This window comes from Athene cunicularia (assembly GCF_003259725.1).
Source record: "Athene cunicularia isolate RWA chromosome 6 unlocalized genomic scaffold, athCun1 chr6_part2, whole genome shotgun sequence".
Classification (NCBI taxonomy): domain Eukaryota; kingdom Metazoa; phylum Chordata; class Aves; order Strigiformes; family Strigidae; genus Athene; species Athene cunicularia.
In genome coordinates, this window is record NW_020799106.1 from 1,163,296 (window position 1) to 1,226,288 (window position 62,993).

At 39.7% G+C, this 62,993-nt stretch overlaps 1 protein-coding gene across 1 annotated transcript; it reads right to left on the minus strand.

Moving 5' to 3' along the window:
- Positions 1-4,736: 4,736 nt before the first annotated feature.
- PARG (poly(ADP-ribose) glycohydrolase) lies at positions 4,737-60,108 on the minus strand. Its single transcript, XM_026852068.1, has 17 exons — positions 60,046-60,108; positions 56,715-57,689; positions 54,404-54,587; positions 53,144-53,266; positions 51,707-51,790; positions 50,831-50,905; positions 37,321-37,413; positions 35,368-35,525; positions 25,573-25,652; positions 23,294-23,354; positions 22,559-22,634; positions 20,146-20,293; positions 16,609-16,687; positions 15,710-15,818; positions 11,709-11,814; positions 8,565-8,693; positions 4,737-7,834 (listed from the first exon to the last, which is right to left on the minus strand). Exons 2-17 carry the CDS (start codon positions 57,644-57,646, stop codon positions 7,668-7,670), a joined length of 2,604 nt encoding a protein of 867 aa, XP_026707869.1. The 5' UTR covers positions 57,647-57,689; positions 60,046-60,108; the 3' UTR covers positions 4,737-7,667.
- Between the last annotated feature and the right edge of the window lie 2,885 nt (positions 60,109-62,993).

Sequence of the window (62,993 nt, forward strand, 5' to 3'; positions counted from 1 at the left end):
CCCACAATTCCCTCACCTCTTTCTGGCGCTTTTTTTTTTTTTTCTCTCGACCCACTTCAGAGAGTTTCCCTCACCTGGGGATGTTCCAAAAACTCATTTTTGGAAATGCTTTAAGATACAAACTACTAAATACGACATTAGGATGCTTTGGTCACTAGTTGCTGCTTGTGTTATGTCTCAGACTTAGAGAAATATGAAGGTGTGGGGGAATCCTGCTGTTCTTGTTGCCATCCACACGTTCTGGTGCACAACAGTCAAGAAAACATCAGCCAAGGATTGCTAGAGGTCAGAATGGGGAGTTGGATTTAACCCCCGTAAGTCATAGCTCTGTCAGGTCATCCCACATGAATTTTCAGAACAGCAAAGTCTTCTCCTGCTGATTTAAGTATATAAATGTGTTAGTTTGGACATAGATTAAACATTTTTCATGAGTACCATGTCACACGGATCTGTCAGGAGCTCTTACTGGACTGTAGCAGAAACCAATCTCAAAGTAATTTATTAACATTTTGAGGCTATCTGAAGGTCACGTGTAATCAAGATTTGAGGCAAAATGAGGGGGATGCTTGTTTAAAGCAAAGAGGAGTTTGACTAGCCTTGGAATCATTCAAACTACTGGGGCCAAAAGCTTTCCCAGCAGCAAAGGAGGCTCCTGCTGCCAGTCAGGGTAACAAAACCCTTCCACAGCTGAGAAGCAGAAGGTGCAGGTTCATCCGAGCGTTTCCAGCTCTCATGCCAATGACCAATAAACAATTTTAGGACTTTTTTTTAAAAAAAAAAAAAAGTCCGTCAAAAGATTTAGAGCCTCAGATGCTGAAGTCAGATGACTTCAGGAGGTACTCAGTTGCCATTAAAAACATCTAGTCCTTGTGATTGCCCACAATCAAAAGTCAAGTTTTATATAGGGGGAAAAAGCTCCAGATCTGTTGCATTTTAAATTTAATCTGCTGGGTTTGGCTGTTAGTTTTTGTGTAAGTGAAGCTGGCGGAACGAGGGAGGGGTGGACTCAATCAGTAGATCTGTTTTTTCATTGTGAATTGTCATCACCAACAGTAAAGTCTCAATGCCACTTGGCTGAGATTTAAAACATGGAAGAATCAGAAGCCTCCTCAGAGTTACAGTGTGTTCAATCCTTGTACAGAAGACACTGATTTCTTGGGGGTTTTTTTTACCTTTCTCCTCAAAATGCAAAAGTGTTGATTTTCCATAGAACGTAAAATCAAACATCCCGTCATTCCCGACCCACATTTGCCACGGGTCAAGTAATTATGAATGAAAATGACACTTTGTTTATATGAGTTCCATTTATGACAGAGATTAAGTTATGAAATTTGTACTCCTGGCATCTTATTAATGCTGCTCTGCTGTAAAATTCCTCAGGCAACAGGCAAAACAATGACTTAAAACTGCAACAAGATAATTACCTTACAATGCAGGCATTTTGTAGATAGAGCTAGCTCCGGATTTGAAAATACAATTTTTTAGGACCTTATCCTTTATATAAAAGGCTGCAGAACACTTACAATTACTTTAATTTATTTCCATGACATTTTGGTTTAGATCCAATCAATTCCTAGCACATTAAGGAAAATCCTGTCATTATTCAATAACGGGATTTAGCTATTCAAAGCAATTTTCTTAACCTTTAATTCCGAAAAGGTAAGTCTTCAAATTTTAGCAAAATTAACTTGGTGCCGTGGTGAAACACTTTGATCTGTACAGTATCTCTGTTGCATCTGTTGTGCCAGGATGCTTTGATGAATGAAAGAAATGAGCAGATTCAGCACTTCGCCTTCCAGCTGAAAGCCCAGCCTGCAGAGGAGTGATGTCCTCGCTGCTGTGAGGCCACGGAGGAAGGTTCGGAAGCATCTCTAAAGCAGATGGCATAAAGTACATCTAAACCTTGGTGGATGCTCTTCAAAATGACGTGATTTGGTTTAGCTTCCTCTGCTTTCAAATGGAAGTAAACAAAGCTGCCTTCTGCTTTGTAATAATCCACACTAACGTCACAGTTCAAGACCATGAACTTCCCCAAGCGTCCCTTTGTCGGTAACACCTGATGTGGAAGTTGCACAACAGATTAATTCAGCAAACGAATTTCCTTTACAAGTGGAGCAGGTCAAACTGCGGCAACAGGAAGAGATCTTTACAGTGCATTTCATCCTTGTCAGTCCTGCAAAGCCAGTACAGGCCAGAGGGGACATCTTTACCTGATCATCAGACGTGCCGTTACGCCCAGTGAAGGAATCCCCTTCTTGTATTCCAGTGCTCTGAAACTTGAACATCAAAGTCACCCTCTCAGATACTCGAAAAAAAAGATGGGCAACAAATCTCCCATCTGTAATATCACCTGTTCAACTTACCGTTAACGCCCCCAGAACCCGTCTTTTTCCCGTTGTGGTTAGGCAGAGAAGCTGGGGGGGGACATCCAGCAGAACCCACTTCCCATTTGATCTGGAGAAGTGACTGTGAGGGCCGAGGTGCGTGAGCTTGGGCACCAGCCAGTCGGCCTGCAAGGGCGCTGCAGTCTCTCGCTACTCTGCACAAGTTCCCCATCCTCTGCCTGCCCGATTCGCGGGGGATTAACTACAAACCAGCGATCTGCACTGCCTGTAGCTTGCGGCAGCTTCTCTGAGCCCCTGCAGCGTGTGCACCGCCTTGGCAGCAAGCAGAGCGCAGCACGTGCACGTCCCCCGATGGTGTGACAGCACCCCGGCGTTACCCCCGGCTCTGGGCACACCCCAGCGCCCCGTTTAACTGCCCACCAGTGCCACTTACCAGAACCACGTAACGTAACGCGGGCGGACAGCTCGGTTAAGCAGAAATGGATGGTGCTGCTGTAATGGAGTTATCAGTGACAGATCCCTCCTACGCAGCTTCCAGGTCACACTCGCTTAAGCAATGATAAACGAGCATGAAACACCGCGAGCACAAAACAAGATCATAAATACTCGATTCTTAGTTAAAAAAAAACCCCGACAACTTCAAGCAGCTGCAGCGTCTTGCAGTTTCCATGATTTTATGGATGTTCTCGCTCTCATAAAAAATGTACCACGAAAGAGTGAAAGGAGACTTTTTGCAGATTTAAAAAAAAATTAACTGAAACACACACACACACACCCCGCCATCCATCCATCCAGAGCAAACACTGCATCACCTACACGGGCTAATACACAAATACATCAGTGAACCTTACAGCAGCTTTTGGTATCCCAAGGTCTGACATCCATCTGTCCGTCCTTCTGCCACAGAAAGCTGCTTGGGCCAAGAGGATGCAGACGGGCACGTGAATGTCACAAGTGCTCGGGCTCTGTCACCTGGGAGACCCCGATCCAAGCGCTGACCTGGGCGGGGAACCAAGGGTTTGCAGTGGAGAAAAATGGGAAAGGTCTGTGGGGGCAGCAGCCCTTGCCTCCGTGCTTTAACCCTCAGGAGCCATCTCCGCAGGCTCCGGGGGCTATTCAGAATTAATAAAGCATATTCCTGAGGGCGGCTGTTGATTAGTCCGATCAGGGGAGCCTGGGCAAGAGACTGGCAGCGTGAGCACCCCCTGCTCACCGTACAACACGGAGGCAGCAACCCCTCAGCCAGCCATCACGCTCCCAGCGGCCTGTCAGCCCGATGATCCAGCTCTGCTCAGTGCCTCTTGCAGAGAACGACCCCACTTGGCCATTTACACGAGAATTAAATCTAAAGCCAGAAAGGACAAACCACGCTGGAGGATGAACTGAGGCCTGGGCGGCAGCAGGCAGCACGGGACGCCCTGGCAGCATTAACACTGCCACTTCAGTGAGCTCAGACACGTCTAAAACCTTGGGAGCAACCGGAAATTATATTTTACCTTCATTTTCTGTAATACTAAAAAAAAAAACCAACAACAAAACAAACCCTTACTGGCTTAAAATAACATTTTTGAAACACAGTTCTAAATCTTTTCATTTGGAAGGATGTCAGTGCCACTTCTACAAACCATGCAAACATTTATGCAACACGTTCATTATCGGTATTTTCTTTGGGTTTTATTTGCTTTTATTCAGTTGTATTTCCTTCATGAAGTTCAAGGAATAATCACTCACTCGCTTACCAAAAGCAAACTGGGAATTCACCCTGAAATGTCCCCCTCGCACACAGGACATCTCACCCTCATGCCAACACCGCCCACTTTACAGCAGTCACCTTCCTTTTTACATTGCTGTGCAGACAGGAGCAACCATTACAATATTGTACAGTAAGAATAAATTACTTCACCATATTTTATGTGTCAACATACCGGAATTACTAAATTCACTGCTAGAACTCCGTAGCAGTGTGCCATTTACATTCAAATGTGCTGGAATTTTTGTGTCCTGGAAAGTATATTAGGAGACAAAAATCACACAGTATTGCTTCCGTCAGAATTTTTTAATTGTATTCCTACAAAAAAATCATGTAAACATTAGCATACAGATCCAGAAAAATCAATATAATATAATGGTGCATAAACTGTAAGTTTAGAGTAATGTCAGGAACACTTCAACAGTTTATAAATTAATATATACAGGAATGGGTACTCGTCATTATATAAGAACACCTCAGAACTGAGGGATTTGGGTGCAAGAGCTGCAAAACTACACAAGTGCTCTGGCACCAAACTTGACTGAGGCAACACTGCAGTCGGCATGACTGCCTGTTGGCGTTTCATATTGAGCATCCAATTTAGCTGCTAAAAAGTATAAAAGAAAAGTTTTGGTAGGAAGTTTATTTGAAATCATAGCAAACATCCCTAAAGTAATAAAACCCCCCAAAAAAGGGAATACTCCATAGACAGGTTTCTCAAAGAGGGGAACTGAAGCTTGCTGGGCTGCACAACGAGCTCAGCAGCAGCTCTGCTCCTCGCTGCTCCAGAGCACCAAAAGGCAGCTCCAGCTAAAGAAAATGTTCCGGGCAGTTCATCAACGGACAGGGGCAAGTGGAGGAAAGAAAGAAAGATGCAGAGCACATACTGGGCTGATGCAAAATTCCTGCTTCCACATGCAGCATTCTGGGCAGTTTAGCTCTTTATTGAAGTAGGAAGTCAGGGGAATGTAACACCGTTGTTCATTTGCTAACTCTGGGCTATTTTGCTTAAAAAAACCAAAACAACCACCCCCAAAACTAAGAAAAATATAAATCTTCAGCCTGTCTGTGATCAAAGTAATATTCAAAGTCTTCTTACAGCACCGCCCTTCGTGAGATCAGGGACACCCAGCAGAGCAGAGGCTCAGATGACACGTTAAACAGAATGAGTCCTTTGCCTCTCCTGTCCATACAACCATTATCTCAGAGGAAAATAAAATGTATGGTAAACCTATCCCAAAGAATGATCTCAAATAAAAGGCATCCTTCCCCATATGAGAAAATTCTCAGATACCAGTGAAAATACAGACTGTGTAAAATGATTAGGATTATCCTGGAAACTTGATACTGCAAACACTTAACTGGATACCCCGTACTGTGACCTTCAGAGGATCTTCCCAGAGTTAAATGTCATTTTCTAGAGTACAGTTTTATGCCATCTTACTTTCACACATTTTTCACACCTGACCCATCGCCTCCCCTCACAATGAAAATTAATATTGCACCAAAAGATGTGTTTATTTACAACAAATGGGAGGTCTTAGCTAGCCACCAAAAGTTTTTCTGCTCTATTTTCTTCCAGTTGTTTAGGAACAACTTCTGTTCACCTTTTCTGTAGGAAATCCTGAGTAGTGAGGTGAAGAGGTTTGGCAGATAGCACCGATTTTCTATCACTTGTCTTAATTAATGGAGTACATTTATCATCAGCAACGCGTCTAGAAGCACTACCATAGCTGAACCGAAATGCCCAAGTAGAAGCTTATTATGAAACTGTAATTCCTGTTGCCAGAATCTGAGCCAACACTAAAACACCAGGAGCAGGAGAAAAGACTCCTGCTAACTCTGAGGGCACAGCTTGCAAACACAGAAGTAGTCCTGAAATTCCAGCCCAAATCTTTTCCTTGTAATGGATGGGGGTGAAGAAAACTACAGCTGGTGGGTGGAATAGGAAGAAACCCCCGAACTGCTGCGCCTGTCACCTTCCAACCACCACACTCCCCCGCTGCCCAGGCAGCATTAACACAACGGGCAGCACTGAAGGGGTTTATAAACGACCCAAGTGTTTTTCTGTTGCTTCCACCAGGGCAGCTCAAGTAACAAGTGCTTTATTGTCAGCCAGACTGCCAAGAGCTTCCAGCATTTAACTACCACGTTGTGTTTCGGGCTTGGAGAGGTTCTACCTGACATTAGCAGAAGGACTGGCTGGTACCAGAGCCTCTGCTCACTGCATTTCCTGCCACGGTTGTCACTTGCGGTGTTAAACTGGTCAACACAACCTTGACAGACCAGAAAATTTAAGACAGGAACAACTTGGGCCTAAACTTAAACCGGGTTTAAACTACCAACAGACAAACGTTTCATTGGATTGGCCCTGTACACAGACATGGAATAGTTTTGTTACAGATGTATCTGCAGTTTTGTGTAAACTGTTAATGTACCACAGCAACACTGATCTGGCATTCACAGAGACAGTAACAGCACGGGTTTTACACACCTCTTGCCCTCTCTTCATTGTCATCATTCCCATGCCTGAAGAGACACAGGCACAGACTCCTAACAAGACCTCACGTTCTCATCTGTAACCTGTGATAAGTGATATCCATTTCCTCACTCACGTTATCCCATGGGGATCCAATTCCCGCGTACACGCACACTGTGATAAAGGAGAACTGACATGACAGTACAAAGACATCTGACAGACCTTAATTCAAACGGTATCGCCAGTAACAGTGAACCCTGGAGAAACTTCAGATGTACCGAGATGTCTCAAGACCTTGTTCAATGTTACAACAGATAGCACCAACAATATGGTATTGAAGAGTTTCATGTGAAATGTTTCCCTCCACTTTAACTTTGGTCACACTTCTCATTTTCCCACCCTCCCATACTTAATTTCTTCCTCTACTTCTTCACGCTAACTCTGATTTAATAGACAATGCAGTTGTGAAATGCAAGTTGTGAAATTCTCCTCCAGAATCTTTCCATTTTTAACCATTTATTAAAAAAAAAATAGGTTTAAACCAGGACATTTTAAATTAAAGGAATGATAAAGTTGATAAGAACAACGAGGGTACCTTAAGACTGCTTAAGGGGTGATCAAATGATGAGAGTTTTCAGTAAGAATGATCATTACAATGCTCCTCTCTAAAATCATCCCAGGAGTTACGTGGCTGCCTGCACTCCAGCACTAAAGCTGTATGAGAAGTCTAGGCAAGATCTCTGAAAAACAGGCAAAGGAGTACAGAGAAATCTGAAGTCTTTCAGTAATCTCTTGACTAAAATACAAATGTATACCAAAAATCTCCTGCTCTACAAGGTATAATGCAAACCAGATTTACCGAAGAAGCATTTTCTGTACACACATGAACAAGGTTTTCATGTATGAAACCATCAAACAAACAAAAAAAAAAAAATCTTGTCTCTCAAAGATGATGTGGGTTTTTTTGTTTGGGTGTTATACGTAACTACCAGTGCAGTCAATATATATTAAGTTAAGCCAATTCATACATTATACGCAAGTCACACAATATACCAGTGGGAGATGAACAATATTCTGATCAAATACATCTATTTTAATCCTCAAAGCACAACCCTTTCTCTTCATCATCATCATCAGTAGACTCTGCATAGGACTCGATGGTGTTGTATATGAAAGAGTACAGCTTGACATCTGGTCCTGAAGTAGAACAGCTTCTGCATTCTTCATTGTAGTATCTGAGTAACAGCCTGTAAATGTCCCCTTAAAAATAAACAGACATCATTAAGCAGCATGTAAGATCGTGCCACTGAAGTACGTATGACTGCAAGCAAAGACTAGAAACGCCCCCTGACACGGAGTGGCTAGGAACAGCTCTTTGAACGAGCCGCGGAACAGGGGGTAGACAACTGCGCTGGGGAACTGCGGGTTTCCAGGTGTGTTCACACACAGGGCGGGCTCCCTCGGCTCTGCCGAGCTTTGTGCACAAGCTGTCCCCAGCGCAGGCTTGCACACCTATGACAGACACTGCCAGTTACCCAGCTTGGTGCTAGACGTGTAACGCCTACAGTGGGGCAGTGGAGACCCTGCTCTTCTCGTACTGCTGCTGGATAACACACCTGAACACAGCCTGTGGGATCAAGCCAGAACCACTATAAAACAAATCGGCATTAAGTATGTGTAAGCAGATTTTCCCGTTTTAAAGCAGTTTGAGATGTAAAAACTTCTGCAAACCTTCTGTCTACCACAGAGATCTGTATTTTCCAAGTTCTGGAGCATAACTCTTAAAATGAATCAGAAAAGTATTCTGGAAGTCTTCTAACAGATTAACACTGCAGAACAGAAGAGTTCCCCACTCTGGAAACAGGAACAAATAAACCGAGACCCATCTGCTTGTGTTCAGGGCTTGATGTCAGTAATTCCCATTGGACAATTTCCACTTAGAGACATGGCCAAGTCTCTTTGCTGCATGAACAGATTTCTTTATGCTCACCAATAGTCTGGCCTTTCTCACAGAGAAAAGTGTGCATGCTGTAAATATCCCGCATCAGCTCCACATCTCCAAAGGTAAAGTAAACAACATCGCGTCCAGCCTCAGCAGCTGCCAGTATCTGTATTAAGGCTGAAACAACAAAAAAAAAGTTACACACACGAATAAAAGGATTTGCTGAGGGGAAAAACATGACCTGAGTTTACAGCAAATGATCATACCACCCATCTCCAGGTGAAGGCTGCAAAGCAATTCGAACAAAAGGTCAATAGGTACATAAGTATTGCCTCCACTGTTAAAGTAAAGAATACTGGGCACTGCAGCTCAGAGTGTTGACGTATTCTGCTCGAGTCACCAGTGACAGCCACCCTTACTTTCCTGATAAACACTGGGGTTTTGGTCTGTGTCCGCCCCCAGGCAGCACACAGCCACTGTATCCAACAAACGTGCGTGGCAGCGTGAGGCAGCAGAGCACCATCTTACACCCTCGTTCAAGTTGCTTGCATCAAGTCACAAACTGGGGTAAAAAGCATCCATTAGCACTTCACAGTTGCCATCCTCCACCGCCCCTCAGAAGGAATGGAGCCAACCCTTCCGCTAGGTGAGCCCCACGCAGGAGCTCACCCAACTCTTAGCTCCCAAGATGAGATCGATGATTCTGCAGCCTCTTGCTGTGCAATTTAAGGTGCCCATCATACCTATAACAGAAGGAAGCAGCAGGAAATATGATGGCTCATTCTGATCTATAAAAAGTGAGTGGCAATGCCAGGAATGCAATTCAGGTTACTTAACTTCTGGCTTTACATCAAACTTGCTGGACCAAGCTGCATCCCAAGTTCTGTCAATGGCTCATGTTACAAAATAGACTTTTTTCTTTTATTTCCACACAGAAAAACATTAAGTATGCTTCCTATCTTGGAAACAGATTTTTGAAGATTCATTTTGAGACATCACCTGGAGTACTGATCAATGGTCCAAGTGAGCCAAGCTAATGACACACTACAACTGGAGAAAGTGGCTCTGCTCCAGCACATCTTCTCCCTTCTCACCCACCTCCTGACTTTCCTGCAGCTCTCGGGTGTTCATCAGACACCTCAGCCAATTCCATTCACCAACCCACCAGAAAAGTTGCACAACAGAAGAATAAAAGCTAATTGTTTTCTGCTAGATGAGCAGCTGAATTGGCCGAGTGAAGGGTTTGCTAAGAGCCAGAGCTGACGCAAGGGAGGGCACTGGACCACACAGCCAAGAACAGAGAGTAAGAGAGGAAAAACCAGGAGCCTTTTAGGTAGCACCAAACTATTAGAAGGAGGGAGCTGTTCCACCAGCCAGTACTGTGAGCTCGAGCATCCCAGGTGCTCACCATCCGTCACACGTTCATTTCAGGTAATGTTACACCCGTCCAAATTATGGACCTCAGCAACTACTTAATCTACTGCAGCTTGTCTTATTTCAGAGCCTACGGGTGCAGTTCTGATATTAATCCTTTCCTTTTCTACCCAGTAGAGTTAATTAAAATGTGATTAATATTATCTTTTTAAAGATTAATTTTAAATAAAATAGAATACGTACTGTATTACCACCTGCTAGAGGCACTAAATAGAAAGCTGTTCATAGCTCAGCTCATTTTTAAATGGAGACCTAATAAAATACTGCACTCTAATAAAAAAACCCTCTTGTAAACCCATGGCTAAAATAATAAATGATATGATTCACACGTGAAATTAATCTCAATCTGGGAATGATATTTTAATTAAACTACTAAACCAGCTGTGGATTTGGTAAAGCTTCAGTAGTTCAGCTTTTAAAGGGTCTAATTAACTAGCTTGCATTGGGGAACAGAACCTAATGAATCTTATTATTCATTCCAAACAATGAATGCAGTTACACTTTGCAGATGATATTAAAAATGTCCTACTGTTTATTTTGAATTGCTATAAATCTTATGAAATGAGGGTCAGAACTTCTGTCAAGAATCAGGCTTGCCAGTCTTCTGGGCGTTAATGCTACACAACAGCGTGTGACATTTCCATGTCACTGATACGGATTGGAGCAGCCCAGGAAGAGCAGCAGAGCCCACGTACAGGGGTCTGGAGGAATTTGGGGTCTCAAAGGAATTATACATGGGGTATTCCAGCTCAGATCCAAGAGGTGGTATGATGCAAATCAAAGCATTTATTAAATCTTCCTAACATAACCATAATCAGGTATGATCAGATCCTGCAGTAAATACTACTTCTGATATTGATGATCTGCACTTGGCAGCACATTTTATCTAATGGAAAGCAAAAAACAACTGTCAGGAAATCAATAAGCATTAAGAAAAATAGATGCTCAATGAATAGAACACATTAAGAAAGAAAAACTAATAAAGCTGGTAGCCTGATAATTGTTTGTCTCTGAAAAGCAAACTTTAAATACTCTCCAAATGTTTGAAAACAACAAAGAAAAGTAACTTTTTACTTATAACTATATGGATCAGGTTATCAGTTTAAATATCAGGATCCACCAGTTCTTGACTTGATGGGGAAAAAAGTCTTAAACGAATGTAGGCATGTGATATCTGCTGCATTATCAATACTCTTAATTTAAAATAAAAGAATATGAGAAAGTGAGTCATACAGCAGGCAACTCGGGAAGCCTGAGTGACTGAAAACTTCTCTGGCATACAGCAAGAAGCAAAACTAAACATTAAGCACTGTCAGCAAGTGTGTGGAGCCTTGCAAATTACCAGGCACTTTAACCAGCTCTGCAGAGATACACCTTTTAGACTGCTCCAGAAAGGTCAACTGATCGTGTGGCTGAGCACTGCAAACACACACCTCCTGTTGTGGACCAGTGCGGCGTGTCCATGCCTCTGAAGGTCTCCGTGCTACAGGTCCTTTTAAACCTGGTGTTTCACCAGACTTACCTCAAACTTCCCATTGGAAGCAGAATATAAGAACATTTTTATTGTTTAAGGCCACGTTACTCATGGCCTAAAGATTAAAGCTAACGCAGCAGTCCTATGGACAGTTTAACTATTATTCCAATTCTTGGCTAAAATTCAAACAAAACCATAAAATCCACTTGAAAAAAACCAACAAGGCCAAGAACCAAATGTGCTATTTTGACTCATTTGGACATTAATGAATTGCTACAATTTACCTTTTAATCGGGAGTCCCCTCCAAAGGCACCACATCCCCAGTTTCCTGTGGCTATTGCAGAGAGATGTTGGGGTGGGACGTTGGGTCGAGAGAAGCCACAGTAGGCCTGGAGGCAGACAAGAGGCAAAGCTGAAACGGACGGGCAAGCTGGCATCATGTTGTCAAACAAGGAGATTACAGTAACTATTGTCTTCTAGCACGACCAAATTCTAACTGCTTCAATTAGTCATCCTTTAAATTTAAGCTCAATCACTAAATTTAAGGCAAGAAGAATTTTGCCTTATTTGGATCCAAGTTAAAAAAATAGATCCAGGTGCTGACTCCTAGGGATTCTGTCACAGCTACAGGAAACTTGTCGTGATAGCCAGAGCAGAGAGTAACAGCAGATTGTTTCATGTCTGTGGCTTTTTGGCCTATTTAGAATACATGAGAGCTGAACGGCTGCGTCCAGTATTACTGAAATTCCTCAAAACCAAACCTGAAAATAAAATACAAAATCGCATCTTAGAATACAGGTCTAATGCAATAAATGAGGGTAGGAGGAAAGAGTGTGATATTCACTAAGAAATCTTGAGTAAAGGCAGGTGCTTCCACGTGTACAAGAAAGGGTAAGTCTCTTTGGGATTTTCTTCAACAGTATGAAGATTTATTGACTTGGTACAATTTTCCGGTACAGACTGAAGTACCCGCAGTTTCACTCCAATCTGATCTAAGCTGTAAATTCAGACTTCAGACTTCTGTCAGTTAGAATTTAGCAGGGTACCATGATTCAGAGTTTGCATAAGGAGCACTTACACACCATCAGATGCTTCTTGAGCTCTTCAGGCCAGAGCTATTAGCGTGCCTCCTGTCCACAGCACATTTTTATGAAACCAGTGGGCCAAGCAAGCTAGTACTCTGGCTGTGTACACGATATTTCTTCAAGCTCCATCGTCCCAGTGAGGGAAATGGATTTGTGTTCCAACGGGATGCCATTTTCTTTTCAACTTCTACTTAAGGGGTATGTATTTCTCAACTCTCCAAGACATGGAGAACAGAAACTTGTCAGACACAGAAAGAAAGTCAGTCAGCAGTTGGAAGGACTTCAGCAGCAATGAAGAAAAATATTTAAGTAAGTGCTCCTCTAGGATTTTTCACAGCAAATAAAGGATAAAGATAAAACTAATCACTTTTTAATAAGAGACAATGCACCAAATATTTTAAATAGGCTTCACCCAGGAATATGAAATCCTTCTGTGCAGTTTTAAAGCAATACGGGAAGCAGAAGAACTGTTCCTTTTGAGCTACAGAAATGAATCTGGGTTTAAGTTGTACACAGCTTCAAATGTACAGAATCCCGTATTATTTAGAAGTTGTGTGATGTTTACAATTGGTTTGTTTTCATATAAAACTGTTACATGTAGTTCTCAGTTAACACTGAAATGAAGCTGTAGCTTTTTAAAAAATTGGTAACTATCACAGTAAGCTTAATGACATTTATGAGTGGGATCACAAGCCTGGTTATAAGATGGTTGTTCCTCAGGGTTTGGAAAGTGGAACTTTTAACTGGAAAAATTACTGCTGGTGAGGGCCTTTATTAGGCAATCATCTCAGGGGGCTAGCAAGGATGGAACGGTGACATCTCTTACACATATATCTGCAAATCTTAGTGCTGAAATCAGATACAATGATTTTTCTTCTTATCCTGAACAGATGGCTTCAGACAACATTAATCTTGTTTTCTGAGTATGGGTTAAAGCAGAAACAAGGGTCAGCCTCAGGCAGCTACCTTTGAGAAAACTGAGAGTGAACATCTGCTTCTCTAAGACAAATGGATCTTGTAGAGGAGAAATCAGATGGGCTTGTAAGAAAATACAAGTTGCAAGAAGAATCACTTCAAGTTGTTTCAGTAATTTCCTCATGTCTAACAAAATAACAGACAAAAGAACCTCTGGATGCTGAGCTGTGTCTCCTAATACATAATACACTCGTATTTCAAAGCCTGTGTGCATATACTGAGCTTACTGAGTCCTGATTTATTAAACCATAATAAAATAGTTGCAGCTTATTCCATCAACTTGTTTTCACCCACAGAAAAATCTTAAGGTTAACATTAATGTTAAATCAAATTGGAAAAAACCCACAGTACATTAAAAAAAAATATTTGATTTGTTAAAATATTATAGAACCTCCAGTAAACTTAACTGAATTTTTACTGTAGTGAACAGAGAATAAACTCAGGTTTAAAATTTTCTTTAAATACCCATCAGTACTCATCAGACATCATCAGCCAAACCGACACACTGTGTAAGAGTTGCATGGATCTACTATAATTTATTTTAAAAATCCAAACCCGATCAATAATATTGAAAATTGTAGGCAGATCATAAATTCACTAGAGTAGGTAATTTGAATTCTGAACTAAGATATCACTGAAGTTTACACAAAATTTATTTACTGTCTTTTTTCAGGGGTAATTTCATTACCAACCATGAAGAAACAAGCTGATGAATGTTACTTCAGTCAAGATGCTAAGGTTTTATGACTAAATTAAATTAGTCCTTCAGCACTTGTACACAATTTCTGGGAGGATAAGGAAAAGACCGTGAGCTTTCAGGTATATTCCCTTTGCATTTCCAGCTGAGAATTAAAACCACACTGCCTTATGTTAGAATTTATGTAAAATGCATACTGTATTCTGTCCCCTCCTAGGGACTACCAACAGGGGTGTGCTGCCCTTACACTGACACCCTGACTAAAGCAGAGGCCCGCTGCATTTGTCAGTGTAGAAGCACACTAAGCAGGCTTTATTGTTGAAGTGTTTTCAACCCAAATAAAAGCACATTAATACAGTATAACTGTATGAACATTCTTGTACTCAACTGCCCAGTAAAAATAGCACTGCCATTGCTATAAGAGGCCACAGACCTTTCACTACCTGTGCCTTATACTAGCCATGCAAGGCCCTCGTTCTGGGCCATTAGCCTCCTTATTGACTTACGAGAATTTGCAATGTGAAGTAGAGATTGATACCAGGCATCTCTTGTTAGGAGATAAAATGTATGCGTGGGATAACAGCAAAGGCCTTGAGAACACTGGCACACGTTGAAAGCGAAGGTCTCAGAACTATAAACAGCTCGCTGATGGCAATTACTAGTCATTGAAAAAGCACAACCTCAAGAGCCAGGAAAAGACTGCTTCAGTTTCAAGAAAAGCAGCAGCAAAGCAAGAAGAAAAACAAATAACATGGAAATCTCAGCCATGAAACACGATAAAGCGCCTGCCAGGGCTTGGTAAAGTAACCCCATCTTGGGGGCTGCTCCTTGATAGCGATTAATGGTGTGTAAGAGTTATTAGTAGCAAGCGTGCTGTTTCTGAGCGCCAGTCTAAAAGTGGGGTTTAAAGGATTAAAACTGGCCTGATTTATCAGTCTTCTGAACATCCCCATCACTGTAAGTGCTCTCTGGCACGGACATACACACGTTCAGTTGAACATCCCTTACAGTTATTGTACAAATAAAGACAGGAGATTTGTGAACGGTTGGATCCAATCTCAAAAAGACATCAATATATGAAAAAATAAACTCCCAGGTAACATGGCAGTACCCCAAGAGCAAACGAGAAAGGTGGAAGAAAAGCAAGTGGCACCTGTTTATGAACTGTCACCATGTTAAAACATGGGGCAACCTCTTCTGCAGCCTGAGTAGGATTCAGCAGGGCCAAACATGGGAAGAGAACTTACAGTCATAATTTAGAAGCATAACAGGGAAGAGTTAACAAAATACATACCCAAATTTCATTTATATTTTTGAAAGTTAAATAAAAGATACCTTTGAATAGTGTATCAAAGGATGAGTCATCCTGTTTGACAAGCTTCTGCCTTAACACTGGACAGCAGAACCCTGAAGTACACCTTTTATAAGGGACACAGCTGAGCAAGAACTTCCTTAGCTCAAGATAATAATATAACTGAAAAGGTACTATAAACATTAGACTCCAGGCTGTTCTAAGATGTTACTGGCCTTGTTGAGCTCTCTTCTAATTTTCTCCGGTCCAAACTGATCAAGGAAACGTCTGAAGTGAAATGCATCTATAGCAACAATTTCAGTGTAGCGTCGCTGCCATTCATCCCTAAAATTGGAGGGAGAAGAAAAGCAGATGACATGAGTTGTTTAATACTGCCCATAAAATCATGATCCAAACCGAGCAATTCCCCGCAGAGCTTCTCTGTTAGAAGCAGCTAGAAAGGCGAACTCCTAACAGACAGTGGAGCACTTTTTTTCTTTGGGGGTCAGGAATGAAAGGAGCATCAGAAATAAGACAGGTCTCCCTATAAATTTAGAAACACTCTGGCTAGACTTTGGGCATAAATGTGAAACATCCAACTACACAGCACTATTTATTAAGTAAAAACATCACAAGGTCAAAGAAAAGCACTTTGCCTCTCTGTCTTCCTCCAGCATTTAAATGGGAGTACATTGTCTGTGTTTCCCTACCAGATGAATCATTTTGTGTATACACTATGATAACATTGTTGGAGAAATAAATTCAAGAGCTCAGAGCTTTTTTTATTCAGATTCACGTTATTAAATGTTGTTTTGCCACACATCATCTGCACTCTGGCACCTGAGGTATCACTGTCAAACCTGCGACATTATAATACACAGTTCAGTCAGTACCTTAAAAATTTGGATCACATACATGTAACTAAAAATGGTGGTTTAAGAACTGACATGTTGACAGGTACCATTTATTAGCATTATCAATATGAGAGAACTTGCTTAGCTTGTTGGCTCTACTGAAGAGAGCAGAATCAGTCAAACTCTATTAAGGCAAATGCTAGGAAATACTTAAAGCACCGAGTTTTCAAATTTATAACATTTATTCATTCTTCACTTGAAATATTTACATGGAACTTCACCTTGGGGTCTTGTCTTCGTGGCTTCTAGCCCAGCGGTAAGTTTCTGCATAGCCTGTATACTCACTGTACTGCTCAGTACCTGAAACAAATCAGTTCCCATGTTATATACAATATCTACATATTTTTTCACTTGACAAATCTTTCATAGGAATCTCTGCTTCTTCAGATGAAAATGCAGCTCTAGGAAGCAATAGAAAATAAGAGATTCATATCTGCACCAAAAAGACAAGGTCATCTTGTAACCAGTAGAAGCTGCTTTTCCACGGATGACGCGTATCAACCACCATAGGACATTACAAGTCCAGGTCTCTGTGCGCTTCTGTAACAAGAAGGTAGTTTTCAGCTTTGCCACTCTCAAGTTTAATAACTTCTCAATGAACTGTCTGTCACCTTTCAACTCTTACTGGTCAACAAAACCTGTGAGCCTTCACACCACCAGCGTTTTGCTTTTCTCGTTTGAGGCTACTACCTGTAAACACGATGATAAAAGAGTCATTCCACTACTGAAAGTGTGGCAACCTACTTCATCACAATTTAGCAAACATACGGGGGCTGACAATTTAGGGAACACAAGAAGAAAAATATAGAAGACAATACACTGAAATCCATAAAGCCAAAGAAAACCCTGATGGTCAGAAAGCAAGCAAATTTCCAATACACCCACATTACCCAGTTTGCCCTCCAGTCTGGAGAGAAGGGTAGGTAGGACCATTAAGCTCCCTAGTCTCGTTGCCCAGTACACCCTTGTTACCATTTTGGTTTACATCTGTTCAAATAAGGGCACTGAACAGACTGGGAGGCCACTGCTCTCAGCTACAGCCCTCAGCATCAAGGAGTTACTTCTGTAAAAGCTTGAGGGCCCAGAAAACCATGGTCTGGAACATACTTGGCTACCCTGTGAAAAAGTCAGGCAGGGTATCTTGGCAAGCATTAAGGGCTGTAGAAAGTAGCTCATTAAGTCCTCCAGTAATTTTAGCTAGAAATATGTCAGACAAAAATGGTTATTCAACTGCCTTGTGAACTACAAACTGCTGTTGCTGGGAGAAGAGCAGCAGTAAGGGATAAAATGGATGTGCTCATGTTTCTGGTGAGTCTTTTTAATTCCCATAAAAAAATAAAGGGGTAAAAAAAGCCAAACCACAAATACAGCATAACAGCACAGTTCCATCAGAACTTTAAAAACAAGCTACAAAAACTAAAAAAAAATCCTAAAGTCAAAAGTATATACAAATACCACTCAAAAATACACTTTGTGAAACTTAGAATAGTCACAGCATCAGACTAACAGTGAAGCTGCCGAGCATTAGTGCTTATGGGACCTAACTCCTTCCATCTAGATATTATTAAAAATAAATATACCTCAGACTCCACAGTCTAGCTCTAAATTTGCATATGATCTGTATGGCATTATAAAAAAAACCCACCGTACTGTCTCTCCAGTATTTCTTATGAGCTAGAGATTATACCCCTGGGGAGGCAGTACCACTAGCACGGAGTGAGAAGCAGCACGTGTGAGAAGCACAATACACTTTTGTAATCACCAATATCAATGTACGTTCACTGCCAAAAGCGAGGTGAAGGTCCTTCTCTCCCTTTCTATCAGTTCTTCTGATCCTTATCTTAGGCCACCACTAGCCTTCTGGCTCTCCAGTGGCACAATCAGCCTGCTAAATCCAGCTGAAAAACAATTTTTTCCCCTCTGAGTAAATTTTCAGCTGAACCAATTATCTGATCTCATTTACTGCCTGGGTAATGTGCTTAGGAGTCTGAAAATGCCTCGCTGAGATGGAGGCAGGACTGGCCATTGCTCAATCTGTAGATTTAAAGCAAACACAGAACACAGCTTCATCTGCTCTTAATGCTGCCCAAGTATATGCGAACTCAAACAGGGGGAAAAGGAAAATCCAGAGAAACAAACCCTGAATGGAAAACACTGACACGCATTCACAGCTCTACCAGAAATGCAGCTGTGGAATCTCTGGCGCTGCCGCTGACATTTCTGCAGGTGGATGGATGTCTGTGGTGAAGAGCTTGCCTGTTTGCACGACCGGTTCCATACCCATTACAGCAGTGATCTTAACCAGATACTGTGCAATCACAACTAATTTAATTTCTCTCCAATTTCTCAGACTCTTCTGCAAATTTAAGCTACACAGTTATACCCATTAGGCTGCTGAGTCAAGATGCATCGCAAGGAATGTAATTTATCAAGACGATTGTGACACGCAGTGGAGACTTGGCTAGAAAATGAGGTGGAAGAGCCAGGGATGAAATGGAAATGATGGAATGGCCATTCCCATTAGAAGAGAACACCCTATCACAAATACTAATTGCAAACCACTATAAAAATACTCAAGAAAACTAAAACAGTATTGGTGCAGTGAAAAAATATCCCCACCTTTATTTATTCATGTCAAATCACTATTTTTTGCAGGGAACGGAAGGTCTTTGAAAACATTCATTGAGCTTTTTCCCCCAGTCAGTTATTGCACAGACTGCTGGCCACGCTCTGCTTTCACCCTTGCCCAGAGGACAGGACTTCAGTGTGTTAATCCTGTTGTAGTATTGTGTCCAAAATACACAACAGAAATCAGCAATGGCCAAGAATTTTCAGACTCGTTTTTTAAAAGATAAATCACAAAAAAACAATTTATCAAAAAGTTTTCTTTGAAAAGGCATTAATTTTGGCAGGGTGGAAAAACAAAGTAAAATGCTGTCTTAAAAAAATTATTAAGACTGAAAACAAAAGATGCTCTGCCCAGTACAATCAATAGCTCAGGACAGAGTAAGATTTGCAAGCTTTAAACTCAAGTTTCTACTGTGCATGCATGGGAGAAAAAAGTGCTTTGGAAGGACTTTTCCAAGAACTGTGTTCTAATACTGTACAAATTCCTGACTGCTGAGGCAGCTCAGGTAACTAAACCCAATACTTTTACTATAGCAGCCTGAAAAATATAAAGTGTACACAACCTGTTACAGTATTTGTCTAGAGGATCTCTCCAATTGATTTTTTCTTTATAGCTTTTCTTTAGAGTAAATTTAAAAAAACATTACAGCATCATTTTATTTTTCAGCCAAGAAAAACGTTCAGTGTTCCTGTGTATAGAACTGAGACACACAGAGCGTGACCCGGGCCTCTCCATTTCTTAATAATGACATTTGGTGTTTTGATGGCAGCTGGTTTGATCCAATGGATAATAAAACAGTCCAAGTTCTACGACAGAGGTGGAAACAAAAGGAAAAACCCTTTCAGCAAAGCACTGGACAAACAGTGCATCTCCATACACAGCCCCTCAGCAGCATTCTGGAGCAGCAGTCACTTTTTTTTTCCCCCCTTCACAAAACATCTATTGGAACAGTGGCCCCGTGGTCTGAAGAGGTGGAGTGAAGAAGGAAGCTCTTTGTCAAAGAGCACGGACTTATTCTTTCTTCTTTTTTTATCTCTATGGCATTTAAACATACGGAACTTCAACTTGAAATATATGTTCTACATCTAAAAGCAGAATAAGATGTGAAACATCTTCTGCAGAGACTCACCTGTGATGATAAGACATTCGTTGTGATCCAAGACTTCAGTGATGAGCCTCGATACAATCAGTTCTGGATTGATTAAAAACCGAATTTCTTCTTGTACTAGTCCTGCCCCAGTCACACCACCGCCAACGAAACGGTTTGCAAAATCAACCTAACAAAAATATATTCAGGAGGATTATGAGATAAGCAAATAGCATAAAATCCTTTCATTTGTCAAGGTAAATACAGTCCTGTACAAATTTCAATAATTCTGTTGAAATCTGCTGCTACCACTCTAAAAATGCAAGCAGCAGGACAGAGCCTGATTAACAGCATGCCTTTTTTTTTTTTTTTCCCCTTTCTACTTCTCAGGAAACTTAGAACAAGAAAAGTGAGAAATTACACAGCAAAGTAAAGTTTTGCATGTCAAGTGCTCTAAATCCAAGTTCTGTGGGTTTTCTTTGAAGATCACATATTTAAGAATAAAACACGTTTCAGTGAATGTGAAGGATAAAAATAGTAAATTACAACGTGCTTTTTGCATTTTATGGACACTGAAGATTTATTAAGTTGTTCTTTAATAAGCATTCTGCCCCAGGTGTCCACACTGAAGCATTTCTAGATTGGCATTGCCCCTGCACCAGTAGTTCTGTACCCAAAAGGATCTCTTATGCATTCTCCCTGAAATGCACTTGAACAAGGCAAGTGATTTTGATCATTAAGGTTTCTCCTTGCAACAGAGCTCTGGACTCTATCTTCTGCTGCAATAATACATATTCTGCAAATTACATTTTGGTACAGACAACAGTTTTAGAAGGATTTGGTTTATTCAATAAAGCAATTACTACTTATGCATATTAACTGCCTATATAAATTATATAGATTTATAATTTTAAAAAGTCACGTCATCTTTCAAATGCTATTAGCTGCTTACTTAGATAGCTTACGAGAGCACATTTACATGAGGGGAACAAAAGTTGCTGGAGTGACATGAACATCTTCACAGATTACAAACTGATCAGGAGTCAGCCAAGTCTAAAGCACGCCGAGAGCTGGCCCCTACAACAGCAAGCACTCCTGAAGTCTGTCCTGGAAACACCAACACACTTCAGTTGGTAAAGATTTGCTGAACTTGACTATAACACAAAAAAGTGACATGATAACTACGCAAATGTTCGGTGTGCCAGGGCCCAAACACACTAACTGTGCAGAGTAGCCCCCCCTTGGCCTCCATCCAGGCCCATGGCCCCCACACTCCCGTCCTGGCCCTCACCTGAGACACACTGAGTGTGGGGCCATGCCCAGCCTGTCCTCTGCTGATGCCCACTAGCTGACTGGACAGCTAGGACTGACCTTGGTGACCAGACTCGTCGCCTTGCCTTTGTCTGACGACCACCAGCCTGCCAGCAGAAACTGTTATTGTCACCATCCCTGCTCTGCTTGGCCCAGCCAGCAAACCCGCCACTGAGGCTTGGGTCACTGGGGACTCCTGCACTGTCCTGCCTTGGCCATCCCGCTCCCTCCCGCAGTGAGTGCTCTCTGTCTGAGAGGTATTTCTTTTGGTAAGACTTGAAATAGCCAGGAGAAATAAATATAACATCCTAGGCAACACTCACTTGTACAGAGTGCAACAGAAACGGTACATGAAAAGGCACAACTCGCCCTTCTCTCACCTCTGAGTTATAGTATAGTTGAACAGACACGGCAGAAAAATGGTTATTGCTGAGCCATTGCTGAGTTCTTAATTTCAATACACGTGTGAGTGCTCAAGTTTCATGAAGTCATGAGACATTTTAAAATCTAAGCAAAAAGCATCACAAAAAAAAAAAATCCTCCTAGTCTTCCTCCTCCTCCTCTTCCTTTGTAGCACTTGTTCCTGGCTAAAGAAGTTGTAATTTTTTTTTTCCATAAACAAACTCTAGAAGTCAAACCCTGAAGAACAAATTTGAAAGCTCAGATGTGTTTCTTGCTAGAGATATGGACAGGACATCCTTCTTATTAATTTCTTTTGCTGACTGGCTCCCAGACCGGAACAGTGGTACTGGCAGCAGCAAAAAAGTCTCCTGAACCACTGACCTGGTCACTGTCTGGGGCACAAAAATAAACTGAAACCCTTGACAATGCATCAATATTACAGCCTGAAACGTTTATCTTGTCAATCTTTGATCCTGGTTTGAACCAGAAGACCTGAAACTGTCCAGGGCTTGTGATTCTGTCAGCTCTTTCAGCACCAGGTACATGTGCAAGCCTAGGTGAGCTGGGGAATATTGACAGTACTAAGACCACCCATGGAATTAATTTTGATGTTTCTTTTACAGTGCATAACATCTTGTCATGTAATTCGATTGAGGAAAACAAATAACTTCATTTAGCTGGCAGACAATACAAGTATGACAAAGACATGACACACAGCTAATTTTCTGTCACATGTGCTTACCTGCAGCATACCTTGTCCATTGCTTTCGATGGTGCCTTCATAGGTGACGTGCAATCTAGACAGTTTTTTTTGAGATCTACCATTGAAGAAAAATATTGTACAGAAAGGATGACTACAGAATGTCCACACAAAGGCAACCGTTTAAAAGAAAACCAATCCAAACCCAAACTTCTTACACACCTTAAACACAAGGTGGTTTAAAAAGAACAACCCATATGAATGAAAATGTATTTGCCTTTCGGAAACAGTTTGTAAAGGTTTAACGTAGCCAGTTGCTCAGTTTCTCCATCTCTTTCACCACAAAACCCCAAATCTGAAACTGAAGTTCCCTGTTTTTCAAACAATATTGTCCCACATTAACTTGCTAACCAGTAAGAAAGTGCAACGTGTGTTTTCATGTGGGTTATCACCCATACTTCATTACATTTCCTGTCATTTCAGAAATCAGGTCATCTCTCTCTTTTCACAGCCCCTAACTGAAGCAACAGCACCAAAGATGTGCTACAGTTTTGAAAATTCACCCAAGACTTGCTGGCTTCCCAGGCAAACAAACGTCCTGGAAAACTCAGGGCACTCAAACTACTTGTGGCAGTTCACCCACTTTCCTCTGTCCTTCTCTCAAAACAATCCACACCAAACATGGATTACTGTGGTACTCCCAGGCCTGAAGCAATTCCACATGAATGGGATTCAGTTACTAAGACATTTCTTATGTTAACAGGATGTCTGACTTACCTTTCCCAGTCTGGAAACTCCTGGAGGCACTGCCTTGTAAACGTCACCAGTCCCGTAGGTTCTACAGGCAAATCAACCCCAAAGGAAAATGTATTAACTGCTGGAGCTTTAGCCCTTAGATTGTTTTAAGTGGTAAGCTTCTAAAATTACACCAAACATAATTCTTGGTAGAAACACAAGAGCAGCTTTGAATCTTCCCCTGACAGCCCATGCTCAAATTGAAAACAAGTAACATAAAGACCAAAACAATCACTTATCCCTTTGGAGTTTGAGTATTTTCCTTTTCCCAGATCAAGAAAAAACTATTTCTTAAGCAATTTTCACTTAAACTGTAAACACTACTAGAAAGACTCAATAGTTGAAGTTAAACGTGTTTTCACTTAGGAAAAAAAGAAATTGTGAACCTTTCGAGGTCACACTCAATCTATGAATGGATGAAGCAGCAGCTTATATTTCCAAGAAAGTCCTACTCTGTCAATAAAGATTCAGCGTGAGTGGATTCCAAACCAAGCTGTTTTCAGCTCTGCAGGATGCTAGAGAAATTCACTGTACTGCAGCTAAGAGACTCCTGCCCTCGAGAGAACAGGAGGAAAAGGATGCATTATCATCTTCTCTCCTTATTTTACTCAAAAAAGTTCAGCTTTGCAAGAGAAGGAAAATATCAACCTTTTATTAGGTGATGTCATCTTAAAAACTGCATTTGAGGCTGGTTTCTTTGCTCCACCAGTAAGTCTGTGGCACTGGCTTGTGAAAACCATTCAGAACAGCATGTAAAGCACAAACATATCCTTCCAAACCCTTCTGCACAAGGGACTCCAGTACCGGTGGTGACACCTTACAAAGTAAGCATTCGCCTCTTGAGAACAAAGTCTTCAGCGGATACAGTCTCCACTGTGTCTTTTACAAGGAATTCAATTGCCATTTACAATAGGAGTTGCAAAATTATTACAATATTTTATAGAGCTCTTACTTCAGCCTTACTAATTCCTTGAACAAAAAAGAACAAGAACTGTGGTCTTTTAAAGGTACGATAGGAATTTTTAATTCAAGAAAACAGCACTCAAGAATCTCATTAAATATTATTGAAAGTTCTGATGTTAAGAAATCTAATACGGGAGTTTCACAGAGCATGTTCTCAACAGGTTTCATACGCACAGGTGGTCAGGGACAACTGCATAAATGTAGAATTTGGTTTGCATGAAAACGCTATTACTCAAGTATAAAAGACCACTAGCACACCATATCTCTTCTCAGTCCCACACATAGATCACAATTTGCTTTTTACCTCAGAGATTTAGTTCTATTGACATTGCTGAAAGTTTGACAGCTGAAACGGGATGTAGCTACATTTAATTTGTGGTGAACTCAAATGAAGAACTGAAGACTGACTGAACCAAGTAAAGGGATTTTTATATTTAGTAGCCTAAAGCTGTCTGTCTTAAAACAAGCCCTTATGAATATGAAGCTAATAGTGAAATACTGATGTGTAAAGAAAAAGTTCTTTAAAAAAAATACTATAAGGATAGTAATCTGTCTCCCCCAGAATACAATATATAAGCTCTGAAACAGTTCTTTCAAAAACAGATTTATTTTTGAGCTTATGCAGATGTTCATGTTCATGGTAACAACAGACTGACTACGCACACCAAGGACAGTATCGCACTAGCTTCTAAGAGCTGGAGATCTCTCATGTCTCGCTGTCACTTGTTTTATTTGAATGGGGCGAACTTCACAGCAGCTTTGCTTTGGGACAATAGAAGGGAAGAACCTGAAACACCATCACAAGCAGGAGAAAATCCCTCAGAACTACAAACATTATAGTCAAAGGACTAAGTGTGCACACTGAAGGAAATCTGAAGCTTGATTTAGAATCTTTAAGCTTGTGATTTTACTGACCTCATATGGTGCTGTTTCCTCTACATTCTAACTCTGATGCAGTGCAGCAAGTATTTGCATATATTACAAACATTATACATATGTATTATATACACATTCATATACACACACTTTTTATTTATAAAGGGGAGTGAAAATATATCTCTAACATCCCCCATATATATATCTCAGAAAGAAGAAAACAGAATAAGCTCCGTGCAAAAAATATAACTGCATGCATCATCTATAAGAGGTGACATTAATATGAATATCAGTGTACTTAGCAAGCCAGCTTTTGTTACCCACTTCCATCATAATACTGCATGGCCATTTCTAAATTTAATGGGATTAGATTTTTCATGTATTTGCTTTGTAGCTCAAAAAAAAAAGAATAAAGGATATACTTTTTTCTGTGACTCTTCTAAAATAGCAGAAAAGGGTCTTAAGTTTCTCAGGCTTCCTTGGTGACCGTCCTTCAAACAATCTGAAAAAAGAAACAAAGGCAATTAATTACATTTCAGGGATATAGTGCATAGTAATTAGGTTACTTACTAATTGTGATTTGATTTTTTTAACTATTATGCACATATTTCAATTAGCCTTGTATTTGAATACTCTCCTGCAGAAAGAGCTCTCTAGGCAGCCCCTCTGTGACTCCTGCAGGAGTAACAAGTTCGTTCACTTGCTGATTTTCTAATGAAGCTGCTAAGTGTACGCCTAACTCATCTGATTTTGTAATATCGAAAAATATAATTTCAATATCCATATCCAGGAAAACGACTAGCGTTATTTGCAACAGGCTGGCTTGAATTAAAGCAAGCGACTGAGGGGTGAAAACATGAATGTCGAGTACTCCAAGATCCAAACGTCTTACCCTACTTTCAGCTCAGTGAGTTGCAGAGAAAAATTGATGCAGCCATCCTGCTTTCAGGAGTTGCACTGCACCAGCAGCGTTTCTAAAGAAAAGAACCTACCCCCAACAGAAACGGCTTCATCCGCAGGGCTACTCCTGGCATTCTGACATTCGTTTGTAAGACCCTAAGCATTAAAAAGAAGCATCCTCTTTTTAGCCATTAAGCGAATGTATTCTTTTATGGCTAGCTGAAATACTTCTACTGCATCATCTATCTTCCAGCAACTTCAGCACACATTACTTAATTTCACTTCCAACAGAGTGACAAGGCATTGTTATTGGCAACACATAATGGAATTTATCTGGAAGGAAGAAGAGCGGCGACTTCAGAAATAATATCCTTTGAGTAGGAAGTTCACTAAAAGATGTCTGATAGAGTGAAAGCCCCCAGGATGTAAGATTCACCCCCAATAAACAGTCTAAATAAAGGAATGACACAACATTATTCATTTGTGTCCATGCACTGGAATGACAACCTGCATTTAAAACCAGAATGCTGTCAGGTGAACTTAGCTTTTAGTAGTGAACTGGATTTTTTCACCATTTAAAAATTCTGATGACGGATACACGCTGAAGAGATCAATTTAATCCAAAAAAAATCTATATTACATCACAGAGGCTAATTTTTAAAAGCCTAAAAAGATTTTATGTAAAAAACAATCAATCAGGACTTTAAGGTGGCAAACCCCAGGCTTATACAGTCTGTGTTAAAATGGGCCTACATGCAAGTTCTAACCCGGGGCTGTGCTTATGCGACTAATAAGGGGCTCATAAAAGCAAGAGCTGCTCTGTGTCTCTGTAGGTCTTGCCTAAATGAGTCAGTTTCCCCTGACCTTTTATCTAGAAGTCTCATTTGGTAAGAATCCTTTAAACTGGTTAATTTATCTATTAGTCCCATCAGGCCTTTACTAGTTTTTTGCCTCTTTACATCAAATTGAAGACTTGCTCATGTTGCAAACTGTCAGAAGAGAGGAGTTCGTGTCATAAAGGTGATACATGACTTGGCATAACTAGCAGGCTGGGCAGGAGAAGTCCAGAACTGGACAAACTATTCCTGAAGCAAGTCGTATCAAGCTAGAAGGCAATGGTGAGGCAGATGAACTTGGTTTCATCCGTTACAACTACTCAACAAAATGCAGTCACGCTGTCAAGCAGGGAATTTTAACCCAGTATTTTTTTTTAAATCTGAAGTGTTCAGCATTGGCCTGTCTTTTCTCTTCTTAAAAGCTGTGATAACTACCTCTCTTCTTTCTCCTCTGGGATCAAAGCTAGAGTAATGCTGATTTGCTTCTGAAAAATCTCATTTACAGTAAATAAATATTCCCAAAACACCATCTATAATTACAATAATGAGAAGAGATAGCTGTATTTCTGTTCTAGCCTTATATGGCTAAATGGATAAAAAATGACAGGGCAGCACAAAAGGATTTGAGCAGCTCTGGGTTCTGGCAGACATCCCTTGCTGTACAGGGATACTCCATACAGTGGGGGCAGAAGAACAGTGTGGTCTTCAAAGTTATCTGTATCTTCACCTGGAAGCTTTATGTACCCACTAACTACGTGCATCAGATCTTTTACAGCAGTTAGCCCAAGAGCTCTCCTCCTCACAGTATTTGCTTTCCTTCGCTATGACGTAACACAAATTGTACTTTCCCTTTGAAAATCCACTATTAAAGGCAGAAAAATAAATTTTAAAAAATTATTTATTAAAATAAAGCAGGCCACACCAGTCCTGCACAGACATTTTAGGACTGAATCCACCACAAATTACGTTTGTCCAAACCAGAACACACTCATAAAAGCACGGCCATTTATAGCAGGTTGAAGAAACCGTGTCTTAGATTAATATGTCTGGGTTTACTTCCTATTTTCTTTGTCTAGCATTTACCTTTATTAGTGAGCTAGTGGCAAACTGAAGATGGTTATCTGCAAACATGCTTTTTATTATGTATATGCTTGCAAAATACACCACACTGGTGTAGTGTGTCGCATATTTTCACAGAACCAGGCCAAGGAACTTGTCTCCAGCTACTTCAATTAAAAGTGCTTTACAACATTAGGAATGTTTTAATAGCCAAACAGAGCAGTGGGAAAATCCACACAGATTTTAATGGGCTACAAGGTGGCCTTGAACCCTCACAGTATCTATTTAAAGTTACCAATATTCATTTAGTTGAATTTGGTTGCTTCGTATGTTAACTTTCCACAGAAATTGCATCACAATGACATCAATGACTCAAAAGACTTCCATCAAGCTTACTACAGGCAGAAGAAAAGCACAAGAGAGAACCCAATGTCTCTCCTCACCCGCCCCACCCCGCTGGCAGGCTTTCTTCAGGCATCTTTGTGAATGCAACAGTAAATCTACAACAACCAAAAACGGCCCGTTAATTTGAGGATATACCATGGCAAAGCTATGAATATTTTTCATCTTGAACCTCATTTCTGAAATGATCAATCAGGCAACATTATGAGAAGTTTTATTTCTGAAGCAAAACCCTCTGTTTTGAAGAGCAAAGCTAGATGAGGGCATAAAAAAAAAAAAAGATATTAAATAAAATTTTTCTTCAAGCTCTGAGACATAGAGCCTACTAAAAAAAACCTGTCCAGAAACGTAAGCGGAAACCACACAATCAATTTCCTGAGAGAAGAACCCAAGGCCAAACCCCATTAATTCCAATTAAAGAACTCATCCCAATGAAGTGCACTGTAAATCAAACACAAAGCACTGCAAGCCCACTTTCAGTCCCAGTAATTGAAATATTACTGGCAGCTGCCTATGTGAGCTGTTTTGCTCTGTGCAAGCTGTTCCCGCTGCCATGCGGCTCCCTTCAATCCAGCAGATAAGGGGCTAAGAAAGCTTGTGGGGCTGATCACCAAACGCAGCTGCAAATTTCTCTCTCCCTCTCCAGCTTCCAAGTCAGGGTAGCAGCAATGTTAATCAAATGAAGGACCTCTACAGATAGACTTAAGTGTTCCGAGGAATCAAGGTCAGAGATTAAAAAAATGTAAGAAAGATGTGTGAGCAATGTCAAAAACAAAGTAGGTTGTTTTTGTGGCTCTGTGAAAACTGTTTCCTAGCAAATATTCAGACACTTAAGTCAACTGTTCTGAAGACAAATTCTATATATGAGAATAAAATATTTAAAATAGTATGAACCAATATTGGAAAAATGTAAAAAAAATTTTTAATTACTCAACTGTCAGTAAACATACAGTACAATTACAAGTGTCTATACTATTTCAATAATTATTATAAAAACATGCACATTTGTTTTGCATTAGCTTTTTCATAAAATTTTAGGGTGGAAAAGCACCCCCACATTTTAAAAGGGTAATCAACATTCTGGTCTTTGCAGTCTCACTGGCTACAAATTCAAAATTGTCTTATTTTCAACCGTTTCCACCCCAGAAAGCTGGAGCCAAAAGGTCCAAGGAACCTGCTCTTCGGTGCTTCCCATGCTGAGGCAAGCAGCAAAGCTGCAAGGGGCTCCCAAGGGCGCGTTGCCGGTGACGCCACCGCAACGCGATTTAATAGCATCAAGAGCCACACAAAAGTGACCTTGGAACACATCTAGTTTAACTGGGGAAAAGTTGAACCTGCTTCAGTAAACAGTTCTTAAATACACTGCTTCCGATTATGGTATAATTAAAATAGAGTAGTTTATTTATAAAATTTAATTTCCAAGGAACTAAATTAATCCCTTGACGTTACTTGAACTGGCTCCAGTAATTTCTACAAGCAGAAGGAACCATTACAATCATGTGGTCTAACCACCCAGTTAAATAATTTCATATGGGTATTTCCATCCCCAGCCTGTAACTTCCCATCCCCGGGCTGGGCTTACTTTGAATGTTTCCTTACAAAGAATATAACCGTGTCCTTACACTGAAATCAGAACCCCCCATGAAGACTCCGAAGGCTACCCACGCTGTAACAGTACACCAAAATCTGCAGTATGGGTCGTACTTCAGGGAATACTTCCCAGTCATAAATTCATGGCATTTCACATGTGCTATGTGCAAAAGCATGGATACACAATTTCATACTTAGGGTCCCCACAATTAACTCCGTGTGCTTTATCTTAACTGCCACAGGCACTAAAAAAATACCTTTTTCTTTACTACTATAGTTGAAGACATACTTGTATTGTTTCTTGTATTTTACCATGATCTCACGAAAAATAATATAATAACTGCACGTTATATTTTATTAAAACCTCATTTTTCTCCTACAAATAAAAGTGAACGGATTTATAATGAAGTAGTATGGGCAGGCAAATTTCACCCAGTAAAGGGACTGAGCAGGGGAAGGATGGAAAGTTAAGGCAGAAATGAAAATACTGAACAGGCACCACCTTCAACCTCAAGAACAGAGCTAATCACTAAACAGAGCTTTAGTCTAATATATAGGATGACAAAACACTTGGAAAAAAGAATAAACTAAGCATCTTGCTTTTTGTATCTGTACTCAAAGTCTAAAGTACTCCACCCAAGGCTAATTAGAACATATAGCTAGTGCAGGCACATCAGAATCAGTTTTGTAGGATCACTGTAAACTCAGAAAACCTAGAACCACTTTTCAAGGAAGCAATGCATATCTCAGCCCAAACCAAGCTCTAAGTCACGAGATAATTTATTCCCAAGAGAAGAGTCATTAGTGGTGCAAAACTGACGTTGTTTATGAGGAGACAATTGCATTACCAGTTAATTAGATTCCAATTCTCCTGCATAAATGAGCTATACAGTTTGCCCATTTCCTTTCATATATTATACATTCCATAAAAGACATCTATATCTTAACTAGTGGGTTTTTTCCCCTCATTTCTAATCACTTGAAACTACTTTAAAAATTTGTTTGATAAAGATGAAATTCAGTCCTAGTGGAGTACTGGTGGTTTCAGACCAGAGCACCCACTACCTTCAGTGACAAATTCAACCTCAGCCGCTTTGATGGGAGATTGTACAGATGCAGAACATCTCCAGTTTAACTACAGCAGTGTTTTGAAAAAGGAAAACACATGAGTTACTCTAACGACACAACAGCTGAGAAGGGATCTGTAGCAGGTCAAAGACACAGCAAAAGCACAGAGGGTCCTTGACAAACTCCTCTCCTTCACAGTCATCCAGAACACTGACTCAGTATTACAGAAGCTTTTCTTCCTTATACTTTGCCTTTACATATAATCAAACGAGGTAGTTTCCTAATTACCAAATTCTATACTGTTAAGGCACAGGTGTGTGATAACTTGGTCAACAGGCAGGAAGGAAAACCTCCCCAGAGCAAAGTCTTGTCTGACAGCAGATGGTATTCATTTCAGCATGTTATAAAAACTGAGGGCAAGAAAGCATAGTTCAATCTTATCTTTAATACATAGGGAGAGGAATATATATTTTATGAAAGTGCTATGTTAAACCACAAAATAGTCACAAAGAAGATTAATTATGAGCATCACCATAAGAAACTACTTTAAACTGTGCATCCATTCATTGTAGAGAAGATCTTCAGAGTCAGTGAAATTCATGCTCCACATTCAACCCCCATGCAGCTTCCATGGAAAATTTATCAACATGAAGAATTAAATGGCAAATTTAACTAATTTTTTTTTGTGTGTGATGGGATATTTTTGATAAAGCTGACTAATTATTTCCATCTTATATATTATAGAAGTGTTTTTAAAAAGAAAAACTGAACTCTAAATTTAGCTTGCTATTTTGAACGGAAGCAGGGTTTTATGCTCTTTAGTGTGATCTAATGTTTGGCCACTGAACGGATGTCATTCTATCTATGAGAATTCATAAATGTTAAAGCTCTCAAAGTTAAACTATGAATTCCATTTTATTAACTACATTTGAAATTACTTATGTTATTAATGACTTAATCACAACAGGCCCATCCCTGCCAAGCACAAATGGGAAGAATTCATTATACCTCGGTGCCTTGCAGCCAGCAGCACGATGAACAGTCCAAACAGACAGTCGGTGTCACAACATACCATTAAGCTAAGCGCATCAGTGTCAGGAGGAACGCTCCCCTTTTTATCTCCTCTTATCTGGCAAGACTAAAAGGCAGGAGAGGTAAAGCACATGCCATGTTAACACTAACACACACAAGGGCCTCCCTTCCACTCAGCTGCAGTTATCAGCACACGCACCAGCATCCAAACAACCTGCTGCCATCCCAGCAGTGACACTGCCAAGCACGGCTGCACCAGAAAAGGCTCAAGAGGGAGAAGGAAACAAAAGAAAAAGAGTAAATTCTCAGTATTGCTTTGTCAAGCAGGTTTGTACCTTGGGGGGAGTAGTGGTGGAAGTCGTAATATGCTAGTTAATACCACATAAAAACCTGAAGCAGGGAGAAGACTGGGAGGGGAGAGGGAACAGAACAGCATTTCGATGTAAAAACTTTATTTTATAGTGTATAAAAAGGTACTAATATTTAAATCTGAATTAAGTGAATCATTAAATGAGTATGAAAACACAAGAAAAACTGCTTACACAGTTGTGTTTCTAACTTAAGGCAGAGATTTAATTTTTTCAGTCTCAGAGTTGAGGCGAGGGGCAGAAGCCGTTTGTATGAACACAGAAAGGGCATGCATAGTGGAATCAGGGAACACCACACTTGCTAAAGAAAAAAAAAAAATCCCTCAAATGCTGGCATCCGCTCAGTAATCTTGCTTCCTTATGGAACCATGGCAGATTTTTTTTTTTTTGTACCCAAAGAACAAAGTAATTCATTCACAGCCACGTAGCAGATGAATTATGCTGAGGAAAGAACCAAGTCTGGAAAAAGCTGCAGACCATAATACTGTGGGGGAAAAGGGCTGCTGTGTGGAACAATCTCTTATGGCCATCGCTAAACAGAGAGGGCAGAGCAGCAGCCTCCAAAGCCTTTCTATCAAAACAGTTATAAAGAGGAAAAGTCACAAACATTTTAACTTCAGTCATTGCCTACTGCCTTTTGAGTACATCCAGCTTCACTGGATAAGGCTTTTTTGTAAAAGCTGAAAATACACACTGCAATGGCCCAAACCTTGCTGTCTTTACAAGTCTGAAGCAACAGCTCAAGACATGACAGTTTATTCTCTGTCCTTGCTACTAGAGCTAACTTTTCAGGATGAAAAAATACAGTATTGACAGGAGGAAAAAGAAACAGGGCATTATCCATCCTCCTCTGCGCCCTCATTTTAGATTTCAACTGAATCAGGTTTATATACAGTAGCACAGTAGAAAGCCACAAATTTTTGTAGTACACTCTCCACACCACTCACTCTTCAATCTCCTTTTGCTTTTATCTTGCCAATCTCCTCTCACTGACACATTCCCTCTTCTTCTATGGGGGGAGAGAATTTTGGTCCAACAAATGGTTAAGTAAATAAAGGACTGAAAAAGGGAAACTAATTATATAAAAATCACATTAAAAGGTTAAAAGGCAAACACCGAGGAGAGCCACTTTTCATCCTCAAGAACCAGAGGAGAACCAGCTTCCCTTTTCTGCAGTTTGACAACAATATTCTTGCACTTACATGAATAAAAATGGTCTTCTACCCTTTGTGACTGAAAGTTAAGCATTACCTCATCCACAATTCAAGAGGAAGGCCTAAAGGTTGTTGGCTGTATTACCCTTCTTAAATAACATTGTTGGAATTTACTATGAGCAATAGCACTAGAAAGCCAAGTCAGAAAAGAAAGGACTGAATGGAATAGGGCAGAAAATCCAGAATAGTTAATGCTTTATAGTGATCATTCTCTAAGTCTTTGTCAGGAAAGTATGGACCTAATAATTTGCCAATGCTTTTTTATTTACAAGTAGTTCAAAATATTATGCCCTTAGTTAATCACCAGTATTACACCATACTACTGTGACTTCACATTGCTGTGCAGTGTTCATAGAAGAGAATATGAATTTACTCTTCTGTAGTTGGTAAGAATTTAGCTGCTTGATTTGTAACATGCTTAAGTTGCAAAAAAAAATGGTCCCTTAAAGTCCTTTAAAAAACATGAAATTCAGTTAGAAGTACGTAGCTGGTGCAGTCAAACTGAACTCTTTCCAGAACCTCGCTGTCCTCTTTCACTGCTCTGAATATAAAACTTATTTAATGCAGGGATGGTACTTTTCATTTTTTTGTTTTTATGAACTAATGGTGGGAAAATATGCTGAATTGTATGGCACATTAATGCCCACCCACACTTGCTCTTCCATAACCCACGGAGCTGTTGGAATAAACATCAAGACAGTGACCCTGGTCTCTCTTCTGGAACACAGAGTATAGAGAAACCTGTGCTAGCCCTTAAATGCGGCTAGCACCAAAACCATTATTAGTAGACTGGTATGCCTGACAACTTATTCTGGAAAGTTCTAGTCTAATATAGCTCTTATGACACACACCCCCAAGTGTGCTGCATCACAGATAACAGCATTTTTCATCTCCAGCCTAATAAACGTCAGGTTGAACTACACAGACTTGTATGGAAGCGCCCAGAAGAAGAAAAAGTCTGATTTCTAATCTACAAGTTCACGTGAACCATAATATTCTGCAGCAGGAAACATCACCATCCTCTTCCCCCATTTAAAATTTAAATAAGTATATTTAGAAAACAAAAGATGTGAGGAAAGATTTCTAATCAAATCTGCTTGTAAGCTAGCGTGGAGGAAAAAAGAATAAGCGTTTGTTTAGAAATCAGTATTTTTAATAAATTCTTATGGTAGTCTTGAAACCTTTTTAGGCTAATGTGTCTCAAAGCTTTATTTTAACATGCTAACATTTAGGCAAACTTGACACAAAGGTTTATTTTAACATGCAGCTCTACAACTGACTTAAAATGACAAGAGATCGTATGGATGCTGAAGAATCAAGGCCTATTGATCTGCCTAAATGTGCAGATCCACTGCTGACACAAAGAAGACAACACAAACATGGCTGGGGAAACACTGACCTTCCATTTACATACATATAGACCAGGGGAAGCACAACTGAAATAAACCATTCACAGATGAACGGCTTATGAAGAGGTAGGGAATTGTATCAGCCTAACGATGCCAGGGCAAAAGTGTGTCTGCGCATGCATGAAAAAAAATTTAAATATTTGGAATATTGAGCTTATCTTCCTGTGCACAAATTCCTTTCTTACACAGTTGTATAGTTTTCTTGTCACTTAGAGGTAAACAGAAGAGACAGAAAGCAAACTACTGACATTAGTGACAAATGTGAAACAATGAGTTTCTCCTCTAAATGACAACAATAATATTTTCATTGAAGAGTTATCATTTCCTTGAGTGCCATACCTGTTGAAGTTAATGTCTGGATAACTAGAATACTCAGACTTCATCTTTGCATTGCGACGTGGAAAAGTACAGAAGAAAGCATTGGCTAGAAAACTAGCAATCTGTTCCTGTGACATTGTGATGGAGTGATTCATCTTTTGTTTCAGTAGAGGTATTGGCTACCAACAAAAGAAGTGAGGGGGAGGGAGGGGCAGGAGAGAAGGGAGGGAAGGAGAGAGAAAAATAATTAGCTTACCCATTTAAAAAAAAAAACAAAAAACAGGAGCACAAAATTACATTTGTTAAATTAGAGCAAGAGTAATTTAGGCCATTGGTGAACCCTTTAATCAGCAGCACCATTAAAGTCAAGAACAGTTTATTCAAGACAATTTGGAAAAAGCTTGCTTGACAAACTGCAGATTTCTAATCAGTAATAAAAAGACAGACCAGCAAAACACAACTTATCAAACAAAACCATGGGGAATGGAGAGGGGAAAAATAAAATAGATGGGATGTTGCCAATCACAGGCAACTTTAAAATCTGAAGTAAAAACCCACTTGCAATAGCTGTACAGTTAAGCCCCTTCAGGAGTGCCTTCAGCTACGATATCCATGCATTATAATTCACAAAAACATGGAGGTCACACCACAGATCACTCTGTGACTTGCTTTGAAGTTTTTTCCATCCTACTTGAAGAAATAACACCGAGATCTGAAGAAACTGCATGGTTATTCTTTCTTTTATAATCAGAATGAACAAAAAGCTCTGCTTCACTTTGGTCCTCAGTTTGGAGTTTTATTTGACTCTACGAAGGGTTTCTATAATATAAAAAACCAAAGGGGCAGAAGGAACCAAAAAAGCCTGGAAGTGTTGGACATCTTCCATTTTATCAGGCTTTAGCCTCCTGATTTGGAATTTTCACTCACCACATTCATGGCATTTTATTTTTTTGAATTATGTGGTAATACTGGGGGGGTGTAGAAAAACATCCTCCTGACTGCTAAGGAATCCAGTAACAATTATGATAAACCCACTTGACAGGAGAAAGAGAAAAGCGTTTTCACCTCTTCTTCCAATACTCTCTGCCATCATCATTAGCCTAGCTCCAGGAGAGCTGAGCAGCTACTTTTAATCCTGTTAGCTGTGAATACAGAAATTGCTACTAATTTAGACTGTTGAATACACAGCCCTGTTTACTCCAAAAAACCCCAAGTTTTCCTTCATTCTTATAACTGCTACATTCACTGAATCTCATTCTGTCTTCTGGATATTTAATTAACAATCTACATTATGATGTCTTAAGTCACACAGCTAGAAGGGAAAAAAAAGACTGAGAAGATCTCTCTAGTAAGTTCTACAGGCCCATAAAATTAGGATATTTTGGACAGCATGTTATACTGGGACAAATTTAGCTTTATGTCTAACCAGAAACATGAGTCTGACAAAGTTCTTCACAATTTACCTAACAGTACAACCTAACAGTACATCATCTTTATTAAAGGCATTACTACATGAACTTGCAAGCCTTGATCTTGACTTTGTGTTCAGATACTTTACAGCAGTATAACTTCCCCCATCAAGTGACTAGTAAAGATATTTTAAAGATATATTCATAGTATCTACTGTAGGACTCCTGCATCATGTTTTAAGATTATTCAGGTATTTCAATTCATAAGTGTGATTTTCAAACCTGAAAGGTTTCATGGTCATTTCATTTAAGAACAGCAAGAAGCAAGTCCAGCATATAGAAAGTGTTACTGAAGGTGAGGCTAAAAATATGACAGCGAGATAATATTTTTTTACATTCTATTCTATCGTTATACACATGCATTGTTCATTCTGCTCCCTAGGCCTCAGCTACATTCAACACAAAAACTATTAAGAACATGATCCTGATGTTTTGACCTTAGCCATTACTTAGTTTGCAGAAAAGTGGTCTGCCACAGAGCACCTGGCTAGCTGTGTTTACTTACCTGGGTGCAGATAGTCGGGAGACAGAGCGCCAGCTTGACCATATCGGGAAGAATGGACTGGAACAAGTGCTGAGCCTCTGCATCTTCAAGAACCTGTTAAAAGGAAAGAAAAAAAAAGAAAAATGTCTTTTTACCTCAGAAACAATGATTGCATGAAAAGTTTGTGAAAACAGAACCCATCAAAAAGAAATGAGAGAAAAAATTAGGTCCTATTAGCTTCTGTGGCATTTGCCATGGTAGTACTGCATTTTACTCACTGCATTTTACCCTGCAGTATTCCACTCACGGAAATACAGAAACAATCAAAAGTTGCAGCTGAGGAAACATGTCACCAAATGCCCTATAAAGGAACCTTGAATAAGTTCTTATTGGACTCTTTCCAAAGCAACAAACCAAATTCTTAACTGACAAAAATCACTATCTAACCACAAAAGTACTGGAATGATTTACTTGACTTCCACATCCAGGTCACAGTCCAAGCCAGGGACCTGTGACATCCCCCCTGCCAGCGCCCGGCTCAGAGCAGCGGTCCTCAGCAGCAGCAGCGGGAAATGCTACGGAAGCACAGCCTGCAAGCCTGGGCACTTTCTGCTGGCCATCCCTACCACGTCCCTCAAGGACTAGAGCTGCTGGGTTAAATATGCGAAAGAGTGCAGCCTGCCTGGTCCCACAGGCTGAAGTTGCAATCTTTTCAGTCTCTTCCTGCAAGACAGCTAATCCTGTGACTACTGTAGCTGCCCCTCTCTACTCGCTCTAACATTCTTCCTGAGAAGGAGAGACTAAAATTGAAAACACTCAAAAAAAAAAAATAAAAATGGACACACACCAGTGTTTCACAAAGCTTTATACTCAAGATCAAGTCACACCAAACCCTTCTGTTCCTATTCTCAATCCCCTTCCCAACACTGTCGGGACCACTGTAGACACGTCTGGCTGCCAAAGCACATCAGGCCCATGGATTCAGAGAAAGTCCAAGACCCTCTAAGTTGCAACTGCCAGTTCTGAGCTCAACATCGTGTACCCAGGGTTTAGATGAACCCACCCACACCCCCAGTCATGTCCCACACACCTACTTTTACAAGGTGCAAAACGTTCTTTAAGCGGGCAATGCTCTTCTAAGACAAGTTGGGATAGGCACATGAATGGGAGGTTGTGGAAAGCAACATAAAGCAGTGCAGCTGCAATAGGCAAAGTGCACAAAAGCATGCCAGATCCTCAAATTCTGCTGTGTGAACAGGCTGACCTGCGATCAAGAAGAGAAAAGCACATTCTCCATCTCTCTGTGCAGTGGTGCAGTTTTTCCCCTGATACAGGGATCCAGGCACCAGATGGGGACTAACAATTACACATGAAAACTACAGCAGACCAAACAGATCAAACAGCATCAAGGTATTGCCGACTTCAGTCTCTGCAACTCTTAAAAGACTAAGTGTGAAATCACAGAAAGTGATCTTCTCAGTCATACAACCAAACCTTTGTAATTCATATTTTAATGGGAAGTTTCACACAGACTTCAGAATGCAAAAAAAGACACTGGCAATTTTCTTGAGAAGAGGAAAATACGGTGCCGAGGATTCAAAGCATATTGTTCCCCATAAACGCCAAGCTGAAAATATTGTTTGAAGGCTAACAGCTTCTGTTCTTCCAAGATCATTAAAATAACTGTAGAAGTATCTCTGCTCTATTCCCTCCTGTTCCAAGTGATATAAAGGGGTAAGAGCTCTGAGATAGTTACGAAACACAAACAAATGCTCAAAGGACAAACAACTTATGGGAGGAAGGGGGGAAATAAAACAATCCCAAAACCTACAGTTCCTTTCCATGCATTATGTATGCTGCTTATGGAGACGTACAAACAAGGTTTTAATTTAAAGTTTTCAACTGAAACAAGAACTTACAAAGAACAGCAAGCCTAGGAAACATGAAAATCATATGATATTGTAGAGGAAGAAGCCATGTAATAGTCAAACTTTTACTGAAAGTCAACTTTTTTTTTTAAGGTTAAGAAATGAACACGATGCATCTCTCCTGTTGTTGGCTGCATATGCACCTAAATATTTACATGGTATAAGTCAGACAGTGAAAATTGTGACCTAACGTTTAACATCACCTGCTCCAGATGGAAACTTTGCTCTGCTTTTAGGCACAATGTTTTTAAGTGCCATAAAGTAACCAAAATGAGCATTTAAAGACCAGAATTTCAGATCTCAATCCATAAAGTGAATACGTAAGTTAAATACATTCAAAAGATGACATTTAACCTCAGATGTCTACCAGGCTGTCAAATTCTGCTATTCTCTCCCCTTTGGGTAACACTTCCTCTCTTTCACAGTTGACATATAAATAGTGGCTGCTATGCTTTGCTGACTGCCACAGACTATACAGTATCACTTATCTGGTGACACATTATGGCACTGGACTTTGTCATAGCTGTCAAGACTGCAACCTTTTCTTTATGCTCCTTTGAAAAGAATATAATGATTAGTATGAGACAATTTCTTTCCATAACAGAAGCAGGGCCAGTAACTGCACAGCTCAGTTCTGATACAAAATTCCTAACTGTGAAGTCCAATTCTCAAATTCTACTTTTCCTTCTCCTTACCTTCCTAACGTTGTACCAGAACACACTCTCCTCTACATTATTTGCATGTATGACTATTACTAGACCCCCACTAATGACAATCTCCCAGAATTGTTCTCATTGCACTTCAGACAGATTATTCTTACACGTAAATAACAAATAAGGTGGTGGAGTTTTGTGAACTGCTGTGTGCCGTGAAAACCTTACTACATTTTCACAAGTCAAAGAACGCCACAACTTGAAAAAGATGATCAGTGTGAGTGCTAAGGTCACAGACCTGGCCAAGAAACTCCTAATTCTACATTGCTCTCCAAGCCACCAAGCAGTCTAAGCATCCCTGTCTGGAATACTCCCCTATTTAGGCAAAGGTCTCCTAAATATGGCAGGGAAGCACATCAATAGTTTTCAATCTCAAACACAGTTTGTTTCTGCCTGGAAATGTTGTAAATTCACAAAATAGCTGCCGCAGGGAACAACTGAAGAACTCCGCTGTTCAGCTGCATGCGCTTTTTTAAAAAAAAAAAAAAAAACAAAACTCCCCTCACCTTTCTCCCTAAAAATGACTCATTGTAAAACTATTCAGTCCTGTGCTTCCCATTTATACACCCTGAAGCTATAACCCATTATTGAACAGTGGCAGTAAGCCAGAAATATGTATCCTTCCTTGAATTAAGTTTCTAAAAAACCTAAGCCACTTCAGTCACGGCCACATCCATGTAATCATTACCTCCCCTTCCTGCCCATGGACAGCTCCTGTACAGGGAACATTCCTGTGAGGTTTCTCTGACAAAGAACCCCTGGCTGCTTGGCCCTCATCTTCTGACCACTAAACTAGCATGCCACCACAGCTGTAGCTTTGCAGACCAACCACTGCCACCGCATATTCTCAGCCATGCTCAGTGCAACACAAAGCCTGGTTTTATCTGTGAGTCTTTTCAGACTTTGAAAACAGCAAAAAGAGAACCCTCAATCATGGAAAGTAAAAGGATTCCAGGACATGGAGTGCTGACACCACAGTGCATCTGACAGCCATCCCACGATACAAATGCCAACCTGGGAGAACCTAGCAACAGCACAGAGAATACCTGGTCACAGAACTTTTATCTACGTACAACCTTCTTCAAGGCTACAACTATGCAAAGATTAAGAGGAAGGATTGGATTTCCACTGTTAAAAAATAGCATTTGTGTTAACTCCAGGAATTCTAAAATACAAAATGGCTGTCAACAATTTTTGATAAAGAAAATACATGAAGTATCATAGCAGTTTTGGTTTTAAACAACTGATCAGTTTTTCTCCTTCCCTTATGATGCACACATGTTCCTTGCAGCTTCCTTCGGGGAAATAAAAACAAAAATACATCGTTGAGTCTATTCATAGTCCTCCAATCATGCAAAAAATTTAGGAATGAAATAAAAGCAGGGGTTATACCCCAAAGGAACAGTATATGGAATCAGAGTTGCAAAGCATGACTTGCCTTTTGCCAAAGAAATCACTTGGTGATTTCATCTGTATTTGCACTGGAGTGACTGACTAAACGAACATGACTTAGGGCTCCAATTCACAAGATGCAAATGGTTCAGCGAGCCGTAGCAGAGGTAAGAGCTCTTGGCCAAACCTGCATTGCGATTTTGCAAAATGAACATTTATACTGCAGCAGAGGCCTGACTAAATGCCGCCGTAAGTAATGGCCTCGTGTCACTATAACCCAGTCCTCCAAAACGTAACGGGCGAGTACGCCTGACAGGCCTAACAAGAAGGATCTGAGGTAGCGTGGGGTGACGGTGATGGGAGAGTTTAAATCTAAATCTGACAGCTCATCAGACCAAACAAACTGCACATACAGAACACAACTTCGGACAGCTCGCTCTATCACATGGGCAGGGAGTCAGCACGCCAACAGGCGACCAGCACACTAAGACAGCAATGGCTTAATGCTTTCATTTGTTTGGGTTTATTTCCCCATATTAGCTTCTGTGGCACGACAAGGACCAACTGAACCACATTCTTAAGGATGAATGGGAAAAGCAGAGTGCCTCTCGGAGGCTTGGCATCTTATTTCCTAATAGATTTTGACCTCCTTTGTCCCTCCCAGCTGACTCGAGCACTTTTCTAAGAATGACTTTGTTTCAGTTTGTGTTTCTAAGTGCTCTGTATCATCAGTTACTATACTGAAGCATCTCTGCAGTAACAGCTTTCCCAATTAATGTAAGATATCACACGGTTGGAGGTGGTGATAGCCTCCTAACTAATTAAACAAACCGTGTAACTTCTATGTACTCTAGTCACAGTGAGTTAATTCTCCTCATTTCAAGAATAATTTTTGTCTTTTTCTTTCTTCACTATCTTCAATTTGTCTCAAACACACCCAAAAAAATCTCTGTATATTTTTACAGGGCACTAGGATCCACATGATGAATAATTAACAAGACTGAAACCTAGACGCAAAGTGGGGGTCAGGGGGGTGGATTTTAGTGCTCACTCTGTTAAGTTAATGAACTTCCAAAACTGCAGGAGAGAATAAACTCTCATCTGCCTCCCTCAGTTCCCTTAGAAAACTAATTCAGTGGGAAACACATTTAGCTGTCAAATCCATCCCATTTCTTGAGCACTTGTCTGATTAGAAACCAGGGGAAGGACAAAGTAATCTTTGGAGGGAAGAGGGAAAAATATGTAACACTGGATTATGCGGAGAAGAATCTTATTTGAGAAGAAGAATGCCTCTGACATTTATCAAAACCACAAACTGACACTTCAAAATAAAAAAGGAAGACAGCTTACAAGGCAGAGGTTAATTCATTTTTGTTTAATTTTTTTTCCCCCTGAAGGCTCATTCATGTATTCTGCCAATCCAACCAACCCTGGAATGATCTCTCAGGTGCATCATCCCTAACAATGGCAGCTTTGTTCTCAAAGCTTCTCAAGTCTCTAAATAAAATCTGAAAGAAATATGCATATTTATATTTCCATCTCCTCTTAATGTTTTTAGAAGTCCAATTTATACTTCTAAGGTACTGGAAATCTGACCTCAACCATTTTCATCACTAATGAGTGAAACCTCAGCCCTGATCCTCTACAGGCCACCACCAGACTCTACCTACACGTTCTTGCAGAGCAATTCTATCACGAGTAGAAGCATCACAAACATTCCCAAAGTACTGGCACAGTCCTTGGAAGAGAAGTCAAATATTGCTTTCTAAATACTTTTGAGTTACTCTTGGCAAGTACAAAATAGTAGAAGGACAGTGACCTTGTTTCTCCAGCAGGGCTGAAGGATGAGGAAGAAAAAATTTTACACGTAATTCAATGGAAGCAAAGAAATCTGTTTATCAGCCCCCACCCTCAAAACAAAACAAAAAATATAGCTTTTTAAAGAATATAAAGAATATAGCTTTTTAAACCAGAATATTTATATTTACTAGATTTTTTTTTGTCTTTTCCTTTCTTTTTTAAACAGGAGTGTTCTCAACGCAGTGAAAAACTATGGAAGAGATCCTCATTGTCTCAAAGCATTAACGATCCGTAAGTACTTAATTCACAGTAATTAAAACTCTGTACCTGGTACGTGCATATATCCCTTCCCTGGTAGTTCTGAGTCAATAGTCTGATGCAATAGTCATTGCACTGGGGCTTACACAAAACATCGCTTAAAAGATACTCAAGTGTTTTGTTGAGAAAGTACAGAAAACCAAGAATAAGCCTGTAATTCCGGACTCAGTGCAACTTCTCTACAATGCTTAGCCTCTCATGTTCTGAATGTGTACAAGATGCACATTCCCCCAACCCCAGAAAACCTCGCATTTTGTTCAATATGGGGACAAATTCCTTTCTGCTACTGTAAAAAGAAAACCCTTCATGGCACACTCAAAAGACCTTTTCAGTTTAGATTTTAAAAAGGTAATCTGATGTAATGAAAATTGTTTGAAAACATCTGGACTAAAATGAAATCCAGGCAAGGAGCAATGGATAGGCTATTTTCAGCCTTGGGACATATTGCTTCTTGCTTAAAAGCCTACATTTGTAGTGCTGACATCTCTGTACAATGCTCACTTCTGTTAGCACTGTCCACACAATTATAAAAATGATTTATCAAAAACCCAGTCACCAGAACAATTTGGTACTTTAGAATTCCTTCTATTCCAGTATAACTGATTACAGCAATCATTTTTTCAAGCAGGTCATTCAAACAACAAAACATACAGGAAAGACTAACATGGTTCGTATGACCTGCTAGGAGCCAAGAGCGGGGTAAAGCCTTATTAGAACATTAAAATCTCCCGAGATGTGCATGTATATATTAGCAGTAGCAGGTAGCAGGTGTTCTTGAACAGCTTGGTCTTTTTCAAATGCATGAAAATTCAGAGTGCAACCATAATCTAACTAGACTCTACTACAGCCACATCTTCAGATGTTGCATTTATAGGCTTTTTTTTTTTTAATGAAAAAATAATGGTAAAAAATCGGAAGTTTAATTACCAAAACTGTCCAGGTAATTTCCAAAATTTCTTAAGGTTATTAAGTTTATTAAATTGAGGCTATTAAGGTTAAGACCACACACACAAAGGATGTGTGGTTTTGTGGCTGTTCGAAATTTTGCAATTGGAGTATTTCATTGACAAGACAGTTCTTAATTTCATTCAAATCAGCTCAGTGATCTCAAAATGCAAACCAGTTTATCTTAGAGAGGAAGCAGGCATACTTGACAGTATTTGCACATATGATTTTTCTGCTCAGTTCTCAAACATTTAATATGCTTCATCTTCACTCAATTACTTGCATCTGACAGTTTCTGAAAGTACCAAGTTCAGCCCAAATGTGCTAGTATACTATGGAGCAACACACATTCCAGTGAGAAACTAGTTTGGCAAAAACATGCACTAAGCCCCTTCAGTGGCTATCATCCCAGGTTTTACTAGGTTTACGCCACAATTCAGCAATTCAGTAACACACATTTGTTAGGGTTTTTTCAGTGAAATAAGATTTTTCTTCTATTTATTTTAATTGTTCCTAAGTGTAAAGCATTGACAAAAAAACATGAATCATTGTAATATGCTCCACCACTCCTCACTATTCTCCTTTAGTCTGGAATCTGCACAGAACTCCTGCGATAGAACAAAGTGATATCTTAGAAAGCGTGCACATATCCACATGAATATTGCTAGGCCAACGTTTCAATAGTAAAGATTTACGCAAATGAAAAATAATTTCTAGTACAAGAATTAACTTCAGTTTTTCAAGATAAGGAAATCAGGCTTTTGGAAGAGTAAAACATCTGTAAAATGGATGTGTGGTATTTATGGAAAACAGAAAAAGATGTATTTATAAATGAATTTACATATTTATCTTGCATATTAGTTTATGTATTTATGTAGAAAGTTTAGAAAAAGTCTTAAGTGAGGTTCTAGAAATGTGCAGGTAGACAATTGCACAAAGCAGACAGTAACAAACCCTCACATTCTAACTGTTCTGGACTCGGAAAGGGATCTAGCATCCAGAATATGATTGTCATGCAAGTTTTAATGGAAAGCAGCAGGGAGAAACGGGACTCCTTTTCTACTTTGGTTTCAAAACTAATTAGTTGTAATTGCAAGACAAGCATTTTTAATAGTCCATATTCTATGTCATGTAAAAGCATAGCTAAACAGTGAAGAAAAATAGCAATATATTCCTTCATCTGGACAACAGATCTTGTTTTCTTGCTACATAGCTTTTCATCAGATTTTAGGATAAGCTGGGATTTGTGGCATAAAAAAACCCACTAACAGCCAATTTTGAGACTAAAACCAGTGAACTCATGCTTGACTGGAAAAGGAGAAAAAGGAGCACAGCTGAAGTGGTCTGGTACATTCTTCCTTTTCTTTCATGCTGAAGGCTCTTCTCTGCAATTAAGTATAGACAGGGGAAGAGGGTCTTTTTAAAGAGCACGATCATGTTTCTTTCAACCTCATAGAAAAATCCAAATGTTAAGAGTTATACAGCTGCTTTCATAACAGAAAAGGATTCCTGAATGCTGAATGTGTATGGCAATCAATATGCAGATCTTGGTCATTACATAGATTGATTGGCTTCAAACAGCCGTCCCAAAAGACATCCATATAGAGGCACTTCAAACACACACACACTTTTTCCTCACTAAAAGCCAAATCTAACAGTTGGAAACTGAGTACTGAGGAATTAGAGAGTGTCTTTACAAAGATACCGATAGCATATCCCCTTGAAGTCTTCTTACTTGCATCAAGTAGGCACCAAGGGTTTAAAGTTCTGCAGAGACTGGAAAACCTGTTGTACTAGAAGAACGAACAGTCATTTCCTCTTCACCCTCTCTTACATTAATTTTGGACACCACTGCTACACCCATTCCTCACTTCTCTCAACTAAAATTAAGAGATTAAACTGTGCTAGCTTTCCATGTTCCTCAGAGGGAAACCATTACATACCTCTACATCATTCCTGACTCCTCTCATTGTATCTTCTCTGCTTCACAGACACAAACTTTCCAACAAGATCATCAAGCTCAAAGGGGCCAGACAAACATAAAAATAGTTATGGGTACAATGTGAACATCTGCAAGATGTATTGTGATCCATTTTTCAGTTGACTCACAGAAGCTCAGAGACAATCAGTCTATGCCACACAAATTTTCCTAAGCTCCAATCTTCAGTCTATGCTTCTTAAGAGATCAAACTTGCGTCTAAAATATTTGCAATTTCCAATTACATGAGTAGTCACCAGAGATTACAGTTTGTCTTTTAATGACATGCCCAAGAATTGGATTTAATCCTCGTCAGCACTGAAGAACACACAGGCATTATTTCAGAGTAACGTTTTGAAGAGAAGTATTTGGGAAATCCTAAATGCTAACAGTCCTGCATGCATAACATGAATCTCCTTCTGCTTTGCATATACAAAAAAGCAAAAAGAGTAGCTAAAAAAATCAGATGACTATATAAGATCCTTTTCTTTCACTGAAGCATATCAGGAAAGCCAGTAACTTTGATAACTTGCAAGTATGAACTGAAAAGCACGTGAGCATTACCCTTGTTTTCTGACACTAAAATCATGCAAATGCTATAGCCCTTCTCCAGGTTTCAAAGGTCAGAAGACTGAAATTAAACCACTGAGCAATAAAAGCATGCATTGTTTCACTGCCTGCAGAGTTCCTTTTTGTCACCGTCTTACATATTTTTTCAGTAGATTTATTATTAACATAAATATTGCTACTAAATCTCATGATTTTAGATGGGATCAAGTCAGTCAGTCTGATACGGCTCTGCTGAAAGGACAAGAACAAGTTGTGAGGCTGCTCACCCACTGGTTCACCTCACCAGAGCTCAGATATTGATGACGACAGAAGTTCTATATCATGAAGATTCCTGAAACTTCACAACATAAATCCTGCTGACTTCAGTTCTTGTATACTATGCAACTGAAATGGAGTTTCAAAGAAGGATCACCCTTAAAGAAAGTTATGCACTGCTTATACAATGTCATGTCATTTTCAGATTTAAACACTCTGAAACAGCAGGACAGATGCAAGCAATAAGACCAAGAGCTCATGAAACAACATTAACAAGAATTATGCTTAAGCTCTGAGAGACTTTAAAGCAATACAATAAAAACAAGGCACGTCCAGAACAAACAGGTCCAGTCTAAAGCAGCAGACCGTGTGACTGTCTAAAATGATAAAGCTCTACTTTTCCCTTTATTTAAAATTGCTGCTGTTGGAGATTATTTTAAGACTTAAGCCTTGAATGATCTCACTACACTTTTTATTTCATGCCTTGGGAAAGAGTAAAAGTATTTGGTCTTGCCTGGAAGCAGAAGGGCTAATTGGCAAGAAAGAAAAATAAAACCTACTACAGTATGTAGCACTGTTCACCAAAAGCACATCATAAATTCCCAGCCTATCATCATTCACACAAAACCCATCTACAACACACTGTGGGTCCCAAGACAGCTCCATCCACAGTGGTTTCCATATGTTTTCTTTGCTGCTTGTTGTTTACTCTTTACAGTCTGGTTTCTAGGTAAGTTGTAGGAAAACTGATGCAAGGAGGACTTCCAAGCGTCAAGAATTTTGTGAGTAAGAAGAAAAATGTTAGCACTAATAATTTTCATCCACTAAGTAATAAGTTGAATAAATCCTAAGCCTATTTGCCAATATTAACAAACAGAAGGCAAAACAAATCAATACAACAGAGTGGAAATTCCAGAGAGGACAACAAAACTGTCAGATGTCTGAAGCAAATAAGCTACCAAGAGCTTTATGTATATTACTGATGGGTTCTATGAACCTTTTAAAAAAAAAAAAAACAAAAAAAAAAAGACAAGCTCCCAAATGTACTTCAGTATACAAATCTGAATTTTACTTCATGAACTGACAGTCAGAAGAATCTGTCGAAAATAGTGCGAGGGCTCCCTCTTCTGACCACGCCTTGAACAAACTGTAAAACTGGTCAACCCATCCATGTTAGGGTATGTTGTTTTGGAAAAAAATCCTGGTTCATATACATGGTAGTTATTTCCCATTAGTTAAGAAAAAGTCCAAAATGTTTTAATCTTAAAGAAAATTAAACTTAAGTTCAAGAAACTGGTAATTATTGTTCTAACAAGGAAACTGATTTGAACATTACAAGTAGGACTTAAAAATATTGATAAAGGTGAGCTGTGCCCAGAATCAGAAGATAAAATAACAAACGGTACTTTGTAATTTACCAAGTAACCGACCTATTGAAATAGTATCTGGATACAGCGGCCTTAAATCGCAAGAATAGACACCGCTAGATTTGCAGACCCAGCTCCCTCGTAAATCAGACCACAGAATTCCTGATCAAGAATGTATTGGAAGTCAACAGTGCCCAAGAATATAACTAGATGTTTGAGGATCATAAGACTCTGTTTTAATCTCTTATTTTTAATATATATTGGTGCCTATTTCCCCCTCTGCGGAGCTGCTGCCCCTCCCGCTGGGCTGATTACTCAAGCCAGCTTTCTTTTCAACCAACCCTCTCAACTTCTGCTGACCAAATGTCACCTGAAACAGTTCCCCTGTTCCTTCAAAACCATGAGATAAACCACTGAATACACAAGGCAATGGTAAGCCCTTAATCATTAACTCCCAGATACAGTAACTTCAAAAGCTACACCTCACTACAGCTAGTGCATTCAGGTAATTTCAACAGAGGATCTCAACTGGTCACTCAAGCAGACTGCAAATAGTCTTTGAAAGCAGATGCCTTGTTAATTTACACAACTTGAGAAGTTCACACACATCCCTTAAGAACAGAAAAGATTGAATTATTTCTCTACACAAGGTATCCCCTCCACATGTTCTGTTCACTAAATTCAATATGTTCAATAAACAAAGCCAGGGTAAGGTTTGCTCCTGTAGTCTACAAGGAGCCACTGTCTTACAGTGCTTCACTGTTCCTTATTTAATATACTGCTGCACACTCTTCAACTTGGTCTAAAAGCCATGTTTTGGAACAGCTCTCCTCTCTTCATTTGGGAACCTCACAAAGAAATCATCATTCCCAGGTGACAGAAATTGCCTTTTCACTCTCAGTGAAAGACTGATGCCTGATACATAGTTCATTTCCCTATTGTTCCTCTCTTCTCTGAAGACAGCTGGTATTACTTACTCTCCCTGGTTGATGATCTCTGAATCTAATCATCCATAGTTTCTGAACTCCCAGGTGCACGATGTGAACGTGTCAGGACAAACTCAGTTGCATCTGTAGCAACATGATGCAAATCTGGTACATTCCTGGGTCAGATATTTAAATAGTTTGTCAGTACTTCAAAGCATTCTAGTAATTTAAATATGTATTTTTAATAACACAAAACCAAGCAGTTGAACAGGCCAAGTTAATTTTGGTCAGTACAAGAGTCAACAGGAGCAAAGAAGCCAAGTGTCCAGCCTCTACCATCCAGGCATGACAGCCTGAAAACCAGAGACACCCCACAGATGGAGAGGGAGCACTAAATGGACAAGAGGGGCGAACTCAGCAGCTTTCATGGCTAGCAAATACCACTGGTGCTTTTACAGGTACCTTCTGTCAGTAATAACAATAGTGTGTTGCATGCAAAACAAAAGTCATTCTGTCAAACAGTAGTTCCCATACACAATGGAGACCATAAAAAGAACAGTTCTTCTGATCACATGAATTAAGCAGACATCTATTTTAAACATACATAACTAACAAAGTTAACTTGGAATCACATTTAGTTTCCACTGAACCTTAATGCAACTTAGTTAGCCCCTCCCAAGAAAACAAGCATGTGTTTTAAAAGCACTTCTGAGGTGGTGGAAGAAAAATACAACAACTTCTATTTAATCTTCCAGAGTACTCTAAATCACATAGCTTCTGAACATCAGTCAGGAGCTACATTAATAATAGCTGAACTTGCATTTGCCACCTACTATTCATTTTTCTTTTCCATCCTCTTCCAGGAAGGCAACATGAAGTCATAAAAGACACCCCAGTCTTTCAAAGTCTCTACAGTTTCCATCATCTCAGCACAGAGCAAAATTTTACTGCTAGACCAACAAAGCACAATCTAGTCAAACACTACTGCAATATAGCACTAGAGCTGTTTAAAAAACAAAATAAGAGAGCAACACTTTTTAAAACAAGAAACCATTACACTGGAAATATTAATACAATTTATTAATAAATCAGGTTATCATAAAAAGCATTTCTCACCTTACCTTCAGTAACCTTAGTTGTTACTGAAGCACCCAAATTACCTGCTTCAGGTTTAAAATTAATCCAGTTTGTAAAAGCGTAATTATCATTTCAAAGTTACTGTCCACACCATGATGATGATTGCAAAACCTTTACTCTTGAAAAGGGAATTAAGCCAAAAGCATTGAGCTGTATAGACAAAGCAGTCACTTATGCTTTACTTTCTATTTTAAAGGTTTACCTTCTCACAGAAGTCAGTAAGAGCACTGAAGTCCCATTTCTTGGAATAAGCAACGTTGTATCTCAGTATAGCCTCCTAGGGAAAGACCACAACAAAATAAACCTTAGAGATACTTATTAACAGAAGAAAAATGGTTTGATGACATTTCCTTTTTGAAGGAACAGCACCATCTCGTGGCTAACACCTGTCACAGAGCCTAACAAAATCCATAAAACTGTATTAACACGTTGTGACTCCATTTTACTGATTCCTGTATTTTAGGTTTAGCATTGAATAAGCTTTAGTCCACAGGTTTTTCCTCCTAGCGGAAAACAAGACAAGGCATGCTTGGATCTGCCTACAACACAGTGTAAACATTCCCCATCTCATGCTTGATCTCTTTAAAAATACTAAAGAAGTGTCCCTCAGCAACATAGAGGTTTTACCCACTTACAAAGATTCAGAACCACAATAAAATTAAACAGGCCCTTTACAACAACCACCACCTTTAAACAAATCTCAAGAAAAAATACCAAATCATATAGTATTATCAAGGGAAGTTCCAAACTCCCTCACCTGTGCAGTGCCCTACCTTTTGGTTAGGGAAAAAGGCTACGTGCTACATTTAGCACAGTAGATACTGCTGGACAAAGAAGAGCTTTCTGTAGACTTGTAAAAGACAAATCTTTTTGATAATACCTAGTAAGTTTAATGGTAACACTTAAGACTCACTTTTAATTAAAAGTTTTCATTCATTAGGGAATCCCTTGAACATTTTTTTAATTTCTTTTTGTAAGTGATTAAACCAATAGAACTGAGCCAGAATCACTAACAGTACACAGAGAACCTAAATGTACTTATATGTCTACAGACTTGATTTGAAATTGACAAGCTTACCTTCAAATCATGCGAGCATGTAAATTTGTTAAGTAAGGCAGTCTGGATTAGTTCCCATCGACTTCCAGCAGTTCTATCTCCATTCTTTAAAACAAAAGCCCAAACCAAAGTCAGATTAAGTTACTCAAAACAGAAAGACATATTTACTAACAACTGTCTTCCTTGCCACATTTTTTTTTTAAACTAAAGTTTATTTGTGAAGTTATTTAAAAATAAACCACATATTTTGAGTAACTGGAGAGTACTTCTGCAACTTCCAGTCCACTGCATTTTACTTCCTTCAGAGTTCCTTTTTAATTGAAGCATTCAGAAAATTCACAGGGCTCTCTCCCATACGCAGCACACTTCCTCTTATCATCTCAAGGACAAATAATGTTCACTGCACTCATGAAGAAAGTGGATTTTGCAGATAAAACATAACCACAGTTTATAAAATCAGCAACTCAAAAATACAGACTGAACTGACTTTATAAAAACGTCATATTAAAAACAATAAGGGCACAGATTATAAAAGCATATTGCTGTGGCTGATTCTTGCACCAACCCAAATTTAAGACATCCTGTGATTTTTCCTCAACAGAAAGTCTTATTGCCCACTGCAAGCAATAATGGTATTTCTTAGGAAACTACCACAAAGGCAGAGACAACTCATCTTGCTCAGCTGGCAACAAAGATCTTAACACTTCATCTCGGAAACATCAATTAAATTAATTTTATACTGTATCTGTAAAGTTGATAAATGAAAAGACTGGGAGTATTTCCTAGAGGCTATAAAAATCCTCTGTTCCAGACTCAAGTATCAATAATCATTATATCGTCTTCACTAGAGGACATCCTTGCTTATTTTATTCACCACAGACTAAAGTATTTCTGAGGGTATGTTTAAGTAAGTCTCGAGCAGCGACTGGTATATCTTGTGCCCAACAAACCATGCAGGGCCAACTCTACTCCTGTTGAGTAAACTCTACCACTGTTTTAGAGGTGTATCTGTCCACTGTCCTGCTACCTATCAGCAATACCTGACAGAATATTATAATCAGAATGTGGTTACAAATTCCTTTCACATCTGTTGACATCACAAACTGCTTCACAAAAAAAACCCAAACATAAATAAGTATGTAAATATGTAACTTATATGGAGTATAAGTTTTTATACTTTGTACTTCTGTACTTATACTTCATGTAAGTACAGAAATATATAAACATCATAAAATCAATGGCTAGGGAAAATAATTCCCAGAAAAAAAGCAAAACAACTTCTGCTCTGCCTGAGGCATCATGACCCAGAATCCTGCTTTTTGGACCAGGTATGTGCATCTTTTCGATTTTCCAGTTCCATACACACAGTTTGCTAACTGAACAAATGCAGTCAACTGAACACTCATCTTCATGTAAGCAAATGTATTTGATAACACAATTGTAAATACTTTATCTTACCTCATCCTCTACAGGATATAAATTTTGCTCTGAGCAGGGCATTTTAACGTGTTTGTTGTCCCACAAATCTTTGTAGTGAGTTGGAAAAGGTTTAGGCACCTCTCCTTCCCTCAGAAGATCTACCTGCAACACAAGAAAGGGGGAAAAAAAGCTCAGACTCTACTTCCAAGTTTTTAAATGGAAGAAATAAAAAGTATGCAAAAACATAGTTAAAAAAGCTCTTCGACAGCCACTCTTTTTGGAAAGAGGAAGGGTACAAACCAACCACATGATGGATATTTAGTTAAAAAAATCCACCTGTTACTCTCATGTTACACCTGGTGAAAAGAACACCACCTTACCATTTGACCTCTTGAAACACACTGAAATAAACACATGCCATTATTTTATGCCCAATTATCAGATACTCTCATTTATGAATTAGTTTTATAGTTTCACCCAAATATTTTCAAAATGTAGTTTCAAATCTAACCACAGACATGTGCAGAAATAACATCTTTTAACCTAATACTGAAAAGAATGAGAAATAAATAGAGATATAGCAGTATTTTAAGTTCACTCCACAGAATATCAGAAATGTAAAATTAAATAATGCAATGTTCTTGAAGACTTAAATCTGCTATATGGCCTTCTGGCAGCACTTATTTCCTCAGAACTTGCATTTAAACTTTTAAAGTACTTCTGTTTGCTGCTTATCCATGACCCTACAGGTTTCATATTTCATTTCAATAATAATTTGACTGCGTATTACTCCAAATGATTAAAGGCAAATATATCAGATTTGATCTAAAATGCAGTGGTAGAATTGATAGCAGCTCCTCTCCATTCTCTCTCTTTTTCATATCTTGACTACCTTAAGCCTTCTGAATATCTTGAACCCAAATCAGAATCACATTAAAATGAAACCATAACATGAAAGTGTTGAAGTACAAGTTTTACTTGCAGACGTTATTTAAATTCCCACCATTTACAACTTTGACAAGGAAGTACACACACTCCTATGCAAAAGAAAAATACTTGTCCCTAACAAGCCAGAGGCAGTAAAACCATAATTACACTTCTTCTGGATCTTAATATCCTAATTCTGTACATCAGAAAAGTCAATTTTCAGGAAAATCAGTTGCCCCAGTCTGCTTGCAAGGAATGGCAAAGAAAGATTTCCACAACTGGCTAATACTATAAGACTAACGTTTGGCATTTCATGTTATTGAACCATTCAGTAAGACACCTGATTTCAGGTAACACACTAAATTGTCGTACTCTGATGGTTACTGTGTGGTTGGCTGAGGGTCGCAGATGAGGAAGACGGGCCCCACACATAGGCATTCTTCTCATCTCTTCCATCGGCGTCCCAAACCATTTCTTATTAGTTGGAAGAGGAGGTGGCGTGTATTTAGGAATCTTCCTTCCTGGCCTCTGGGGTTTGAATTCACATTTTTCTTTTCTGTTGTTAAAATAAAATACATTGAAAACATTTTATTGCCACTGAAAAACCTGCTAGGCAAATACATACTTCCACTCGAGAGTCAGTTTATTTGCTAGCCTTTGCCACGGCCAAAAAAAAACCCACTGCAACAAACTTCTTAATCAACCTTTCTCACCAGGGTTGTATTTTTCATGCCAGCCATACAACAGTTGAAATGGAAATAGAAATTTAAGAGTAATCCAAAAAAACACTTGCAAATTCACATATGTGCAAGAGCAGAAGAACTAATCCTTTCTAATGATCAAAGGTATTTGTGTGGATCTGAGATATTTTGGGGAAGAAAAATCTGAACATGCTGAACATTTGATGTAACATACCAGATGTTTCTCATGCAAGAGAAAGTTCTCAGAGTAAAATGCAAACGAGGTTAAAAGCTTACACTTTGAGGTACTGTTTAGACCTCTGCATCCCCCCTTAGCAAACTTACTCCACCCTTGGATAAAGATGTTGTCCAACCTGTTCTCTGTGTCTGTGCATACACCAGCATCTTCAGGTGCAGACCAAGCCTCCAGCCTGGCTGATCGCAGGCAAATGGTGCAGCCACAGCAGCACAACCCTGGGTTGTACCCACTGTGATCATCCAAGAGCTGAAGGACAATTCTGGCATGGCACTACTGATGGCTGGAACCTGCCTCTCTACAAGTCAAGATCTGAGCCACTATTATCTGCTGTAGACCTGGTCTAATGAAATCAGGAAGAAAGCTTTAATATCTTCTAATTGCCCTCTTAAGCACTATAGGCCATACCACTATTCTGCCCAGCACTGAGGTTTATAACCTTCACATCATCTTGTTTAGACCCCAAAAAGAAAATAATCTCTCTACAGCCTCATACTCTACTCTACTAATTATTGTGTAAAGCACTGCTAGGATTCCCATCTATCCACACAGTAAGACTGTTGCACATTTCCCTTCTCAAACATGGATTTATTGTCACACACAATGCTCTAGCACTGACAAATGCAAACTTCAACCTCTGCTAGTTTACTACAACATCAATTCCTTTAGTGAAGAGTACTCCCTAAACCCATCATTTTAAACTTTATGAACCTTTCCCATACTTCTTTAGAGAATTCTTCATCCATCCATTTTCCCAAAGAACTCCTTTCTTTGTTTTCCAAATTCACCCTCAGCCTACTCATCTCTTCAGATTTTCAAATGTAAGCTCCCACCACCAGCTAGCCACCTTCTGGCATCCTCTTAATTTCCTTCAAAAGCACGCTTTGTGCTGCTCCTCACATCCAGAAAGGACTTCCCAGTAAAGATGTGCAAAACTACTTCCTTGTCCTACTTTAAGGGCTTGATTCTACTCAAATAACTGCTTGTTACACCAACACACACAGTCCTCTTGTTTCTGCTTACTCCTTCACCGTTTGTTTACTTTCTCAGCTCCCACTGAAATCTCAGCTCTTCAGAGCAGAGATTATCCTTTTTCCCCCCACAGAACACCAGGCAGGCAGAGTCCTGGGTCATGCTCAGGGCTTCTATTCCCATTGCTGTAGTGTGTAATCACCAGTCCTTCTCTCTCCCCAATTAAGCCAAAAAAAACAAAAAAATCACTCACACAGATCTCTACAACTGCTTTCAAAAGCATAATTTTCCATGCCTATTTCAATCAAAGCACCAGTAGCACTGAGGCTTCAACACATGACATCAGTATTTCTGACAGATAAAACCAAAAAACCCAAGAAAACATCAGTTTCTTCAAGTATTCGGAATGAAATAATGCTAGAGCTACACTTCCATAAAGCTGTCCTGCAGTACTATTCATTTTCAAACATTAGAAATCCCATGGTCTTAAGTCACCTCTGAGAAATAAAATCAGCTTCCTATAGTGTCTTTAATTCCCAATTTTAAAAGATCTCCAACGACTTAAAAAATTACACTGGACAAACATAACCTTTAAAAAAAAAAACCCACAAGTAGTCCCAGTGAAAATAAGTTACTTCAAGCTTACATCAAAGTTGTCTTTGTGTCTTATCATACATTTTGCAAAACTCTTTCTACAATCCAGCCTCCAAAGTGCTATCACCAAAAAGAGATTTTTCGAGCATGAAAAGAGATCAGGAGGCAGGCAGAACGGTACCTTTTCTCCTCAACTTTTGGTATCCTCATGAAGTGAGAGGTGATTTTGGAGTCTCTCTTCACACCCTGTTTTGCACCTTTGCATTCTGATGATGGAGCAGGAGACATCCCAGGTGACTTTGCATGCAGACCATCCTCTTTAACAGAATTATCTATTTCCTCAAAGCTTTCACAGCCCTTGGCAGAAAAATGTGACTTTCTTGACTCCAGTTCAGCATCCCCATATTGCATTCTAAAAGATTTGTTTATGGATTTTGACATATTAATTTCCTCTCGCTCATCAAGAAATGGACTCGTTTCTTCATCAGCCTCTGATCCGTGACAGCTGGTTTTAGAATTATCTACATCCATCGGTGACTCTGGTTCACTTTCTTTCTCAAAAGCAGGTGAATCCCCGGAACTGCTCTGACATTTCCCAGGACCTCCAAGATCAGATACACAAGCATCACAGCCAGCATCTGAGAGTGGACTTTCTGGAACTACATCTCCTTCTTCTTGTTCACCCGTTAAACAGACAGTATTGCAACTCTTCAGCTTCTGTGAATTGCATGAAGCCACTTGTCCATCTGTCTCGGTGCCTTTTGAAGAAAGTTTTGTATTTCCCATTTTTGGAGACCGGCCCGATGATAACTTCCTCTGAGTCCAATTGTCACTGCCTTCTTCGCAGCCTCTCTGAGCCTGCTTGCTGGTTTTGTGCATCTGATCAATGTTGGCGTTTTTAAAGAGGTCTCCGGGCTGTGTCCCCTTCACAGACTCTGTGTCTAAGACTGACTCTTTGTCCTCAGCCTCCCAGCTATACATGCTGCCTGTCTGAGGCAAATTTACATGCTTTGCACCAGCTTCCACAGATGCTTTTGGATAATTTTGCTGACAAATATTTTCTAGCTTTTTCACATCATGCTCACAAAAGTTCTCTTTTTTAATGGAAGTCATCTTGGGATTTGCTTCAGTATTGTTATTAATTTTGCTGTGTAAGCTGTGAGAGAGAAGTAAGGGAATTTAATGTCTTATCTACAAATTAAATTCTTTATATATATTTTTATATATTTTTAAAGGCATTATTATAAACATACAATAGAAACTACAGAATTTTACCCATTATACTCTGTATGTGAGCACTACCAGGATCAACAAGTAGCTCAGTAACAACCTATTTCCATTTAAAGGCTCCAAAGGATGAATCAGTTGCTTACCTTAGGAATCTATTCCAGTGATTCATTATCCTTATTTTGAAATCTAAACAGTATTAAGCTATTATTCTGTTATTTTCACCAGATGAAAAAAATTAGAAGTCGTGATAAAGTCTTCCTTAACTTTCATTATCAGTGGTTTTGCAGCCATTCCCTCAGAGCTACAAATTCATCTCTTAGAGCAGGACACAGTAGTCTCAAAAAACATTCTATTACTTCGTTACTTTTATAAGCAACCCGTGACTCTTCAAAAAAAAAATTCCAATACAAAATCATAAAATAGAACTGATAATAAAAATTAAAAGACAAATCAATTACTATTTTTGAAGAGAAAAATAACCTAATTTTTCCTGTGCTGTCTTACACAAAGAACAGAAAGAAATGTGTCCTAATGGTTACATGGGAAATTGAAGTGAGTTTTGTACGAGCAGATTAAACTTTTCAAGAAGACATTGGAAAGTCATTTCACACAGGTACTAATTTTTGTGTCAGTGTATTGATAAAGAAAAATACTTAGATGCCATATGAATATTTAAAAAGCCTGACTGGTCTAGGTAAATGCATCACTCAGGAACAATATCTCTTCCTGAACGTGTTGTTACAACACTGTATGTAACCAACGCAAACTAAGCACACTGAACTCTGTCTGACCATCGCCCAGTTTCCCACTTACATTAAATAGAAAAATATGCAATTATCACAAAATCCTAAATTCAGCTACTCAACATCTTAATATATTTCTGAAGTCATTCATTCTCTCCATGAATGACCACAGATGGCCTTCTAAAGCAGCACTGAATAAAGAGATAGCATTCACACCTTTACCACTACAGAACAAAAAAAAAAAAAAAGAGGCTTAGAGCAACAGATGACAGCTTAGAACTTCACCCAGATTATTTGAAAACAAAAAGATTTTAGGGGGCACTGAAAATGTTACTGCTGCCACCTCAATAAATGACCATTTAAAGGTACTGACAACATCTGCTGTCAACTTAAGATGAGAAATCAAATCTAACACAGTGTCCAAATTGAAATAAATTAAAATGGTGATGTTAACTGCACTAGAAAGGCACATGAAGTGTTTACACAACCAACTAGGTTGTAATCTGTCAGCAAGGCTGGAGGAGGGCATAGAAAAGCAATACTCTAAATACTCTTAAAAAAATCCTTCCCTCCTTAAGCATCCTCTTAACATCTTTGCTTTACTGCAACCTGTAAGCCTGCAATTGAGCCCTGTGAACTTCTGTATTAATCATTATCACAATTTTTCCGACCTATTTTAACACTACTATGGATTTCAATTTCTATTCATTAACAAACATCAATGAAAAATAAACCAGCACATTTACAACTGCAATTCTAGAAGAATAATAATTGGATATTCCTCTGCACCAGATAGTTAAACTCTTAGGAGTTTAATTTTAATGCTGCCTTGCAAACATTGCTCCTGACAGACTACATCAGCAGAAAATATCAAGTTCTACCTGGCACCATTCAGCACCAAAACTTTTATACCACCTTTCCCAAAGTAACCTGAACGCACACTTGAGCACCTGTAAATTCTGGTGCAAATGAAACCAAGTTCCATGTGCTTATACTCCAATCACAGTCCAATGAGATGAACCAAAACAGACTTGTCTGTAAATTAACAACAGAACTGTGAGTTGAATGCAGAACCATCAGCCAAAATCTGTAACTGTTATTGCCCTATGTTAAACAAAAATAAAAGCAGAGCTGTTGACTGAGGACATAGTCTGATACTACTGCCAACTCAGCCTAGCGGTTGGCTGCCACTGGAAGCAGCAGTCCCACTCTGCCTCCCTCTGCTGCGGGTTCCCGTCTTTTTCTTTACAGGAGCAGCAGTGTTTATTCACCTAAACTGTGAGGTGCTTCAGGAAGCTAAGTCAGCAGAAAAGTTTGGTTTAGGGGGGCTTAAAGGGGAGGGGTGGGGGATTAGTTAGCTTTTTATACTGAAACTCTGTGAGCTCGTTACACTCAGGAGGATGTGCCACGGTAAGGAAAGCAGCAGAAACAGGGCTGCTGTTTTTGCAGTAGCTAGCTGTACTGGCAACCTGCACTGGGAGATCCCCACAGGCCCACTCAGAGAACACAACTTTGGAATAGGTATGCTGTACAGTTTACCTTTTGGACTCAGTTGTCTTGGGTCCTTTATTCTCCAACCAAGTGGTAATTGTCCGTTGTTTACAAACTGAAAAACCACAGTTCACTACATTATTACATGAAACATGATAAAACTGCAACATGATTGCATATGAATAAGAAAACTTGTACTGGATGAAGATAAAAACACCTCAATTAAGTCCTCATTATCATCTGTACTATAGGGAGCATCCAGACACTAACACTTTTAAAACTACACGTGATGCAATATTTAATTTGTATCAGTCAGCAGCTGTGGCTTCTGTAATAATCTTTATAAATGCCAGGCTTCATGTGTGGTGGGCTTTTTTAATCCAAGGTTTGTTTGTTTTAATACAGTTAAAAACATACAGTGTATCTCCAGGAAAAAAAAAAAAAAAAGCAGCACAACTTGAACTTTCCAGCTCTCATTATCACCTTTAATTACCACCACTACCAGTGAGCCCTGAAAGACTTCCCCTGAATTTTGGAAGGAAGAGGCAACATGACATAGCTTAAAACAAAAAAACTAACAACTAAGCACCTCAGAAGACCCAGCTGAGAGCCCTGTTTGTATGTAGCATACTGTGAAACATGAGGCTTAATGTGGAGATTGTACCCACCCCCTCCATCCACAAAAAATACAGCAAAGCCTATCAGTGCTTACTCTCCTAAACAGCAACAAAATGTGAAGGACATGATTTTTTTCAGATTTACTACCAACAACACAGCTCCAGCGAATGGGATCAGCCTTTTATTTCTGTGATGTTGCAGTTCAGACAAGCTTTCAACAGAACAGCAGCATATGAACTTATTACGTAGAGACTTGTGGGGGTAACAGGGAGAAAAAAAGCAACCCTCAAAGCAGTTATTTCACAAGTAGAAAGTAATCTTCATTAGTATAAGAAGGGTTTTTTGGTTTTCTTGTTATTTCAAAGTAATTCTGAAAATCTGACAACTGGCTTCAGTTCCTTTTCTTCCCATTTGCCAAGAGAAGTTATCTACCTGCCACTGGTGACTGTGAAAGGTGTTTACACACTGCTTTCAACTGGGTAAGTAAAATTTGTAGTTGCCCTGTTGCAACAGTAGTTTTGCAGAACTTAAAAAGCAGTACAGCAGATCTGGCTATTCTGATTAACAGCCACTATGGAAAGACTCAGCATTTCACTGCAAATGGCGGTTGTGTGACTTGTAGCAGAGGTAGCTTTGGCCATAGGTATCTGTGAGACTTTGTTTCACAAATGCCTTCCCTAACATTGCAGATATTGAACACTCTACCACAACTGGTTATTAAATATCCTCATCAACAGTACAGAATTTCTATACGGAAAAAGTAATCACCAGAAAATGTTTAAATCATTTTAAGTTCCTCTGAAACAGCACAAACAATAGTTCAAAATTGCCACCATGTGGTTAGGTCACCAGGGAGTACTGCCAAGCTTTACGTAGATTGCAAGCACAAGGATATCTGTGCCATACTCAGCCCTTCAATTTTTCAGCAAATGCTCACCTTCACTAAACAAAAATAACAGCTTGATGGATATTACGAACTAAAAGATTTTTATTTCTAAAGATTCACTAAAACTGAAGTCTATTAGTCATTCTGTTTACCAAATTTCACCTTCTTATATTTGAAGTGCTAACTCAAATTGCCTACAGGGAAGGGGAAAGGAGAAGGCAGAAAAAAAAAAACCAAAACCTGAAGAGACATGTTAAAACATGGGATAAATAAACCCCTTCAAAGGCAGATGATTACCTCTGAAGGTATAAGCTTGTGCTGAAGAAGGAATACTTTATGCATTAGCACAATAAATAAAAATTACAGCAGCAGCAGCAGAACAGAATGAAATAGCTTTGGTCTGAACTTGAATATCTGACTAGCCATTTAAGCCCTATAACTAAAATAACACGCATCATTTTTCTTTAATACTACTAACATCTCTCTTTGCTACAGATAAGGTGATAAAAACATGAGACAACAAAAAAACAACATATGTTTACATTCAGTGTAAACAATAAAACCAGACTTTGGTGTAATTTTTTTCCTGAAGTGGGCTCTAAATTTCTGTTCAATATTCCCCAAATCATTCCCATAAAACAAACCATTCCTCAGAATCTAACAGAGAAAAACATCTGAATTTTCAGAGGATTCTCATTTATCTCTCTGTAGGAGAACGCACATGTAACTTCAAACTATTATCTCCTGGTATCTGACATTTAACTCATCAACCGAAGGCCACAGCAAATCTGGGTGTTTTCCTTCCCTGCATTCCTCTCTATTCCTGAAATCGGTACGTTATCGTACATTAAAATTCGATTTTGATAGCGTTAGCTCCAAATAAAAATAACCTAAGGAAGCCACGTGGGAACTTTTTCCACACAGCTTTGTTCCACGGAGGCGCACCCCACGCGGCGCGGGGGGGTCCTGCGTTACCCTGAAGCTCGTCCTGCCGTGATGGCCCGGCACAGGAACGTTGTTTCTCTTGCTGCAGGTATCTGTCCTCTCCCGCACGAGCCGCACTACCTTCAGCAGCTCACACCTCACTCGGACGGTTGCGCTATTACTGAAAGTTTGTAAAGAATGAGGCACAAAGCCAGGATCACGATCCTGGACCCAAAGCCCTCTGCAGAGGGAACCAAGGCGCGCTGCCCCACACCCCCCACCGGGGCCCGGGGACACGCCGGCTCTGGGAAGCCGTTAGGGACGGTTAAAGCCCAGCACGGCAGGGCAGCTCCGGGGAGGCTCCATGCACCGGCACAAGCGGCCTCTCGCCATTTACCGCTGCCCTCCCCTCAGCGCACCAGGCGAAGGGCAGCCCAGGGGAAGCGCAAAGAGCAGCGCAGGGGGAACCGCGGCTCGGCGGAGCCCCGGGCCCGGCCGCCTCCTCCCGCCAAGTCCCAGAGGCGGACGCGGCTCCCGCGGGCCCAACGGCGCCCGCAGGGGCGGGACG

Excerpts from the sequence above, each read along its gene's own strand:
- PARG (XM_026852068.1), bottom strand. The coding sequence starts at position 57,646 with ATGACTTCCATTAAAAAAGAGAACTTTTGTGAGCATGATGTGAAAAAG. Across the intron at positions 15,819-16,608 it reads CACGAAGACAAGACCCCAAG|GGATGAATGGCAGCGACGCT; the intron begins GTGAAGTTCCAT and ends CTCCAATTTTAG. Across the intron at positions 11,815-15,709 it reads TTAGAAGAGAGCTCAACAAG|GCCTACTGTGGCTTCTCTCG; the intron begins GCCAGTAACATC and ends GTCTGCCTCCAG.